The sequence below is a fragment of the Zootoca vivipara genome, chromosome 10 (genome assembly GCF_965207765.1).
Source record: "Zootoca vivipara chromosome 10, rZooViv2.hap1.1, whole genome shotgun sequence".
In the NCBI taxonomy this organism is placed as follows: domain Eukaryota; kingdom Metazoa; phylum Chordata; class Lepidosauria; order Squamata; family Lacertidae; genus Zootoca; species Zootoca vivipara.
In genome coordinates this window covers 21,208,444-21,280,532 of record NC_142593.1, presented here as the reverse complement: position 1 = coordinate 21,280,532, position 72,089 = coordinate 21,208,444, and the positions used below count along the sequence as shown (strand labels likewise).

The following is a 72,089-nucleotide window of genomic DNA, read 5'->3' as shown; positions in this document are numbered from 1 at the left end:
ACTCAGCCACTGCACTCTGCTTAATGGGTAAGGCTGGCCCATTAGTTTGAAATTTCATTATCTCTATAGGCAGCAGTTCTTTAAAACACTGTCTTTCTGCTGTTGTGGTTGGGGACATGAAAGCAGAAAAATTCTTCCAGGTGATCACAACTGTTCTCCTGGCATGCCGCAAACGACTCTGCTTATCTAAGAAAGCACAGGAGCTTTAGAATAATCATCCTAGGTAACTCTTCTGGGCCTGGGATACTGCCAAGGATTGGAAGGTGTCTCTCCTTCCCCTGGGAAAGAGTTTTCTCCCATCAGTTGAAAAATATGGATCCCCCCCCCTAATAATAATAATAATATTCTATTGAATTTTCTGTCTCCGTGACCTTTCTGGTATCCTATCTGTTTTCATGTTGGAGTGTCGTGTGCCGTAGAGATTTGAAAGCTATCTGCATCTTAAGAAATAAAAATAAAACGAAGATGACTTGCAAATTAAGTGCAAGCACATCCTCAGGGCTCAAAGAGTTGCTTTCGTGGTTGAATGTGATACTTTGCCTCCAACATGTTTCGGAAACTTTTCTCTTTCTTCTCCTGCCTTTCAGTGGATTCCTGTAATATTGGGAATTTTACACAAAGGAGCTGAATGTCTGAAATAACATTCCAGGTGTTAGGGCAGCCGTGCTGGGATCGCCGTAAGGAGTTCCTTTGTGAACATGAATAGTAAGAGAATCTGATAAAATTACTTTTATCAATGTAGAAAATTAGCATTCAACTAATGGAACTTTATTTGTGATTGTAATGGTGCCCATTTCCATAGAAAGCATCAACCTCACCCACGCCACTTGCATGCATCTCTCAGCCGGCAAAGTAACTTCCAACCTGCAATCCTTAGTATACTGCCTGGGAGCAAGGGCTTGGGGAATCCCCAGAAAAGATTTGGGAAGGTGTGTGTGGGGCAGAGGCGCCAACTGACACTCATGAAGGGGGAGCAGGAAAAAACTTAAACATGTAGCAGAGTTTCCAAAAAATAGACCAGAGGCGATTGTACTTTATTCAGCAGAAGGCAAAAGAGCACAGATGGTCACAAATCCGATACAGTACATTCAGGATTGGCACTGTCCATAAGAAATCCAGTTGCAGCACTTACCAAAAAACTTGCAAAACTGATAAGTCGTCTAAAACAGGCTTCCTCAACCTCAGCCCTCCAGATGTTTTGAGACTACAATTCCCATCATCCCTGACCACTGGGCCTGCTAGCTAGGGATCATGGGAGTTATAGGCCAAAAACATCTGGAGGGCCGAAGTTGAGGTCTAAAACTTAACACTACAGCATGCAGAAACAGAACATCAAGGAGACAGAAAAGAGAAAAATAAGTGAGACCTCCTGGTCTTACTATTATAGTCAGCACGACCTTGGCAGAAAGATAACAGAACCAGTTTAAACCAGCTGTACTCGGCTTCCCAGAGAAACAGCCCAAACAGAAACCTTCTTTCACACAGAGAAGCTTCTTGAACCTTCTTGTATTAAACAGAATAGGAAGGATCTCTACACATCAGATCAATACTTTCTGTACTAAGAAATGAGAGCTGACACCAACTTCTCGAAAACATTGCAGGGGCCCAAGACAATGTCCTGAGGCCATGCACGTGGTGTTGCATGGAGCCAGGGGGTGGAGCCAAGTGTGGTGGCAGCATGGCTATAGCAACCATTGACCCCCATCCTCCCCACCCCCCTGCAGCTCACCAGGGAAGGGGGGAAGCTGCCCCCACTGTGCCTCCAGATTCTACTTCTTCTGGCTGGTTCAAGTCCCCCTGCCTGGTGACATTCTGTGCTCCACAGAAGGGGCAAGGGAGAGACCTGCCATATCTTGGTTCCTCCTCTCTGACACATTCCAGTCCCTCATCTGCTCCTCCTGTTTGCATTTCAGGCTGCCAAATCATGCCAGATCCTGACAAAGCTGAGGGGGCCATGGTAGGACATGAGATATGGGTCCCAGCACTCAGGCCTCCTGTGCCTTCCCCCAAATATACCTATATAATCAACTACCTGAAAGCTTTTCTCCTTTAAGTTTACGCTTTAATTATGGGGCAAATGTCAAAGGCTATGTTTTGAAAAGACTCGCAGCACAATCACATTTACTCAGACATAAATCCTACTGAATTTAATGGGTTTTACTCCCAAGTAAGTAAGTATAAGATTACAGCCATAGCTTGCTTATCTTCTATATACTGTATTTTAAAAAAGGTAAAAGGTCCATGTTTGTTAAATTCCACTTTTCTCCGAAACCGCTTGACCGATTGCGTTGAAATTTTTACATAACGTTCCATGCGGATATGGGAGTGTTTGCATATACTTACATTATACAGATCTCACACCTATAACAGGTAACAACATACTTTTTTGGGAAAACAAGACAAACATGAACAGGAGAGGTTGCAAAACATCGCCCTCTAGTGACGGCTCCACTGGTACTGCAGCTTTCAAAGTTTCCCTCTCCAAAGCAGCTCAGCTCAGGTTTCCAGGGAACCCCCGCTGGACAAGAGTGAAACTGCAGACTGAGCTGAGGTGGGGTTCGCCTGGGCGGGGAGGTGGGGGGGGGAGGACAGGACCAAAAGAACTTTCCATTAAAAAGGTGCAGAGCCGCACGGATGCAGAAACCCTCAACAGACACAAAAGCAGCGGCCTTAAGGAGGGGAGACAGATGAACAAACCATTGGGGGGGGGATCAAAATACCAACACTCACAAACGGCTACTCAACACACCGTCACACAAACATTACCCATGACATAAGGAGGAACCTATGGGCATATGATATACGAGGGGGAGAGAGAGGGGGGTCGGGGTGGAGGGTGACGTAATGTGGGGGGAAGATGACGTCATCTGCCGGGGGCAAAAGAGAGAGGAGTGTCATTACATCATGCGCCTCTCTGGGGAAACGGGGACCCTGGTTACATTCTCAGGAGAAGCTAACATGTTGCCCTCCGAATGTTGTTGAATCACAACTCCGATCATCTCTAACCATGCTGTCTGGAGATCTGGGAGTTAACAATATCTGGGAGATATCCCTCCCCCTTCCTCTTTCAGCATGTTGCTGGAAAAGGACAGGAGCGGCAGTTGAACAGTTTTGGAGCCCAGCCCGTAGTGTAACATAACCGATGTGGTATATATAATAAGCAAGATTCAAATAGCACTTTTTGCTTAGTGTGAAATTAATAAGGCCTCCTCTTGGGAATCGCTGCATGTATAGCGTGGCTATTTCTTTTTTTACTACTATAGTAGGGGGGGGAAATGCTATGCCAGAGTTTTCCTCTGTATATTTATAACAGTTATTCATTGCTTTTGGAAATGAGCTTGTATGAAAAACAGCAATTGGGCTGCACAGAAGCCATTGGGAAAGTTTTGCAGAAGAAGGAGGGAGGAGCTTTTGAATTTCTTTCAACTTTTGGTGGGGACAGGATTGAGTGTATTTTAACATTGCAAGAGGTAACCATGGGTGGTGTGAACTCTGCAGCCTCCCCAGCTGCCTGCACTTCCTGATCTGAACAAGACCCATGGAAAGAGTCCTCTCAGAAGGTCTTCTCTAAGCTTTAATTGAAACACACAAAGGTGGGAGCCCTGGCTACCGGGGGCCCGTTAAATGTCTTCGCGTTAAAAAAGCTTTGTGCACAATTCTTCAAAATAAATTAATTCAGGCATAGGCAAACTCGGCCCTCCAAATGTTTTGGGACTACAACTCCCATCATCCCTGACCACTGGTCCTGTTAGCTAGATATGATGGGAGTTGAAGTCCCAAAACATCTGGAGGGCCGGGTTTGCCTATGCCTTAATTAATTAATCAAAAGACTTTGCTTAAAAGAACAACAAGGACATCATGAGCTTCTTAGGGAATATGGGTACCCAGGAAAGCTGCAGAATGCGGTCCGCTAGAGATTTGATGTGTAGCAAGAAGGAAAGAAGCACCCCCAGGCCATTTAAAAAGTAAGCACAGCAAAAAATGTGCACCCCCACCCTTGAGAATTTATCTGAAATTTTCTCTGCCCTTTGATAATTTTTGAATGATAGTTAGTTCTTTTCTCATTAACTGATGGAGAATGGTGAAAAAGGGTGTGTGTGGAGGGGGTGAGAGAAATACAGCACAGCACTAATTTATACTAACTTTAAATGGAACTCTTAGGCAAACTGTCACCAATTGGTGATGAAAACATAACTCAGAGGCAGGTGACTCCTTGGTCCCCAGTGCTAACTTTCATTTTCTCCTCTTTTCACATATTTCATGGAGTTCTCCACAAGCCTCCCAGTTCCCTGCTGCTCATTTTCATCTTCCATCTTTTCCCTGTATCTCACAACATCTGCCCTGAGTATTTAATCCATCTATTGTTCACTATCATTAGCCCAGCTCTCACACCTGGCATGTGCCTTGCCTAATAATTTCCCTGCAAAATTTCTAGGTATGTGTAATTGGGTTATCTTTTTAGTGCCGTCGTAAATTCCTTCTCTGAATATCCGTGATGTAAGGCACATGGTTCTTCAAGTGCTACAGAACTGGGCAAAGGCCACAGTATATATGAATAGATTAGTCTGAGGTGAGAGAGCCCATCCAGTTGCTAGGCAACCTTATGAATTAGCGGCACAGAAAGTGCAATAGTTTCTCGTCAGTGTTGGTGGGTGGGGGGTTGCAATTATGCAAATAGGTGTGAGAAGAGGGAGAACGTTAGTGTTACATCTCAATGGCACAGAAGCCTACAAACATGGGCAACCTTGCTGTGGTTAATTTTCTGTAGCTTTTATGGAGGAAAATTTTTTTTTGGGGGGGAGGAGGATTTCTTAGAGATTAAAAGTCAAAAGTGGATTAAACATAGCCTGTTAACCCCCTCTTCTTCTGAGCATCCAAGTCTGTAAGAAGCGAGAAAGCAAAGTCATATGATTAGGCCACAGGAAGCTAGTTATTTGAATGGGGAAGTAGAGTTGCAGGTTCAAACCACAACGCTGTAGAAGGAGCACCAGAGACGCGGGGCTTGAATTTTTTTTGCATCGCCTTTGAAATTTGAGAACCCAAAGTCTGCCACAGCCCAGACCAAGCTCCTTCTGTAAGCTACACCCCTCACCTGCCCCTCTCCACGAGTGCTTTTGCTAAGCTAGAATGTGCCCTTGTTCATGATAATGGCCTTTCCTTACTCGGATGGAGTGGTGTGTCTATGGCGATGTGTCCTCTGACTTTTGAATGGCTGGAATGTACCCTGCTGCACAAAGCTAAGACATCATATTGCTTGCCTGGCCCAACTGTGTTTCTCTCCCCCCCCCCCCGTTTTGCTTCTCACCTTGCCTGCCTCTCGCATGTGTTCGCCAGAAAGATTGCGGCCCTCAGGCTGAAAAGCTCTCACCATCCTTGGTGTTTAAAGCCCACAGTGCAGAATGATTTCATGAGCTAATGTAGGGAAGCAGCTGAGAACCTGACCTACAATTTAAGATGTCTCCAGTTTGAATCTTCTCCCTTTTACTGTGGTCTCCCCAGGGAGCCTTCTTAGGCAAGCTACACTCTGCCTCAGTGTACAATATGGGATGATGATAATAATACTGAACTACACCTTGCAGGGTTATCAATAAGAACGCAAATGCAAATCATTAGCTTTGATCTTTGGATTTTCTTCCTGGTTGTGCTATTTGTGTCTGTATTTAGGAATAACTGCACTCATCTGGCATGCACTTTCATAGAATCACAGCGCTGGAAGATACCCTGAGAACCATCTCGCCCAGCTGCCTGCAGTGCAAGAATATGCAGCTGTCCCATGTGGGGATCAAACCTGTGACTTTGGCTTTATCAGCACCAGGCTCTAACCAGCTGAGCTATTCAGTGTTCCAGTTGTCAGCTAATATTCCACAACACCTTTTCATTTACAGTGGAACCTCGGTTTATGAATTTTCGGTTTATGAAAGCCGCGGACCCATCTGGAACGGATTAATTCACTTTCCATTACTTTTAATGGGAAAGTTCGCTTCAGTTTATGAACGCTTCAGTTTATGAACAGACTTCCGGAACCAATTACACCCATGTTTCAGTTTATGAACGCTTCAGTTTATGAACAGACTTCCGGAACCAATTACACCCATGTTTCAGTTTATGAACGCTTCAGTTTAAGTACTTCGCGGACCGTCTGGAACGGATTAATCCACTTTCCATTACTTTCAATGGGAAAGTTCGCTTCAGTTTATGAACGCTTCAGTTTATGAACAGACTTCCGGAACCAATTGTGTTCATAAACCGAGGTACCACTGTACTTTCCAAGTCTACAGTAAGTTACTGGAGCTCGTCCTCAGGAACAGAAGAGCGACCTATACAGTGACTTACATATGGCCCCCAAGCCCCCATACCTGTTGTTTACCTTTACCTTTTTCACTTTCTCCTCTCTGCAGTTATATTAATGGTCAATAATAATAAAGCAGTTTTATTTTAAATGTAAGTAGGGAGAAGGATGACTCAGTAAGCAAAGCTCTTTCCACCCCTTGTGCTACATTCAAGGAATAAATGTTTCCAGAAAGCCTGCTTGAAACTCTTAATATCCTCCCTATGGTGTATACAATCCAACTTCCCCGAAATCTGACAGAAGTAATAAAATAATTTCTAAAAACCCACTTTGTATTTCAGTAAGTGCTAAGTAACCATCAGCACAAATTATGCAAATTGTGTTCCATATTGTCAAAATTATTCCAGGGACTGCAAATTCTGAGACATATGTGATGATTTAATTAGTTCGTGTACCATACGTTAAAACATCTGACACACACTCAGGAATGTTTGCATTCTGAAGTTATTATAGTGACTACTTTTCCTCTTTTTTTAAGATAAGGATTCAAACAAATCACTAAAAGAGGAATAAATAGTTAGGTGCAGTTGATGTTATTTGCAACCATGGAAGCATTTTCACAGAGGGGAAAAGAAAGCTTCTGAGTCACTCCAAATGGCAATTTTGTTCCAAACCTAGATGATTGTACAGTACAGATGTCTCTTTACCATTTGGCTTAGTGCTTACGTTGCATGGCCACCAAAGACGTCGCCGTCAATATCCCGGAAGGCTTTGGGTTCAAGTGTTGCTTGTCTTTACATGAGCAACTGCCATGCAGAAGTTGGGAAATGATGTTTGGAATATAGCACTAGTAAGAACGTTACAGCTCCTCTAACACAAATAAGCCCACCTAACAAAAATATGTCCTGCTAAGGATGCTGATAATTAACTTTGCATCATTGGCTGTAGTCCTAAGCAAACCTGAACAGATAAATAAACCTGCTTCTATTTAGGAATGCAAGGTCCTCAAAGAGGAAGTTCCTGTCTCAGGACTAGCAATTAAGAGTTTCCATGTGAGGGGGTAGGGCAAAAAATCAGCAGCCAACACTAATTACAAGTATCCAGAGATTTCAGACAGAGCGATGCAAAGGCCGGGACAAAAGTGAGCTTCCATGATTCAGCCTTTTAGTTCTCTTCTTCTTTTCTCAGACTGGTGTCCTAAGAGAATCCTGTTGGGCAGTGTTTAATTGTACACTATGCAACTTTATCACAAATGCAGCCTGTACTCAAGGCAAGGTAGAGTCTAATTTAAACTCCTGTGATTTTCAGAACCAGTTGTATTTGTGGTAAGAAAGACAAGGAAAATTTCCGAGATGAGCAAACTTTATTATTTCATAAGCTTTAATGAACTACAGTCCAGTCGTTTATCAGATGTGTTAGCTGGAGGGTGTGTGTGTACAGGTCTATCTACACACACACACACACACACACACACACACACACACACACACACACGGAGGGATATATATGTTTGTGTAGGAATGTTAATGGATGAGTTCAGAAGGAAATAATGTTGCTTTCTCATACCAAAGATTTGAGGTTGAGAGTCTGGACAGTACTGAATGATTTCTCCAGCTGGTTCAGGCCAATTCTTTAGTATTGCTTTGGGAATAAACTGTAGGCAGAACCTAAAGGACTTTCCTCAGCTTCAGCAAAAGGTATCAGATGAGCTCTGACCAATAGATTCATTGATTTGCTTTTCCAAGTTCCTATCTCTGCTTGGAATGTGGCTGTACCTGACTGGCCACTGTGCACACTTTCTGGTTTGAGTTTTAACCGTGCAATCCTAAACATGTTTACACAGAACTCTCCCCCCCCCTACTCTTTAGTTTGCTTTGCATTTCAGCTTCAAATATGGTACTTTTGCTTCTTGAACACAGCTTCACCATTTTTCTCTTCCAGGATCCAAACCAGGGGTGTAGGTTGCAAAGCATATTTCCTTGGGGCCAGCAATGCGTGTGCTCAAATTTGTGGACAATACAGTCATACCTCGGTTTAAGTACGCCTCGGTTTGAGTATTTTCAGTTTAAGTACTCCACGGACCTGTCTGAAACGGATTAATCCACTTTCCATTACTTTCAATGGGAAAGTTCGCTTCAGGTTAAGTATGGACTTCTGGAACCAATTACACTAATACTGTACCTCAGGTTAAGTACGCTTCAGGTCGAGTACTCCGCGGACCCATCTGGAACAGATTAATCCACGGGTGTCAAACACAAGGCCCGGGGGCCAAATCCGGCCCGCCAGACCTCGTCATGTGGCCCGCCGAGCGCCCCAGCCAGCAGGACCCAGCAGTGGGACCTTGCTGCTGAAGCGCCGCACCAACAAAGCGCCAACAAACAGCTGGGGCCGGGGAAATGCTTTTTGCCCCTGGGTCCCTTCACGCTCTTTTCTGGCGCTGAATCAAGGCGGCGACCCCCCTTCCCTCTCTTTCTTCCTCCCTCTCGTTCTTATTCTTTCTTTCCCTCTCCTTCCTTCCTTCTTTATCTCTGTCTTCTCTCCCTCTTTCGTTTTCTTTCCTTCTTTATTCCTTCTTTCCTACTCTTCTTTCTCTCACCTCTTTCCTTCCTCTCTCCCTCCTGCTCCCCCTTTTCTTTCTTTCTTTCTTTCTTTCTTTCTTTCTTTCTTTCTTTCTTTCTTTCTTCCTTCCTTCCTTCCTTCCGTCCTTCTCAACTTTCTTCCTCTCCCTCATTCTTATTCTTTCTTTCCCTCTACTTCCTTCCATCTTTCTCCCTTTCCGTCTTCTCTCCCTCTTTCTTTTTCTTTCCTCTTCTCTTCCTTATTTCCTACTCTTCTTTCTCTCCTCTCTTTCCTTCCTTCCTTCCTCTCTCCCTCCCACTCCCTCTTTTCTTCCTTCCTTCCTTCCTTCCTTCCTTCCTTCCTTCCTTCCTCCGCTCCCCTCCCCTCCTCTCCCCTCCCTCTCCCTCTCCTCAGAAACATAGGATGCTGCTTTATACTTCTGGCCCTTAAACCCTGGAACCAGGAGAGCAGCTTCAGTGAGTCAACCTCAGCCAGTCCCTTTGGTGAAGGGTGGTGGCTCACTGGCAGAACATCTGTCCTGCATGCAGAAGGACCCCAGCATCTCCAGGTACTAGTAGCTCTGCAAAGGTCCTGCATGAAACCCTAGCGAGCCTCCACCACCCAGTGCAGTTACCAAAAATCATTTTTCAATATCTACTTGCCATTATTCTGACTATGTTTCTGCTTTCAGAGCTAGTTATTACTTACATTATTAAAAAAACAGTAATAATTGAATGCAGTGACAGTAATTTATGATAATAAAGAGTGGACACATAGTCCTACAGATACAACCGGCCCTTTGAGGGTGACCAAACTGCTGATGCGGCCCCCGATGAATTTGAGTTTGACACCCCTGGATTAATCCACTTTCCATTACTTTCAATGGGAAAGTTCGCTTCAGGTTAAGTACGCTTCAGGTTAAGTACAGACTTCCGGAACCAATTGTGTTTGTAAACCGAGGTACCACTGTAGTTTAATTAAGGGTATCTTGCTAATAAAGCATCGTGCAGTCCTTGAAGCCTGACCAGTCAAACCTGCCTTGCCACATTAAAATTCTCTCTTGCCCCGTATGTCACACCGGTTCAGTTATTGGAGGTAATGAATATGGCACCACTTAAGCTCTGGGACACCATGCTAATGTGTTTATACTTCTTTTCATTGTGGTCAGGTTTGATGATAAAAGATTTCATGGGACTTCAGTGAGGCCTATTTGTTGTTGTTGTTTTAAGATGCATATTTAAGCAGAAGTCGTTTTGAGTCTTGAACCAAAGTAGTAACCTCTTCACACTGTGGTTATGAATGGCTTCCGCTCACATATTTTGAGCTATGGTGAATTATAAATGTGCAGTTTACAAAGATGTCCTCACGTTGAGCAATACAGGTGCAACTCGAAAAATTAGAATATTGTCGAAAAGTTCATTTATTTCAGTAATGCAACTTAAAAGGTGAAACCAATATAGGAGATAGACTCGTGACATGCAAAGCGAGATATGTCAAGCCTTTATTTGTTGTAATTGTGATGATTATGCTGTATAGCTGAAGAATACCATGCAGAAGTTACTACAGAAGACTAGACAGTTTGTTCAATATACCACAAGGCTGAAATCGTACACACATTCACCCAGGCATGGGTCTCCTTGAATTAAATGGCATTTGCTTATGTGTAGTAAAAGGATTAAAGGCACAAACCAATAAGTCCCATATAATTCAATGAGACTTATTCATAAAGGTTAGGATTGCAGCCATAGTTATTTATAGTTTCACCATAAGGTCCCAAGGCTTTCTATAACATACTACTACAATATAAAAATAAGTTTAAACAATTTACAACAGAATATTCAAATATTAAATATGGTTTTAATAATGAACAAAGAAAAGAAGAGGGGTAGGTCTTAAAATATATATTCCGGTTGTCATAGAGGCCAATGTATTCAGCAGGCAAGGAAAACCATACAATGGGGAGGAAATTCTACAAGTTTTGGGGCTGACACACAAACTGCCCTCTGGCAGACCGCATAATAATTATAGTAATACTTTTTTATTTATACCCCACCCATCCGGCTGGGTTTCCCCAGCCACTCTGGGCAGCTCCCAACAGAATATTAAAGCAGAATAAAACATCAAACATTGAAAGCTTCCCTAAACAGGGGCATTATATTATATAATTATATTATATATATTAATTATATTATATATATTAATTATATTATATATAATAGGGGAATTATATGTATATTATTAATTAATGAGATAGTATTATTATTAATACCCCATTCATCTGTCTGGGTTGCCCCAGCCATTCTGGGCGGCTCGCAACACATATAAAAACATAATAAGACGTCATATTTTTTTTGGGGGGGGGAGGACACCAACTCCCAAGTGTGGGGGAAATCCCTAGAGGCTCCCCCTGCCGATCTCCAGCCCCATGCGGAAGGATGCGGTTTTTCAGCTATTTGCAATCCCATATTCCCTCGCTTCTTAGCTTGACTGAAGACTTCCGAGAAAGCACGCGATGCAAGGAGCTAGCTGCAAGCTAAGCAGAAGCGCGCTCTTCCGGCCTCCATTGCCAAGCCCTGCAATTACCCCCCCCCCCAAGTCCCGACGTACGTGGGAGCGACCCGCACCTTCCGCTCCGCCCCAGGCAAGAGCGGGACAACTTTCTAACTCGTGCAGGGCGGGCATCAAGGGCCCTCGCTCCCTCTCTCGCGGAAGAGGAGCGTCAGGCCACAGTGCCTGTGTCCCGCCTCGCACCTGCCCGCCGCCGTCTCTAAGGCAGCAACAGCTGGAAGCCTCCGAAGGCTCCATAGAAACTCCAGGGAAGCGGCCGCAGCAGCTGCTCCGCTCTCCGCGCCGCAAAACACAAAAGGCGCATTCTGCCGCCAGCCGGCCATGCCAAGCTCGCTTCCTCCCACTGACGCGCAGCTGCGATCCTATGCAGGATATAGCGAGCCTTCTTAGAATAGCCTCGGCTTCAGGGGGTGGGAGTCCCTTCCTAGCAAAAAAAAAAGAGGTATGGGTTTGTGCAAGCGTCTTTTTTTTGGCGGGGGGGAAGGGGAACTGATCTCTGCGCCGAGAGCTCCCAAGTGCCGCCTTTCTGCGGGAAGCGCGATCGCTACCGTGTAAGCGAAGCCCCCGCGCTAACGAAGAGCCCGGGGCGCGCAGAACAGCCGCGAGCTGCCTCGGAAACGGAATAACGGCGGCAAAACGAGGTGCGCTCGCGGAATGCCTGCCTGCCTCGCCGCCCAGCGTGGTCGTGGCGCTGTGTGGCTGGTGGTGGGCCAGGCTCCGCCTCGCCTCGCCTCTCCTCCCCGGTGCGTGTCTGTGGGCGGAGCGCGTCGCTCTCCGGCGGCAGCAGGCGCTGTTGCTGCTGGACTGGCGGGCCGGGCGGCCGCGGCTCCTCCCCGCTTCCTTATCAGCCGCGCTGAGCGTGTGGGAGTGCCGAGCCCTCCTCGCCCGCCGCCGCCGGTTCCAGTCCCGCTGCTGGCCAGGCGATCAGGAAGCAGCGCATCCGGAGCTCCGGCTGCGTCGAGGCGCCCGGGCGGCTGGCTGCCCTTCGCCCGCCCCACTCGGCTTCCTCGCTCCCCTTCGCGCCGGAGGAGCTCGAGGTGGGGAGCCCTCTCGCCTTTCCCCGAAACTCCCGGGCGTATCTTGGTGGATTTTTCGAGGCGCCCCGACGGGACGGGAGAACTTGCCCCGAGGGACTCGGAGAAGCGGCTGGAGGCTTCGCTTCGTCCCGGCCCCGCTGGCTGGCGTCCGCCCGGGCCCGGGAGGGAACTTTTGTCCTTACTGCCGAGCTCTCCGGCCCGGCGGCGGGGCCGGGATTGTTGGAGATCTCGCTCAGAAGTTTAGTTGGAGCCGGAGTCGCCGCCGCCGCTACTGGACGGGGTGGGGCGCCGGGTGCCTTTGGGTAGCTGCGCTCGGTGATCTTTTTTGTGCTTCTCCGCCTTGCCCGGCGCGGCGATGAAGCTGAGCCGGCAGTTCACGGTGTTTGGCAGCGCGATCTTCTGCGTGGTGATCTTCTCGCTCTACTTGATGCTGGATCGGGGCCACCTGGACCACCCCAAGAACCACCGCCGCGAAGGCTCCTTCCCCCAGGTGAGTTGGTGCGGGGTTAGGGGGCAGATGGACCACGGGTGCGCGTGTATGTGTGTGTGTTTATGTATCATACAGGCTTGTATCGCAACTGTCAGCCGTTACCAGGAGAGAAGGAAATGCAAAAAGCTCGTTTTAGCTACCATAAACCGATTCCGGATCAGTGCCCTTGCCCGTAGATAGGATCTGAGTCAAGTGGGAGTTGTGGGGTGGGGTCTCTCCGGAAAGGAAAGGCGAAGTTGCTCATACTTCCCCTTGTTACGGCGATTCGATGGAGGGGTCGGGGACATTAGGAGACTCCTACCCAGCCCCCTTTCTGTGCCCACTTACCAGTCTGATTTGGTGGGACGAATTCCCGAGTGGAAACTGCACGTGGGATTGTAGCCTTTCCCCTGGGGGGAAAAGTCGCATCCTGACCGACTTCGAATGGGAGCTCAGCGCCTTAGTGCCCTACTTTCTATGTTTGGTAGGTTTAATTCGAGCTGCAGGCCAGTCCCGGAGCCAGATTTGAATGTCACGCTCAGCACAGCCATGGAGTACCTACTGTAGTAATGAAAAGTGCCTGTTACTACCCGTCCTTTACTTACTCCAGAGGGGTCATAGCCAGGGAGTAGGGTGCAAGGCTTCACAGACAGGTGGAGTGACTATCAGAGAAAGACTACCTGTACAATACTATGCTGCCCTAAAAGAGACCTGGGAAACGAAGGGGATGGGGACTGTCACCTGCTTGATAGGAGCTCTCTATTCCTTAGGCGTGAATGTGGGAGGGAAACTCATTTGGAGACTGGAAAAACCAAGTTTTTCCTCTGTGCCTGTTAAATGGGTGCTCTACTGGTCCCAAGGCACAACTGTTTTTTCTTTGCAAACTCTTATTTTTCTCACCGTTCATATTACCCCTTATTCTCCAAAGAACTCGAAGGCAAAATACATGGGAGTTGCCTTGTTCTTTTTTCTAAACAAAAATTATTTGGCATACTTCAGGCCGTGTGTGTGAGGCTGGACTGAGGCTGCCAAGGAAGCTGTGAGCTAGGTTTCCATGTTTGAAGTCCATTGTAGTTACATTACACTATCGAGTTACTTGCTTGTAGCTAGAAAGTTAATACAGTGTGAAAGCATAGAGCTTATTTTCTAAACACACCTTGGTTTATGATTTGTACTTTACTTGATTTGTACTTGGCATATAAGATCAGGAAATCCCAACACGTTCCTGGCTCGGATCAAGTCACCTGAAAGAGTTATGTCATGGTGAATAATTTCCCCGGGATATGAAACTTAGGGTGCGCTTGCTTCTGAGACAGGTAACTTTGGCACAGAGAGGTGTGCCTTTGAACTGGATAAACGAGGCCTTTCAACTGCTTAACAGGTTAGAATGTACCGCTGGAAAAGAATTGAAATTAGTATCTTATATCAGTAGGAAAGAGCTTATTTTATTTAAACCAGCTTTTCTTGCAGATCTTGGCCTAATGCTCAGAACTGTAAAACTTAACGCGGGTTGTGTAACAAAGCAAGTGTATTTCAACGTTTAGTACAGGGCTGGGGGGGGGGGGGAATCTTGCTCTTTTCCAGCTCTGCGGCTCTAAGATTTCCAAATTCCTATGCTATTAAGTAAAGTATAGTTACCAAAGACTGCTAGTAAATCTATCCTCTCTTGCGTAATCCGTGCTTTAATATGCACATTCTAGAAAGTGGTGACCCTTGCCTTTATGGAGCACAGATATTATGGAAATGATAGGTTTCTAAAGTGTTTAGTGCTTTGATTTTTTTAAAAAGCTGCTTAGAAAGTTTTCCTGTGCAACAGTATGCCAGCACGCTAGGTTGCATAGGAAGAAGGCCTTTGGAAGCTGTTGAAAAGAGTTGTGACATTTCCTGGTTTTGCGTTTGAGCGAGCCTTAGCTCAGCAGTGGCTTGAAAATAGAGGGTTTTCCAGTTACTCCTAGTAACTTTTGTGGTGTGATTATCTCACCACAAAACACGTTAAAATCAATAGTTGCTGCCACTTACTGAGGGAGCAGTATGGATTATTACTACTTCAGTTAAAAGATCCAGTTAGGGTACTGGGTTGCAAGTATTCCACTTTTGGACCCTCTCAACAGCCATCTTCCCTCCCTAAAGGGATAATGATCAGTCTTTGCTGAACAGATAAAGCACTCATGTGAGGTGGCAAGAGCCTAGTTTAGAAATCTCTTCAGATCAAGTTTCCTTAACCAAGAAGATCGTTTTATTGTTTAAAACAAAACATTAAAAAATGCACTTGGAGAAATAAAGGTAAAATGCAATTCCTTGTTTAAAACGTGCCTCTCAATAAAATGTGTTAGACAGATGTTTATGCTTGCCTGGTTACAGATCCAGAGCAAAAGGCAGTAATAATTCTTATTCAAATTCAGGACCTTTCTATTTGGCAGAAGGGTACAGTGTAGTATTCATTAGTTCATCATTAAGCCTCCTACAATATCCTTGGTTGTATACTTGGCTGTGAACTAGCCCCGGGGCAGGATCTGATCTTGAATGGCAGACCAGGGCAAGTTCCAGCTTGTCTTCACAGACAGTATGGCATCTGGGGTGTTCTGATACTGTCTAGAGTGTCAGCTTAAGAAACACACACACAGTTCGCCCTTTGAAAAATAGGCAGGCTGGCCTCAGCAGATGCAGACTCAAAGCGATCATATTTAACTCAGATGGCGTCATATATTCCTAACACTACAGATAACTTAATTGCCTCGAACACTTGTTTCTTCAGTATCCCAAAGTTTTTTTTGCAGGGAGGAAATGTGTGTTAAGGCATGTGAAGTAGTTCCTTCTTACCATATGTATGCGTAGTGTCAAACAAAAGGACATTGTTTAGTGCTTCCGTCATGAAACTCAACATGTGTACAAGGTGGTGTACTTTGGGTGGTCCTCCACCAAGGCACTGCCCAGACCAAAATAGACTAGATAACAAGTATTTCTTTGGTTCTATTCTATGTAGATTCTGGACATTTTAATTGGAAGTTAAATTCAGTGTGTTGACATGTGGTTCTCCAATATGTGTTGGTTGAAATCTAAAGATTAGGATTTACGAAGTGCTGTTTTTCTAGAGGGAAGCGGGTGGCGCTGTGGTCTAAACCACTGAGCCTAGGGCTTACCGATCAGAAGGTCGGCGGTTCGAATTCCCGCAACAGGGTGAGCTCCTGTTGTTCGGTTCCTGCTTCTGCCAACCTAACAGTTTGAAAGCATGTCAAAGTGCAAGTAGATAAATAGGTACCGCTCCAGCGGGAAGGTAAACGGTGTTTCTCTGCGCTGCTCTGGTTTCACCAGCAGTGGCTTAGTCATGCTGGCCACATGACCCGTAAAACTGTCTGCGGACATACGTCTGCTCCCTCTGCCAGTAAAGTGAGATGAGCGCCACAACCCCAGAGTCGTCTGCGACTGGACTTAACTGTCAGGGGTCCTTTACCTTTACCTTAATTTTTTTAGAAAAAGAGGTGCTGGGACTCAACATGGTCTCCTCCCTCATTCTCTTAGAATGGCCATGGTGCCCACCTGAGAGATACCGGAACTGAGTTCAGGAGAGTTCAGGAAGAAAAAAAAAGCCCTGGATTTACGGCCTGTTAGTATGCAGAGTCAGGCATATTTTAAAATATTCAATGAGACTAGTGGATTTAAGTAAACCTAATTCTTCATAGGATTGGGCTATTAATATGTAAGTGCTGGAAGAACACAGTCCTGGTATCTGCAGAGTTTACTGACTGGAATGAGTTTGTCTCTTGCTGCATCAGTTTGTCACTTCTTTCAGACTAAGGATTAAAGCCTTCCCAACCCAAAGGGACTTCTACACCAGCGTTTCTCAACCGCTGTTCCACGGCACACTGCTGGCTGGTGTGCCGCGACGTGCGGCGATGAGAAGGGCGATTTGCATTGTCACGTGCCGGGCGGCTGCCAATAATCAGCGCTGACCCGCCGGAAAGGAAGCCAGTCGGGTCACGATGCGGGGCGAGCGCAGCTCTCAACAGCCAACACCACGGGAGGGTGGTTTTAGACAAACTTAAAGAAGCTGGCTAGATGAGCTCAACCTGAAACTTGCTGAGCAAAGGATTGTGCTGGCAGAGAAATCAGCGGCTTGTGAAGCCTTATTACAGGAGATTGCAACCAACACAGCAATTGGCAAGTGTTTCTTACAGTCATAATTATATAGTCAATATAGGGCGGCACAGAGTTAATTTTTTTAACTTTTTTAATGGTGGTGTGCCTCGTGATTTTTTTCATGGAACAAGTGTGCCTTGGCTCAAAAAGGTTGAGAAACACTGTTCTACACATCCTTTCCATTCACAGCCAATTGTGTGTGATCTAGTGCCCACTGCTACACAAATATCCAGAGACTGAGGGTCGTAAGTGGAATGGCATGCATGTCTTAGACCCAGGAAGCTTCCTGGTGTACCCATGTAAGACTCTAGTGGTGCTGTGCTGCGGCCCTTTCCCCTAAAGAAAGGAAACGAATGTTTAAGAAACTAATTCTAAAGGTCCTGAAGTTTTTAAGTGTGGACAAAATGAAATAAAACCCCAAAATAGCAGACGTCCTGCTACAGGTTTACAGCATAATACAGTACTGTATGTACATAATTCAGAATGGGAAAGGGTGAGGACATTTGGGGGGGGGGTAAGCAAGTTCAGGCACCAGTCATTACACAATACTTGATTTTTTTTAAGTAGGAAACTTGACTTAAAGTCACTTCAGTTTAAAAATCAATATGTACTGATCTGATACTTTGGCTTTGGGGGTAGAGTTCAGTTAAGTACTCCTCAGCAAACTGAATCGGTGGAGATGGCAAGGCAGCTCCTCACATTACAGAGTAAGATTGGGCCTTCTGTCTCACTGCCATGGGTCAACATCAACATTTTGGCATGATTGAAGGACACTTGAAAAGACAATCCACATGAGGCAAGGCAGATTAAATGCGCTTTTCCTGTAACATCTGAGGAGAATTTAGCATAGGGGCCTGGTTTGCACATTCACAGTAAACCATAGTTAGTGGGTTTAATTTGAACACATATTTATGGTCTGTCTTGCTCCCTCCCTGCTAGTACTGGCTCTGTGTTACATCTGTAGTGTTGCTGCCAACGAAACAAACAAAACCGACAGAATTGTTCTGGTGTTCACTGACGCAGAGCTCAGGTTCTTAAAAATAAAACAGCAGCACCTAGTTCCTCAAAGCTAAGTAACTCAAAATCAGCCTGCAGCACAACATTGTTTTTTAATTCTTTCTGTATCCATGTCGAACATTTGTTTTGAGCCTTCCAAAGTTGGACGTAACAGTAATCCGGGGGTCATGGTTTGCTTCATCTGCACATAAGCAGGAAGAAGCAAAAATGCACTTTAAAACTTTTTACCCTGTGTTATCAGTGTTCTACTACCTGTTATCAAACGTGCAAACGTTTTGCAAACTTTACAGAACAGACACAATTGACCCAGGGTGGTGTAATGCACAGGCTTGTTCTGTCACATGCAGAGCAGATCTCCCTCTGTGTCTCTCTCTCTTGATATACCGTAGTTGAAATATCAAAGAATAAGACTATCTGGGTGTTCAGTGGTTTCCTGGTTGAGCAAAGTTATTCCAAAGGATGAGACTCCTTTCCTGTGCATTTTTTTAATTAACCCATCCAAGCATGCAGCTGAAAGTTGTTAGAAGAGCAATGAAAAGTATGACTTGTGTTTGCAGAAGGAGTCAGCTCTGACTTTCAATACCAAAACAAGAGATTACCAATTGACTTATGGGCTGCAAGCTGAATCTTGCTAGATCTGTTAGTGGGAAAGCAGATCAATGTTTCTATAACACAGCACTCGCCAACAGCTCAAAAGATAACCTCAAGGCATTTTGGCCTTAAAGTCTACATGGCACAAAATGCCTAGCTCTGTTTGAATATGATCCTCCCTGGAAAGTTTTGAGCCCTTTTTAGATTTATTGAACAATGTGACACTTGGCATAAATGCCATGAAATAATCAGTTAAGTGTGGCTTTCCTTAAATCTAAACTTCTTCATTTAAACAAAGTGACTCTTTGGTTTTCTGAAACAGTATCTGAGTGAAGCTAAAGTTTCAAAAATATAAACAGTGTTGTCATTACTGTTTAGATGGAAATTTCCAAGTAGTCCAAAATTCATCTGCTAATTACTGGCTTGGGATGCAAATCATGCCTGTTTTAGAAAAGCTTGCATTGATTACCAGTCTGGGCCCAATTCAAGGTGCCCACGTTAGTGTTTGAAACCCTAAACGACTTGGGCGCCAAATATATGAAAAACCACCTCCTTCCTTACAGACCCTCTTGAGTATTAAGACCAGCAGTGGGAGCCCTCTGGGTAGTTCCACCTCCCTCAGATGTTGGGCGGAAAAAGGTATATTATGTGTGGCAGATGTGTCTGGCATCTTCATTATGCAGCTTTTATTGTATGATAAACATGCACCTCTTTGCCCTGACCTTTAATATGTGAGATAATGTGTTTTCAGGGCCTACCCTATTCCTATGGCTGGGCTTTGTTCAGACAGCTTTTAATGTTGATTTTTTTAGATTGTTGTAACCCATCTTGTGACTTGCTGGTGAAGTTCAGACTGTAAATATTAATAACATTGCAGTAACAACATAATCTGTTGTACTGTTCATAGAATCATAGAATTGTAGAGTTAGACGGGACCACGAGGATCATCTAGTCCAGGGGTCAGCAAACTTTTTCAGCAGGGGGCCAGTCCACTGTCCCTCAGACCTTGTGGGGGGCCGGACTATAGTTTGAATTTTTTTTTGAACGAATTCCTATGCCCCACAAATAACCCAGAGATGCATTTTAAATAAAAGGACACATTCTACTCATGAAAAAACATGCTGATTCCCAGACCATCCGCGGGCTGGATTTAGAAGGTGATTGGGCCGCATCCGGCCCCCGGGCCTTAGTTTGGGGACCCCTGATCTAGTCCAACTCTTCTGAATCTTTTGCCAAATGTGGCAAAATCTCCCAAAGGACAGTGTAGCCATCTCCTAACCTTAGTTGGAGCTTAGGAGCATGTTGTGGGGGCTCACTCTTCCTTTTGTCTGATCTGTCATTTCCCATGCAAACTTCCCCTTCCCTAGAGGGGAAGACTTGGGAGATCTGAATTTATATGTCTGCCAGTGTTAGACGCTCAGATATATGAGCTAATTGCGAAATGGCACCTTAAACCTAGGTTACAGCTGCCACAACGGAATGTCTAGACACTTTTTTTTTAAAAAAATGAAATTGATGATGATGATTCGTTTCATTTCTATACCTTTCTATATTTTAAATAAAAAAATCTCCTAGCAGTTTACAACACATTAAATAAAACAATTTGGTATAAAACAAATATAAGCTTCAATAAAAATATTTCAAATCCTTCCCCAAGTGACATTTTGCTTTCCCCATAATTTATTTACCTACTTCATTTATATAGCTGCTCCTAAGCAGAAGTACTCTAGGAAGCCAGTATGGTGTAGTGCAGGCTTCCTCAAACTCAGCCCTCCAGATGTTTTGAGACTAGCATTCCCATCATCCCTGACCACTGGCCCTGCTATCTAGGGATCATGGGAGTTGTAGGCCAAAAACATCTGGAGGGCCAAGTTTGAGGAAGCCTTGTGTAGTGGTTAGTGTTGGACTAGGAGATCAGGGTTCAAATCCCTACTCAGTCATGAAGCTCACGGGTTACCTTGGGCCAGTCATAGCCTCAGCGTACCTCACAGGGTTGCTATAGGTATTAACAGGAGATGAGTACTCCTTGCAGAAAAAGGTGAGATATAAATGCAATAAATATGCCCTTCTGCTTACCTTTTTAAGAAAGCTGGAGGGGCCAGCCAGATGGAGATGTCAGTCGCCAACTTGGCATCCAGAGATCTCCACGTGTTCGCAATTTAACCTGCGCAAGTCGCAAAATACGCCTAGCGCCCGGGGAATTTTTAACATTTAATTGTCTGCTCAGCTATTAAGGTCACTTGGTAAGGTAAAGGTAAAGGGGCCCCTGACCATCAGGTCCAGTCATGTCAGACTCTCGGGTTGCGGAGCTCATCTCGCTCTATAGGCCGAGGGAGCCAGCATTTGTCTGCAGACAGCTTCCGGGTCATGTGGCCAGCATGACAAAGCTGCTTCTGGCGAACCAGAGCAGCGCACGGAAATGCCGTTTACCTTCCCGCTGGAGCGGTCCCTATTTATCTACTTGCACTTTGATGTGCTTTCCAACTGCTAGGTGGGTAGGAGCTGGGACCGAGCAACGGGAGCTCACCCCATTGCAGGGATTCGAACCGCCGACCTTCTGATCAGCAAGCCCTAGACTCAGCGCCACCTGGGTCCCTAAGGTCACTTGGTAGTATTTTGCAGATCATTTTTATCAGATAAATTGACTCTGATAACTGAGTTTTGGATACCCAGAACTCTACATTGCTTCAGTGCTCCCCACAGCTGGGAGGGGGCGGGAAGCCCATGAGTAAAGTATAATTATGATGAGAAGGAAGCAGTTCCTCTTCTAAAGCTAATTTTTATCTGTTGCAGCAAAAACAACAGTTTTGCATCACAAAGCCAAAGCTTTTTATTACGGTGTGAGATTTCAAGGAAGTGGACTGTAGGGCTATGTGCCATAGTAAGTTTATTATCATTAGGTGCTCTAAGAGTCTTTCATTTTTCTCCTAAAGCTGTTATATTCTTAAAGTATCTGATATCCCAAAATGTTGCTAAAGAATGAAAGCCTTCAGTCCTCTGAAAATCCATAATTGCAAATACAAAGAATTCAAGTTTTGGATTGTTTGAGATGCAACTATGAATTAATTGAGGTTGTGAGGTTTCAAGAAATACTCAGTAAATTTTATATCTGATCCTTCTGTTTGAAGAAAAGCAGGGACCAACTTGCATGTGGTTGCAAAACATTACTTTTATAGCCAAATATCATATCTGTGTTTCCTGGAATCATTTGTTCAGGTGTTCCAAAATTATGGTAATAAAGTAATAGATTTGAAATGCACACCGCTCACTCATTGTCTTAACTGGAAGTGATTTTGTTGTTGTATAATTTTCAGGGACTGCTGAGATTAGAATGTTTTAGATAATTTTGGCCTTAGACATTTGGTTAATGTACCACCAGGGGGCATGAAGTGACACTTCAGCGCTTTATCTCTTTTTCTTTCTTTTTTTTAAAAAAAACTTTCTCACTTCTGCCATAATATTTAATTGCTTTCAGATGTTCGGCTTTGCAGATGCCAAAAAGAATACTGCGAACCTTTGTATCCCCCCCCCCAAATCTGTCACATCAAAGGAATGATCTAATCAGCAACTAGTGTAGCTTGTAAACCTGATAAAAACTGTAACATTTGAATGGAAAGGAACATTTGAATGAGCATTCCTTTTAGAAAGCAGCTCATTCAGACAGAAGCTTAAATGCAACTGTGTATTAAGTAAGACAGAAAATAAAGGAGCTAGCTGCAAATGATCTAGACTGGGGGAAAGACAACAACCCACAGGATTCCTGCAGAAATACTAATACTAATAAACAGAAATGCTCCAAAGGAGAATTTATATGCTGTTGAATGGATTAGCATTACTGTACCTGGTATAAAACAGGATGTATTGTCCTTCGGTAGATAGAATTCGAGTTTTAGCTGGTTCGACGTGTGTTCGTGTGCATTTTCTGTTGTGGATTTTGGGCAGATCACTGTCTTTAAACTTTCTTTTTTTAAAAAAAATTTTTTTACTGGTTTTTACACAAGTTTTCCAAACATAACATCCCATCTTATACAGTATAACAAACCTTTGGCTACCACAGCCTAGGACGTCCGTCAACCATGACTAATGGTTTTCTAGCTTTCTTTCTGATTTTGCATTTTATTTTAATATAGTTATTGCTATGAAATCCAAATCATAAATAAACTCCTCCTTAGTCCTTTTTCGCAATAATTCATATAGTTCTGCTTACAAAACTTCTTGCAACCCTACAAGCGATGTCAGTTGATTACAATTGTCTTTCAAATATATCATAAATTTCTTCCAATCTTTCAGGAATGTCTGGTCTTGGTGGTTCCAAATTTTCCCAGTTAATTTTGCCAACTCGGCATAGTCCATCAGTTTCATCTGCCGCTCTGCTTTTGTTGGCACTGTCTTCAAACTTTCGGTCATCAGTGAATTAAAAGTTACTGTTTTAGATTGTTGTGGCAAATGTTAAAACTGGTATATAAACAATCGTTTTACATTTACATAACACCTGCTAATGCTAACACCTGTTATGGCTCTGCATTTTTCCTCAGTAGTTGGTTAAATGATCCTAGTCTAGACCAGTTTGTAACTAATATTTTGGTGACAATCCGCTTGACGGCAGCTGTTGGACATTGAACAACAGTTGCCATAGCAAGGAATGCACTGGAGAAGTTACACTTTTCTGCACAAATTAGTGCCTTTTGGGAAGGCAGCATACGTGACACAAGCAATAGCACAAGGGAAGATACAGTATATGGAAAAACTCCCAATAAAACAGGAAGGAAGTATCACCTGCTTCCCAGAACATTGATGGTGTGGATAAGCCTCAGCTGGTTGAACTTGTTCTTTTGCTCTCCTGAAACTTTTTCCAGTTCCTCTTGAAAATGGGTTATTAAAATTATATGTCATAAAGAAAATGTCTGCATATTAATGAAAATATTAGACCAGGGGTGGCCAACTCCCAAGAGACTCTGATCTACTCACAGAGTTAAAAACTGGCAGTGATCTACCCCCTTTTTTGGGTTCAGGTCAAAGTTGTTTAGCTTTTTTTTAGGAAGGAGGAAGGTCCATTGGGGGGGGGTCCCCAGGTCAATTTTGTTGAGTTTTTTCAGGGAGGAGGTAAAATGTTGAGCTTTTTTTAGGGGAGCCACAGTTGTTCAGATTCTTTGAGGGGAGCCAATGATCTACCAGCGATCTACCACAGACGTCCAGTGATCTACCGGTAGATCACGATCTACCTGTTGGACATGCCTGTATTAGACCATCTTTTATTACCTTTTGCAGCAGGCTACAGAAACTTTTATCAGGTCTTGACTTAATAGGAAGACAAGTTCTCAGATACACTTTTAGTTGAAAACATGACTGAAAAGAATTGAAAAGATAAAATTTGAAAATGTCTGTCTCTTCACTTGATTTGTAACAGATTTGTGCAGTGTGCTTTCTTGCTGTTATTTTTTAATTAAGACTTTTAATTATTGAAGAAAACAGTCTTCATTATTTTAATCTTTTTTCTGAGGAAGTTTTCTTTGGTCATCAGGGGCTCCTTTCCATTTCTTTTCCTTTGGACTCTGAAGGCCTGTGAGCTTCATTCAGTACAAGTGGAATGTGAAATACAGTAGCTTGCGCATTTGAAGGACTAATGTTGTGCCTCTCCCCAGGGTCAGCTTTCAATACTGCAAGAGAAAATAGACCACCTGGAGCGCTTATTGGCAGAAAATAATGAAATAATTTCAAACATAAGAGATTCTGTGATCAATTTGAGTGAATCTGTCAAAGATGGACAGCGTGCTCCAGAGGCTATAAACTTCAGTCAAGGGAACTTCTCTGAGCTGTCACCTCTTGCCACTATGTACCTTTCAGTTGACCCTGAAGATTGTCAGTTTGCATCAAAAAGTGGAAGCCAAGCTTCAGATGTACAGGTAAGAATATAGTGAATCACTACTAGGGATGTGCTGAGTATTTAATTTCATTCCTTTCAGTCTCACTGGGTGCTCAGTCCTAGCTTAATCCTGTTTGTGCAGGTTTTTCTTCTTTAAGAATGTGCAGAAAGTCCACATTTAAACTACAATTCTTGTATATACTTTTTACATAAAATACACCCATCCATGAAATATGCATTTTGTGCAGATCCTTTGCATACCAAAAAGAAGTGTGTAATACAACTGGAAGCTCCCCCCCCCCCCAAATCCTCAGCCAAAATCAGGAAAGCAGACAAGGCTAATTCCTCCCCCATTCCTAACTATTACGGTACTAAGCTTTTTAAAGTGGGCCCTTAAGTGAGTTTCCCAAACAACTTAGTTGACTTGCAGGTTAATCAAACAACACTTGACTGTAAGTTATACTTAAAGTCAGTGGGGCTTAAAAGAAAAGGTGGCTGTGTTGCAGCCTGAGGGATGTTTTGTTCAGTTCTTCAGTTTTAAGGAATTGCCTCATTCTTTGCAGGTGGAATATGAGTGGATAACTGGTCGGTACTCTTGGTTCATCTAAGAAACGAGAGGTCATGCGTGGTGTGGCATTATATATGGTAGTTGCAGCATTCTCTTGACATGAGTCAACAGTGTGATGCAGCAGCTAAAAAAGCCAATGCAATTCTGGGCTGCATCAATAGGAATATAGCATCTAGATCAAGGGAAGTAATAGTACCACTTTATTCTGCTCTGGTCAGACCTCACCTGGAGTACTGTGCCCAGTTCTGGGCACCACAGTTCAAGAAGGATACTGACAAGCTGGAATGTGTCCAGAGGAGGGCAACCAAAATGGTCAAAGGCCTGGAAACAATGCCTTATGAGGAACGGCTTAGGGAGCTGGGTATGTTTAGCCTGGAGAAGAGAAGGTTAAGGGGTGATATGTTTAAATATATAAAAGGATGTCATATAGAGGAGGGTGAAATGTTGTTTTCTGCTGCTCCAGAGAAGCGGACATGGAGCAATGGATTCAAACTACAAGAAAGAAGATTCCACCTAAACATTAGGAAGAACTTCCTGACAGTAAGAGCTGTTCGACAGTGGAATTTGCTGCCAAGGAGTGTGGTGGAGTCTCCTTCTATGGAGGTCTTTAAGCAGAGGCTTGACAGCCATATGTCAAGAATGCTTTGATGTTGTTTCCTGCTTGGCAGGGGGTTGGACTGGATGGCCCTTGTGGTGTCTTCCAACTCTTATGATTCTTTGTACTTTGGAATGATTGTTCCCATAGAGTATTTTTCTATTGGTATTTTAAAAGATAACATTAAATGCAAATTGCATTTAAAAACTAAACTTAAAATCTGAAAAGCTATAACATGGATGTTAAAATGTTTTAAGATATGAAGATACTGAATAATGAGAGGTCTGCAAGCTCAAAAGATTGAGCCAGGTTGCTGGTGTGGAATTAGCCTTGTTTGGTGTTATAAGGCCTTTCCTTTTTCCTTTTTTTTGTAAATAAAGCACTGCTTGAGTCCAACAGCCAGAAATTTGACTGTTTTCCCCAGGTCATTATGTAAATGTCTGCTTTTGTTGGCATTTTAGCTCTTGGCCTTGTGAATGCGCCTGCTATCCTTTCTCAGCTTCTCGGCTTCTTTTCTTTCTCCGACCTCTTTTTTTCTTTCTTTCTGGACAGTTTTCTTTCCCATCCATCATATTCAACACTCCTCCCCCCTTTTTACTGTGGTCCATTAACTGCCCAGGTATCTGCTGCTGCTTTTCGTAGGCCACAGCATCTTATTAGGGTTCCTTGTTTAGACCCTTTCTGTCTCCAGTCAGAGCTGCTCAGTCAGTGACAGCCAGGTGACTTTTCCAACCCAAATATTAAGAAAGTTTAGGTGATTATTGACGGAGGCTTCTTCGGCATAAATACAAAAATATCACTGCATTACTGTAGAGATGAAAGCCACTGTGGTAAGATCATCACCATACAAATCCCCCAAAGGGGAAGATAATTCTAGTTGCATTGAATGGAATTCATTGATATCTGGTCAGCATCTCAGCAGTTGCAGTTAATATCAGTTATGCAAACCCTGTTTTTGATCCGTAAGACATTATTCTGCAACAGAATACTGATACGCAACTGCGTGCTTTGCAAGGTTTAGATAGGATTTTAGTTTGTAGGACTGAAGATTGATGCCCCGCTGTACCATTTTTATTAAAAAAAGAGTGTAGAATGCATTGTGTTCTTTTGTTCACTTACTGTAAGGCAGGCATCCCCAAACTTCGGCCCTCCAGATGTTTTGGACTACAATTCCCATCATCCCTGACCACTGGTCCTCTTGGCTAGGGATCATGGGAGTTGTAGGCCAAAACATCTGGAGGGCCGCAGTTTGGGGATGCCTGCTGTAAGGTGTAATAGTTGCTTGCTTACCTTTGAGCAGGTTTTGTGGGAAAGGTAAGCCATAGTTGCAGAATCAAATGTGTCAAATCAAGAAAAAGCACACATATCAGCTCACTGTGTTAATACCTGATTTTATACAGCCTGGGGCTTGTAATTATAGTGGGTTATTAAGACTCATGTGATGGCACACTTAAAAAACAAATCCCAGCATAAAGACAGCAGGTTACTCTTGCTAGAATACTTTCTTTCGTGGGACAAAGGGAGCTCAAGGAAATGAAAGCAACTAAACATGTTTTTAAGACAGAAAATATTTACCTCCTTATTAGAGACTGGTTGCGGGGTGGGGTGGGGGACCTCCGTGCTGCAGCTTACCTTGAAAGTGTTTTCAATAAGTCTTCAATAAATATTAGACATATAAAAGTTTTTTTTAAAACATACTGTAATTGGGAACTTGCTGGTGTGTGCTGGTATCTGCTGTTTTGTTAGCTTTTCTCGTACAGTCGTACCAGTCAAATGGAATCCGTTCTGTTCCAGAAGTCCATTTAACTTCCAAAACGTTCAAAAACAAAACCACTGCTTCTGATTGAGCCAATCAGAAGCCGCGGAAGCCCCGTCAGGCATTCGGGTTCCAGAAGAACGTTCGCAAACCGGAACACTCACTTCCGGGTTTGCTGCGTCCAGGAGCCAAAACATCTGAGTTCCAGGGTGTTTGGGAGCCAAGGTATGACTGTAGTGGTATTTGATGCCTTGTTCTTGTGCAGAAAGGCATGCAGAAAGTGGGGTTGTGGTGATTATTGATCACATTCAGTAGGGGCAAAGTTTCAATTAAATAACTTAAACAGATACTTTGCTCAAAGTATTCCATGTAAATTCTCATTTGAATAAAGAACATAGACAAATTTTCAGTGTGAGTTTTTTCCCCTTACTGTTTTTTTTAAAAAAATAATAATTTGCAACTGACTACAGCCTTGCCTTTGTAAGTGCGGAACTGTGCACTTCAACCACTTAATGTGTTCTCATGTAACCTTTTTTCTTCATCCACTTTAGATGCTAGAGGTCTATGACATTCTTCCTTTTGATAATCCAGATGGTGGAGTTTGGAAACAAGGATTTGATATCGCCTATGATGAACACGAGTGGGACAGCGAACCTCTTCAAGTTTTTGTTGTGCCTCATTCGCATAATGATCCAGGTAATACAAAATTCTGAAAGGATTTGGAGATTTATTGCATGGTAGTTGCCATCTCTATCTGCTGGGCCTTGAATGTGGCCCTTGACATTCTTTCTTTGTAGGACATGTTTTATCACTTGTCGGGCAATAGCACAAGCATACTCTAAAATCCAGAGCCATTTGATTCTTTGGATAAGACCAGTAAGTTTATTTAAGGAACAGACAGATTGAGAAATGCTGAGAACCCAAAGCTTGCATGGGAAACATGCCATTATTATTATTATTTACATAAAACAAAAAGGGCTAAAGCTAATATCATATTCCATTGGATAACTGTGTAGTACAGTGGTACCTCGCTAGACGAATGCCTCACAAGACGAATTTTTTGCAAGACGAATGCGTTTTGCGATTTCAATGGAGACTCGCAAGACGAAGTTTCCTATGGCGCGCTTCGCAAGACGAATTTTTTCGTCCCATAGGGTCCCTCGCAAGACGAATTTATTTATTCGTCTTGCGAGGCACCCTATGGGAAACCGCACTTCAATGCGTTCCTATGGGAGCCGCTTCGCAAAACAAATTTTTCGCTATGCGAAGCGACTTGCAGGACGAATTAAATTCATCTTGCGAGGCACCACTGTACTGTGTTTAAATTGGAACAGAAGATGCAGAAATACAGGATGGGTGATGCTTGATTTGGCAGCAGTATATGTGAAAAGGAGGTAGAAGTATGAATGGCACATAGGCTAAATAGGTCTGCGGCTTGATGCAAGATTGAAAAAGGCTAAGGCAGTTCTAGGTTGCATCAATAGAAACATAAGGCCAGTTTGCAAGAAGGAATCATACTGTTCTATTCTGCTTTGGCCAGATATCACCTGGCTTACTGTGGTGAGTTCTGGGCATTGCAGTTTAAGACAGATATTGACAAACTGGAATTTGTTCAGAGAGGAGGGAAACAGATGGTGAAGGGCCTGGAGAACAAGTCCTATGAGGAGAGGTTGAAGGACTTGGGTATACTTAGCCTGGAGAAGAAATGATTAAAAAGGCAATAGGATAGACATATTCAAATATTTGAAGGGCTGTCACATAGGTGATAGTCAAAATGTATTTTCTGTTACTCCAGAGCAGGCATGTCAAACCTGCGGCCCTCCAGATGTTTCGGCCTACAACTCCCATGATCCCTAGCTGGCAGGACCAGTGGTTGGGGAAGATGGGAATTGTAGTCCAAAACATCTGGAGGGCCGCAGGTTTGACATGCCTGCTCCAGAGGGTAGGACCTGAACAAATGGGTTCAAGTTGTAAGACAAAGGATTCAGAGTACAGTGGAACCTCGGGTTGCGAGTGGCACATTCGCAACCCGCAGTGCCGCATCTTTGCACGTGCGTGATGCGATTCGGCGCTTATGCGCAAAGCGCAATTTAGCGCTTCTGTGCATGCACGAGCGCCAAAACCCAGAAGTAACCCGTTCCGGTACTTCCGGGTTCGGCGCGTCCGTAACCCGAAAACGCGCAACCCACAGCGATCACAACCCGAGGTATGACTGTACATGTTAGGGAGAACTTCCTAACCCAGTGTGTTTGCTGCTCCTGGTATTTATTTACAAAGGGATGACCATGCAACTGAACTGACTTCTGTTGGCTCACTTTTTATTATTTCAAAACATGCGCCATTCCCCGTGAGCTTCAGCCATCTTGCAGCATGAGCAGCTAATTTGGTGGCCTTCAGAAGCTGCTCCCATCAGGCTCTGCCAGCATAGCCAATGGTGGGAGTTGTAGATGGTTACACTATTGTTTAGCACAGGCATAGGCAAACTCGGCCCTCCAGATGTTTTGGGACTACAACTCCCATCATCCCTAGCTAACAGGACCAGTGGTCAGGGATGATGGGAATTGTAGTCTCAAAAACATCTGGAGGGCCGAGTTTGCCTATGCCCAGTTTAGCATCATGTTGGTTACCCCTGTATTACAGCATCATTCACCAAGATGCTAGTACCGGTATTACTACCATGACTTTTTGTTTTTGAAGTGCTAAAAAGCAACAAGATATATAGATTCACTTAATTTTTCTCTCTCTGTGTGTATGTTTGTCACTGCCAGTCTGCAAACTGCTTCCAGTGTAACCTTAAGTGAGGTAAATGACTCTTGACTATTGTTTCTGGTAAATCCTGTATTCTATTTAATTTAGTCAGCGTGTGATCTTTTTATGTTTTAACAGGCTGGCTGAAGACATTTGATGACTACTTTAGAGATCAGACGCAGCATATTCTCAATAACATGGTTCTAAAGCTGCAAGAAGACAAAGGGAGGAAATTTATGTGGTCTGAAATCTCTTATTTTTCCAAGTGGTGGGATGGAATAGATAGTCAGAAGAAAGATGCTGTGAAAAGGTCTGTATATTTTATTTTCTTTATTGTATGTATATGTATATGCCTCCCATTTTGTCAGAGCCCCTAAAGGCAGTTTAGTATTAAACTACATCAATATTAACTATAGCTGTTTTCGTTATTCACAGGTTCATAAATTGTAGTGTTCTAATGTGTTGCTCTATCTGGGATTCCCCCCCCCCCGATACACAATTTAGTGGAATTCCTTAACAGTTAAATCACCAAGCGCTCTAAGATGAACACTTCGGAGCAGAAATCTTAAGTGGTGGCACAACTAATTCTTCAGTGAAATCAGTGTCTTGGGTTACCACTTAAAGAAAAGGGGGAAAAAACCCCAGACCTGCAATAAGGTGGTTATTTGGCTAGCTTTTAAGGTACAGAAATGCCAGTATTCAGCTACTCTAGAAAGTTGTTGAATTAGGCATTTTTCTCCCAACGGTTTTACCGTTTCTTTGCTATTCTCCTTCATGTAGTTGTCACTCATTTGTGTAGCTTCAGCTGAATTTTCTGTTTCTGAAACGGGAAGCATTAACAATGCTGTAGAGAATGTGGCAAGTTGTTGACCGGAGCCTTCCCAATAAGTATTCAAGTGCTTGCCACGGACCAAAGGGCAGGGCAGCGTAGCTTTATTAGCACGGCATACAAGTCAAGTGGGGACAGTTCTTGAGGCTTGATTGACGAGTGTGACTAAATCACAGGACTGGAAAGTGAAAATAGAATGACAAGTGAAAATGAAATTACTGCATCAGATCTGGTGCTCTTAACTCCACAGAGAGATGCAAATTAACATTGTGTTGCTGACACAAAGCATATGGATCAACATTCATTTTTCTTGAAACCCTTTGAAAGAGATTTTGCTTGCAGTATTCATTGGCATGGTATTGTCCGAAATAGTGTTGTCATGATGCATAATTTTTCAATAGTGAGCTTTTATGGCTTAGTATATTTTGCATGCAAAACACGCATATTGGTATTCTGAGTGTTCATCGCAACCTGCTTGGTAACACCTCTAGGTTGATATCCAGAAGCAATGTAGTTCAAGTCAGTAAGAGCCTTTCCAATTAGTGCTTTAAAAAGTTGATGCTGCAACAATGTGTGTGGTGTATTATTATTTTTAATGCTTGGTAGTATTCTTCTGTACGAACTGCCTATCTAGTCCAGCGTTCTGTTTCAGATAGTTACCCGTCACAAGCAGGGTGATGGTGGTGATCATTATGCTTTGTTGTTTGGCCCCAACACTTGGTGGTAATATGATGCTGAATTTCTGATACAGCAACAGGCAGGGAGATTCATTTAGCTATCCTGGCAAATTGTGGTGTGCCTTTTTCATGCCACAAACTTGACTCCTCTTCTCTGTGTTTGCCATTTTGTGCCAAGGAATCATAGAATTGAAGAGTTGGAAGGGACCATGAGAATTATCTAGTCCAACCCCTTTGCAACGCAGGGATCGTTTCCCCAACGTGGGGCTAGAACCCATGGCCCCGAGATTAAGAGTCTCATGCTCTACCAACTGAGCTAGGAGCACAGTACCTTCCACCAAAATCCAGCATAAACAGTAAAGAACGGAAACGCTCGCAGGGACAAGATAAGATGTTTGATCTGTGCTGAGGAAGAGAAGCCTTAGATTAGAAGAAGGACCGGGTGCTGTATACGGCAATGTAAATTCTATTACTGGGGTATCTCTGGATCTCCTTAATGTCTGGGACACTCAGCCTGCCTGCTCCAAAAGTTTTGTGCAGCAATGAAAGAACCTCTTGGGCTACTGAGGGATCCTCACATTCTGTTAAAAATCCTGATAGTCTCAATTAATAATAATAATAATAGTACTAATCAACAAATTATTTATTGATTGTAAGAAAGTCCTCTTTGATACTGCTGTTAATTTATAATGACTTTGTAATTGGCAATTAGACACTTTTGACTTGCATTAAGACACAGATACTAGATCAAAGTGAATTTTCATGTGTGGATTTCACGCTTTAGAACTAACAGTGTAAATATATATACTTTCATTTTTCACGGCCATACAAATTGGAATGTTCAACATTTGTTTCATATTTGTCTGCGTATACGTTATTAGGGCAAAAGTTGATAAAATCTGCAGTGTGTTCCCCTTCAAGCCCATTTTGGGATACACCTTTCCATTGGCTTTTCGTCTATGAATTCTGCTGTCCACACTATACGAGCTACTTTTAGTGGTCATCCTCTTTGAGGAACAAGTACAGTCGTACCTCGGTTTAAGCACACTTCAGTTTGTGTACTTTCAGTTTAATTACTCTGCGGACCTGGAAGTGTTTACTTCCAGGTTCCGTCGTGCACGCATGCACAGAGGCGATCTGCACGCTTCGCGCATGTGCAGAAGCGCTCTATCGGTGCTTCGCGCATGCGTGCTATCGCCGCTCGGATTAAGTACTTTTTGGGTTGTGAATGGCACCCCGGAACCAATTAAGTACTTAACCTGAGGTACCACTATTTTTTTGCGTTTTGGTTTGTGTGGCTCTTTGGGTTTTTTGACTGTGACTTGTTCTTCATTTTATGGGACTGACTTGTGACTGTGGCTTGTGACTTCGTTTCTGTGTCTTGTTTTTGTGACTGTGTGGAACCCAGTTCAGCTACTGGTTGATTGTGTGACTGCAGAAATGGATAAAAGCCCCCCATCCAAACTGACTATCATCAGTGCACATAAGGGGGAAAAGTGTTAATTTTTTTCATCTACAACACCGTCTTATTTATTTTATAGTACAGTACATTGATTATTGCCTTCATTTTATGGATCAATGGTCTCGTTAGACAGTAAAATTCGTGTTAAATTGCTGTTTTAGGGGGTGTTTTTATCGTCTGGAATGGATTAGTCCACTTTCCATTACTTTCAATGGGAAAGTTTGCTTCAGGTTAAGTACGGACTTCCGGAACCAATTAAGTACTTAACCCGAGGTACCACTATATTGAAGGGAATGATGAGGAAGCTTGAGCAAAGAGTTAGCAGGAGCCATCTTATGAATTAAAAACCAGAGCTGGCAGCTGCTTACAGGTTTGAGGGAGAAGGAAGTGGAAAAGGGGCCAACGGAAATTAATTCCTTCTCAATCCTCTTGTTTTTCTTAATTTAGTCCAAGGGATATGGCTTTTAAAACCTGGACATGGGCAGAGGGATGGTTATTCCAGGTGAATTGCCTGTGTCATATAAATAGCTGCTTTATAGAGATAGATTACCTGTCAACCTTTTGTAAACAAACGAGGGAAACTATTGCTAACTCAGGTTAGTACAGCAACTTGAGAATGAAACATCTTTTTATATGGGGTGGGGGGGAGGACAGACAACCCACCGTGTTTAAAATATAGGCACAGTCTGTCAACAGTTGCACTTTATTGAACCCACTGATTTCAGTTACACTGTCTTAATCCCACTGAACATGCCAGCTGCACAACGGAAATACGTTAGGAGTCAAACAGTGCTTAAGTTTGATTTAAGATACTGGCTGTGGCCGTTCTTATTTCGAGAGGGTGCTGTTCAGAGTGGTCAAAGCTGAAGCTTTTAGAGCATTTCGGTTTCTATAGAATTGAGCGTGCAGCTCTTCCAAAGTTTGAGTATAGCAGGTTTTAGACAAGGGGTGAAGAATCTGTTTCACAGGCCAGTCACCCCCAAACCACAGCCCACCTGCCCATCGGCTGATGTCACTGGGCGGTGTCAGTCGATGGGCTAAGGGGAAGGGATTGGACCAGTCACCTTGAAAATAATTTTGTTAGAGAGAAGATTTACCATACCAAGAAAGATGGTTAATTGTGTCTAAGATTCCTAATAGAATCTGCTTCTTAACATTTTACAGAGGGCTAAGAATGGTCTTGTTGCATGGTGTCAGTATTGTTGTTGTTTGTATATAATTTTTATTCAATTTTCTGTTTTACAGTTTAAAATACTCATTTTTACATCCTTAAGATATAAATGACTTCCCTTCTTCTCTTTCCCATGGTTCAGTTTACATATAATAAACCCCTGCATATTTTACAAAAAACTATACCATTCAGTATTCCATTACTTTATCCATCAAAACTTGTTTACACTGTTGAGTTTATCTTAAGGCTGCCAGCGTTTTCAGCTGCACACAATTATTTCCCATATATTCAATAAACGTTCTCCAATCTTCTCTAAACGTATGTTGTTCTTGTTCTCTTATTCTATATGTTAAGTCTGCAAGCTACGCATATTCTGTCAACTTAAGTTACCATTCTTCTTTCACCACAACTTCTATGGCATGGTGAAAGTATTGTTAATATTTAAGTATCATTGCTGCCAGCATTGTATGTTGCTACTCCGGATAATATATTGATTGGAAATAGTTACGTGCATGAATAAAAGTTCAGTAAATATGTTTTTCAGGTTAATTGAAGATGGACAGTTTGAAATTGTAACAGGGGGATGGGTCATGCCTGACGAAGCGTCTGCTCATTATTTTGCTTTAATTGACCAGATGATAGAAGGGCATCAATGGCTAGAGAAGGCACTAGGTGGGTTCATGTAACTTTTGCCTTGTGATTTCATTGTGACAAGGTATTTTATTTCATTAACAGTATTTTAGAAAAAAATGTTTCCCACTAATTAAATGATTGCGTTTTCAATATTGACAAACCACAGTACAGTGGTACCTTGGTTTACAAACTTAATCCGTTCAGGAAGTCTGTTCTTAAACCAAAGCGTTCTTAAACCAAGGTGTGCTTTGCGTGACGAGGTCCCAAGACATCCCCCAAAATGAATTCACACATCACACAGAATTTAAGTTTAAGGTTTTTTTTGGCATAGTTTTGGCCACAACTTTATTTAAATACAACCAATGTGAGTGGTTGCTTAGGCATTGGTTCCGTCTATCTGTCCCCCGCCTGGGACAGAACCGACATCCGCTAGCCAGCGAAGTCAGTAAGGGTAAACACCTATAGGGGAGAGATCAGGAGTTAGGTGTCAGACCCTCAGCTCCCCCAAATGCTCCCAGGGGCTCTTGCGTGGTCCTAGCCCCTTGTTAGGGCTACGGACAAAAGCATGATGAGCCCCTGGATTCCTTTAACGGGATAGCCTTGTAGCAGCAGCATTTTGAGGGGTAGGCACAGCCGATTCCTTACCCCTCCACCAACCAATTTTTAACCAATGCCTAACTGCAACCTTGTGACGATTTGCTACGCTGTAGGCAAAAACCCAATGGCACCAGCCAATCAGCCAAATGGGCAAAATTCCTACTAGGCCCCTGCCCCAAGGCAGGTGACCCCGTGACAGACATAGCAAGGTCAGACACAAAAAACCCTGAAAAGAGGGTGGGCGGGAGATCCATTGCACGCAGCGAAAGTAAAAGACCCACACTGCGTGCATGGAGTTTTAAAGGCTATGGCTGTCAATCAGCAACTCGCAACATCAGTATTGCCCTGCAACAGGAAGGCCCAATCACAACAGTGGCCATCCAAACTAACCCGCCCAGCAACAGGGGTTGTCTTGTCAACAAGTGCTCTCCATGATGGAGAACCCGCTTTCCCATAGCGGCGGGGGATTCTATTTACAAATGGAACACACACAACAGGAAGCGAAACTTGTTCTGCTTCCAAGGCAAAGTTCACAAACCAAAACACCTACTTCCGTGTTTGCAGTGTTCTTAATCCAAGTTGTTCATAAACTAAGCAGTTCATAAACCGAGGTACCACTGTACATGAGTTGCAGGAAAGTTATAAATGACAGTTGTTAGTTATGTAATAGTGTACATTTGATATTGAGTTTTATATGGTGAAGCTCACTTTACCCAGAGATACAGAGGAAGCAGATGTCATTGTGAAAACACTTAAGAGAACTCAGTTAAGTCTAAAACCGTTAATGCGGCAGATTTCTTACCACCTACAGATCAGAATAAATAATTCAGTTACTTTCTGCTATTGATTATTTTTATCCATAGACTGCAGTGGTTTGCCATAGTAATCATTTTAAAATGCTTTCCTGGTCACAATCTATTGTAGTGTAACCCTAATCATGGCTAGCTTCAAAGTGCCCTGCTTAGAAGGGAAAAAAACCCCATGATTGAGCACTAATGGTTAAAATTGGTGCAGACATAATGCTGCACGGTAGTTTTTTTTAAAAAAGGAGGGTGACTTACATGTGGGAGGATGAGCATACTAGTCTCTTAATAATTATTAAGAGATTGCAGTCTTGACATTCCCAATGTGTAATTTGAAACTTAAGCAATAAAACATTGCGTAGAAAGAATCCTTAAAATAAATGCCACTTGAAAAACAACAACTTCAATTAGTAAAGTATAATTGGAGTCCTCTAGACAAGTGGAAGTCATTTTTAGCCATACTGTTTTGTTTTCATTCTTGCATAATTGGTTAGGGGTGCAAGCCTGATGTTTTTGAGACGAGAAAAATATATATATTTATTTTCTGTGAATCCACAGGTGTATAAACAAACACTAGCCGGATTACAAAAGCTCTTCCCTGATAAGTAAATTAAATTTCTGGGTCATCCCCCCTCCTTTAATGTAGTTAAGTGGTAAGGATTTGAGTTTCTGTAGGATGAGATCTTAACTATGCAAGACTAGGTGCACTTTCATTTTTATTCCACTATGGCGTGCATTTTCAACGTGTATTCTTTTTTTTATTAGGAGTGAAACCAAAATCTGGTTGGGCAATTGATCCCTTTGGACATTCACCAACCATGGCTTATCTTTTGAAACGCACTGGATTTTCCAATATGCTTATACAGAGAGTTCATTATTCAGTTAAAAAGCATCTTGCGACCCAGAAGACACTAGAATTTTTTTGGAGACAGAATTGGGGTATGTATTCCTTTTTTGCATGACCTTATGCCAAGAACTGTCATAACGACAAATACTTTGAGACTGAAAGGTCTTGCTTTGACCTGGAACATTTAATAGATAATACAGTTTTCTATGTTGCTATCTTCAGAACTAATTTGTAACTTCAAAATGATTTATAGAACTACATGCAATACACTATTCATCCGATGCACTAGACTTTCGTCTAACGAAAGCTCATACTAGAATAAATTTCAGTTTGTAAGGTGCTGCAGGAATCTTGCTCAGTTTTGCTGAAACACAAAAACACAGATACTCAGAAATGAAAAGATAATGGGCTGGTTTGCACATAATGCTAAACCATGGTTAAGCGCTATGTGATGGAGCCTATGTAAAGCATTGGCTCACATTCTTTTCTCTTGCAGTCAGGAGGAGACCTTCTGCCATGTTTGCTTTCAGTTTCAAATAACCTTGACTTAGTTTTATGGATAAGTCAGGAGTTCTGACTTACAACAGTGGTTAGTTAATGTTTAGCACGGGATAGAGGGAAACGTATGAACATGCTTCTCTCAGGCATGCTGAGGCGCCACCATTTAGAATTAAACCATGGTTTAGTACAGCATTCATACTTCACACTTGCCCAGCGTTAATCTTGCACTGGAATTGCCACACAGGTCTTCATAACTCATTTTTTTTCTTGAAAACTGTGGTGGGTAGTAGGTTAAAATATACAATAATTGTAATCAGGTTGGTCAGTGTTCATTGAAGCCATGTCATGGGGAAGGGATCAGCAGTGGAAAATAGGATTATTTTTGGCATTTCTTTATATTCCTTTTAGCTATTTCCAGATTGCAGGTCACAAGGATGTTAAGGAGTGTTAAATGAGTGTTACTTTTACAGAACTCTGAAAATGCTCAGTGACCTTCAAGAAATTGAATGTGGAGCTCACCTATGTCATATCACATAAAGTACTGAAAGCAGCACCTTAAAGTTTGAAAAGCCAGGAGTGGCTATGTAATATAGCTATTTAAAGCTCATACTGGCAAACAAAGAGATGCTTTCTTTGTCCTTAGTGATTGTAGGAATAATTGGAGTTTGCTTTGGAAAACTGAAGATGGAAAGTGTTTCAAGCAATTCTTTCTATTTGAGACAGAGGCAAAGGTTATACCGTACTTAGAGAGGGAAACAAATGTTGGAAAGTGGCCTGCGCTAAAGTTGCCATATTTTAAAAAGTAAAAATCAGGGCACCCCGAAAGTTGACTTGCCTAACATCCAGGACAAAGGGCTGCTTTTCGAAAATTCCCCCGGATGTCAGTTCCACCTTTGAAAATCCTGGTAATGTCCAGGAAAATCCAGACGTATGGCAGACCTAGCCTGGAAACTATTTGGCACCAGAAAAATGTCTTATTAAACTTAATCCTCCATTGCTGTAGTTGTTTCAACTATATTTGGCATGTTCAGTTTATGTAAGGAAATGTAGTGTCCCGAATTCTTTGTACAACATACGTGCCAATTTCAAAGTTTGGCATATACAGTGCTACCTCTACTTACGAATTTAATGCGTTCTGAACGCACATTCGTAAGTCAAAAAAAATTGTAAGTCGAATCCCATAGGAATGCATTGGGAGAAAAAATTCGCAAGTAGAAGCAACCCTATCTAAAAATTTGTAAGTAGAGTTATTCGTAAGTAGAGGTACCACTGTACAACAAGAACTAATAAGCAAAGCATTTAAATGCACACAGCGTATTGTTAAGCAATACTACAAGGAATCCCAAGGCCAACGTACAATATATAATTAAGGGATTTAAAATTATTCAACAAGTGAGATTATGATTGTATCTGTGGCTCAAAAAAGTGTGGTAATGGCTCTAAACAGATTTATTTGCCAGTATTCTTGTTCAGCAGGCAAATTTTTTGACATTGCTATGAAAAAAATCCATTGAGTAAAACTGGATGGTGGAATTGATCAAAATTTAGTTTACCCTATTTTGGGGGTGGCGCTGTGGTCTAAACCATTGAGCCTCTTGGGCTTGCCGATCAGAAGGTCAGCGATTCGAATCCCCATGACAGGATGAGCTCCCGTTGCTTTGTCCCAGCTCCTGCCAACCTACCGTAGCAACTTGAAAGCATGCCAGTGCAAGTAGATAAATAGGTACCACTGTTATGGGAAGGTAAACGGCATTTCCGTGCGCTCTGGTTTCCGCCAGTGTTCGGTTGTGCCAGAAGCAGTTTAGTCATGCTGGCCACATGACCCAGAAAACTGTGGACAAACGCCAGCTCCCTTGGCCTGAAAGCGAGTTGAGCGCCGCAACCCCATAGTCTCCTTTGACTGGACTTGTCAGGGGACCTCCGTACAGGGAGCCTCCGCCTCTCCTGTTGACCAGCACTTCGCCCAGTGAGAGCAGCAGCAGCGGGTCAGGTGGGGGGAATGAGGAAGTTAGTGAGTTGGAGGCGTCAGGGCTCGGCTATGCTAGAGAGCCATTGCAACGCCATGACCAACAGGTGGAGGTGAACAGGCAGCCCCTTCCAGCACCTGAATTAGGGCGCGCGTAAGGTCGGGAGGAGGCGTTTCGGGGTGCCCAAACTCTTATGCTGGGCACGTAACAGGAAACGTCCACTCCCGGATTTTGCGAGTGACTGAGAGGTCATGTTTTCTGCTATCTCTGCACTGTAAACACTATGCACAATAAAACTCTTAAAGACAGAGCGGACCTGGGCGTCTTTACTCAAGAGTTGCCGCAACAGCACCATTACTGGACTTAACCATCCAGGGGTTCTTTACCTTTACCTTTTTTACTGGTGGAAATAAAAATTATCTGAAATGTTGTTCTTATTAGAGAAAAGGCATCTCATGTAATGGGCATGAATGAGATATGAATGAGAAAGGACAGATTATTCCTTTTATCTTTATCTTGCCTATTTTAATTCTAGATTTGGGATCCAATACGGATATTCTCTGCCACATGATGCCTTTTTATAGCTATGATGTTCCTCACACTTGTGGACCAGATCCTAAAATTTGCTGCCAATTTGATTTTAAGCGCCTTCCTGGAGGAAGAGTCAGTTGTCCCTGGAGAGTTCCTCCTGAAGCCATTCATTCTGGAAACATTCAGCACAGGTACGTGCGCAGTGCTGTCCATTAATTTCATGGCCAGTCATAGATCTTAGAACAATCTCAGCCATCTAAATTCAAGTATGTAGGGATGTGGAAATTAAATAATTTTAATATGAATGGAAGTTGGCTTTGTCAAGAGGTATGGGTGATCTTACTGACCCTGCAGGTGGCTTCGTCTCATATTTTCAGACGGCTACGATGGCCCTGAATCCTTCGGGATGAATTCTCACTTTGTGCAGGGAGCTGCACCTTGTCTTTGAACAATCATCAATTTGGAATAGGCCTTATAATACAGTTGTACCTTGGAAGTTGAACAGAACACATTCCAGAAGTCCATTTGACTTCCAAAACGTTCGAAAACCAAAAACAAATTGGAAGCCACAGAAGCCCCGTCGGACGTTCGGGTTCCAAAGAACATTTGCAAACTGCAACACTCACTCCCCGGTTTGTGGCGTTCGGGAGCCAAAACATTTGACTCGCAAGGCGTTTGGGATCCAAAGTACAACTGTATTGCTTTTGGTGTCCTTCAATCCTTATTGTTTTCTACTGAAGTGTTTTGTATCTTGTGGCATTTCTGAAGAATTTGGACATATATACAAAACTAGGAAATGATAATAAACTGAGTTGAGAATTCTTTACTGGCTAAATATTTAAAAGGACCATTAGTTCCCCACATGATCCTGGATGATTCCTAATATCATCAGAGGTCTCTTCCCTCCTATTCTGAAGGGAGACAAGTGATAACAGGAGAGAATGCCCTGTATTGACAACCGCACCCCACCGGTCTTATCTGGCACCCAATTTGATTTCTTTTCCAAGCTGGGTAAATGATCTTTTTGCTTATGCAGATCTCCCTGTGGGCAAACTAAGCTTCTTTTAACTTTACAGTTTTTACCCTATGTTTTTGACTAAGTGTGTTTTATGATTGTTGCAGCTGTCCTGGGAGTTTCTTAAACTAAAGCTCTTGGAAGCATCCCTTGAGCAGAATATCCTTTCTGTTGTATGACAGAAGCTCTCAATTTCTTGAAAGGGTGTTCTCTGTGGATTGGGATGTAGACAGTTTTTATAGTACAGACACCTAGTTCTGCTGTCATCCATCATCATTGTTTTAAAAAACGGATCCTTTAAAAAAAAAGAACTTGTTTATTTTAGTGGATGTGGGGGGAAATACGTTACTTATGGACAGTGAATTGCAAAGATTAGATGTACTAATCTTTTGTACTAGAACAAAAGGAAATTACAGGGAATTTAATTCCATGTGATTTGCATGGAATTTAAGCTATAAAACCTAAATAGGCTGAAAAACTATTAAATGTTGAAATTTCATTGATATGTGTTTTGCAGATGCATTGATTCTTTTATAATCAAGTTACTCTTAGAAGCATTGTAGTATTTGTGCTCTTCATACTGACTGAATACAAATCATCTAAGGCTACAGCCTTATATATACTTGGGAATGTTGTCACATTGAACTTGGTGGGACTTAGTTTTCAATAAGCATGCATAGGGCTGGGTTGCACCAATTTATTTATTTATTTTGAAGAGTTGTACCCCAACTTGCAATCATTATTTTAAAAAATCACTCCAGCTGCTCTTCCTCCTCACTTCTGCTGTCAGAACTGTAGGTCAGAACTATTGGAATCAAATCAACTTGGATGCCATAACTCTTTTAGAAAACTTTAATTCACCCCAGTCAGGTGAAATTTTGCAGACTTAGTAAGAATGAGTGTTGTTGCAAACAACTTACTCATGTTGGTTTATCCACTTATTCTATCTTTCCCCCTCAAATTATATTTTTTCCCAAGGGCATGGATGATTTTAGATCAGTACAGAAAGAAGTCGAAGCTTTTCCGCACCAAAGTTTTGTTGGTTCCACTGGGAGATGATTTCCGCTACACTGAGAGTTCAGAATGGGATCAGCAGTATCAAAATTATCAGAAGCTTTTTGATTACATGAATTCTCACCCAGAGTTCCATGTTAAGGTAAGGTACAGTCCTACTAAGTCAGTTGCCTTCATGGTTCATTTAAACTCCAGTTTTGCTTTTTTGTTGGTTGGTTGTGCATTCTCAGTGATAGAAAGAACTCTAGAATGAATACAGCTGCAGTAAGCCATCTTGGAACACAGAGGAATATACTTCATAGTAAACATATTCTTCTTACACATGTTTCAAGAATATGTGGGTGATATACAACTAAGTCGTATTCAGATGACTTTACATGCTTGGCATTTAAAATGGGGGGCAGGTGTTTTTTTTTGGGGGGAGTATTTGGCAGTCCCACCTGCCAATGCACTCAGCATGTTTTGACTATACACAATTTTGACGTCCGTCGTAAACCCTGGAACGTATCTCCCATGTAGCTTGCTAGCTTACTGTATGCATGAACACTGAATGTAATTCTTAGACTCTCTCTATAAATTCTCAGACTTGAAGATTCATGATTTATGTAAACAGAGAAGGTGGGGTGGGGTGGAGAAAGGATGAGGGTAGGTTCCATTCCAGAGCTAATGGAAGCAACGTGAGCTTCAGTACTGAAACAGAACAGCAGATGCCTGCCAGATAAGTCGGTCTCCAAGAACAAAATGTGCTTCGACTGAACGCAGTGCAAAAGAACTTATATACCATATTTTAATTTGCTTCAGGCTCAGTTTGGGACTTTGTCAGATTATTTTGAGGCTCTCCGTAAAGCTAGTAATTTGGATGAAAAGAACAGTAATTCAGTGTTTCCTGTTCTGAGTGGCGATTTCTTCACATATGCAGACAGAGATCACCATTACTGGAGTGGATATTTTACTTCACGCCCCTTCTACAAACGCCTAGATAGGATTCTAGAGTCATATTTAAGGTAAGTAGGGTCACTGGCCTTTTTGGGCAGGGGATCCCCCTGAGGGTTTTTTTCTTAAGGTTGAGTTAATTTGCACTACTTCAAACTTGGGGTTACTTCCAGTTGTACTGATCTTATGTCTGTTTCCCTGAACAATATAGTGTGGGACTCAGAGTGCTGAGCTGTCCTCTAGCTAAATGGCCAGATTGACTGGCATGATTGGTCTTGCAACCCTTCTTTTGAAAGGAAGTGCTAGGGTGGTTGGAAAGAAGGGCTGGTGCTTCCATTTGCCTGTGAATTTGTGTTGGGGGAGTTACACATCTCCTGTTCTTTTCCTCCCATGCTTCAGCAAATGTGGTTGATACATTTTTAGTTTGGAGTTTTCTAGCATTTCCTGTATTTTGAGTTCTTCTTGGGAAAGGAAATGTAGGTGGAGTGGGAAAATGGCACACCACACCAAAGTGGGTTATTTCAAATAGTTAAAAGTAACTCGTATGAATAAGGGACCCAGGTGGCGCTGTGGGATAAACCACTGAGCCTAGGGATTGCTGATCAGAAGGTCGGTGGTTCAAATCCCTGTGACGGGGTGAGCTCCCGTTGCTTGGTCCCAGCTCCTGCCAACCTAGCAGTTCGAAAGCACGTCAAAATGCAAGTAGATAAATAGGAACCGCTACAGCGGGAAGGTAAACGGCGTTTCCATGTGCTGCTCTGGTTTGCCAGAAGCGGCTTTGTCATGCTGGCCACATGACCTGGAAGCTGTACGCCGGCTCCCACGGCCAATAATGCGAGATGAGCGTGCAACCCCAGAGTCGGTCATGACTGGACCTAATGGTCAGGGGTCCCTTTACCTTTACCTAACTCGTATGAATACTTAGCTCTGTAGTCAATGGTGCATGCTATTGTGCAAAGATAATTTGACGTTAGAAGCTAGTTAGGTTGCTAAAACGTCTTCTTGCTTTACCCCAGAGAGCTAGCTAGGGATTTGTTAGTTTGCATGACATACTGCTGGTGAAGACGGTATTGAATGGTCAGGTGTGTGTCTTTGTACATACCATTGGGTCCAGTTTAATCTCTTTCCCTAAACGGTCTGCTCTAATGGCTTTGCATATGGCAGAAAGTAGCTTAAGAGAAAGTTGGTGAAGACTTGATCACTTGGCAACATATCAAATGTGCTTGAGGAAAACAGAACCAGAACTTGCAATAGGTGTATTTTAAGTAGTTCTAAACATAAACAAGTTTTAATACTAAGGCTTTGTTAGCCTTGTGTTTCAGACCCTTGAAAGAAAGTAGCTTCTCATTGACCTAATGCTGAAGTGAATAATAGGATATTGTAAGTCTTGTTCAGTTGTATTATGGAAAACTCTTGGGGAACCTCTATGTTGAAAGGTGGTATACAAACGGATTGTAAACATTTTTTAAAAAAAATATATCTTTTTTTGTTTCAGGGCTGCTGAAATTCTTTACTCCTTGGCTCTGGTACAGTCTAAAAAAACCGAGAAAATGAAAGTATTCCCTTCAGTGGACCACTACAAATTACTAACAGAGGCTAGAAGAAACTTGGGACTTTTTCAACATCATGATGCTATCACAGGAACATCTAAAGACTGGGTTGTTGTGGATTATGGCACTAGGTAAGTGTCATGCATTTCATATTGCTTCCAGTGTGGTTCTTGGCTTGAGGGGAGATCTGATTATTTGGGCTCTTATTTTGGACAAACTTCTCTTGATTTTATATTTAAGTAAACATATTAATAGATTTGTGTTAGTCAACACTTAGTAATTGCTGCTTTTTTTGTAGCCCTTTAACATAAGGAATGCTTGAATCCAACCTCCCACAGCTGCAGTATTTATTTTGTTCACAGGCTATTCCATTCGTTAATAAACCTGAAGAAAATTATCACTGATTCTGCTCACGTTCTTATTCTAAAGGATCAAGAAACGTATCATTACAACCCATCAACCCCATTTCTTACAATGGTGAGTTTATGGTAATAATCCTTATGATCATGAAGAAATTCTTTCCAGGAGGCCACAATTGTCTTGGTGAATAGACCAGTCTTGTTTTAGGTTCTTAGCATGAGATGGTTGGCTGCATTATGCACCTGACCTGGCACCTAATGCAGCCTGGACAATATTTTTTTTTTAATCATACCATAAAGAAAAAGTTTGGGGGAAGGAATGTGCTAAATTTTGCTGGTGAACTTATTAGCCATTTACTTCATGTGTTGTTCAACGGTGTCCTCTTGGTGAAAGGAATGTCATTGGCACGAGGGGAAGAGAGATAATTTTCAGTGATCCTTTCAACCCCCCTGAGCAGATTTAGGGGAGTTGCAGGGGGAGGGGAAATTGCTGAAAATGACATCCCTCCCCCATCCTGTGTCATTGACAAATTCATTCTTTGAGTGAACGGTCACTGTTAGATGCCTAAATCGTTTACAAGGTATAATACAATTCTACTGGGTGACCAAGTTAAATTGTTTAAGCCAGGCATCCCCAAACTTTGGGCCCTCCAGATGTTTTGGACTACAATTCCCATCTTCCCCGACCACTCGTCCTGTTAGCTAGGGATCATGGGAGTTGTAGGCCAAAACATCTGGAGGGCCGCAGTTTAGGGATGCCTGGTTTAAGCCCTTTATAAACAAAAGTAGTACAGTGAATGTTACACCTAAACTAACTGTGCTTGCAATAAGGTAGGTACTGTGACTGGTTATAACAATTGCCAGTTGACTTCTCAAATAGTTAAATAGTGAACAAAAATGAAAAACGTTTTTCTCCAGTAATGTCATTCCATTGGTTATTTCTTATTTGAGTTTAAAATAGCTTGACTGTATGAAACAGTAGCATGAAAGCATGACAAATTGCATCTTGTATAATTTGCATGATTAAAGAGTTCTAAATTCCCAGACTGGGGAGCTGAGTTGCCCAGAGCAGTCATTTACTTCTACTTGAACTATTTGTGCACTGATACCTACTTCAGGTCCCTTCCTCCAGGTGTCTTTGTTGTCTGAGGTTGAGGCAGATAGTGATGGGGAGAGGCTCTCTCAGTGGTGTGTGGCTTGCTACCTTTTAATTCTTGCTGAGATTAATTCAGTGCTTCCTTTTATCTACTTTATCTTGTGGTGGTGGCACAAACATTTTTTTGTCACCTTTAGAATTTGAGGGCAGTGGAACATCATCGTAATAAAAAAATGAAAGTATAAAGTACAATGCATAAAATTAATTTACAATGGATTTAAAACATCTGGGTCAGCAAACACGATTTTACATGGCACCAGTAGATTTGCAATATTGGGGAGGATGTTCGAAAGGCCCAGGACATTGCCACTGAAGTAGCCTTCCCTCTTGACTGATAACTTCTGAAATAAGGAGGTCCCTGAAGATCTCAAAGCATAGGAGAATTAGTATGGAAAGAGGCACCCATTCATATATTTGGATCCCAAGCCATTTTATTGGTGGATTTGATTGTATCACTAAATTTTATGAGCCACCCTCAGAACATTTAAAATTAAAGAGGGATCTCAGTATACTTTCTTAAAAATAAAGTGAATAGGATTCCAATGACCCCATGCATTCTGTGGCATGGTAGGCTCAACTCTGTTCAGCAGCACAGTCCTATCCACTGAGTTCAGTGGACAAGTGGGTACAGGATTGCAGCCTTGGTGAATTTTCAAATAGACTTTTCTTCTTATGCGCTGTGTTGTATCTGCAAGTAACCTCAACATTTTTCCCCTTGGAAGGATGATGCGCAGTCTTCGCAAGACTCTTTGCCACACAAGACTGTCATAGAACTGAGTAAACAGCCAAGGTAAGTAAATTCTTTCTTAATAGAAATTCTTAATGAATACGCAGACTGTCAAAAGTTCTACTATTGTTTTGATTTTTTAGAAATTAATCTGTTTCAGGGAGACTTGCTAAAATTACAAAATCAAGGTGGTAAAGTTGCAGTAAATTTATTTTTAGTTAATGTTTTATCCTTTTTGTAAATAGAGATTAGGTTTTCTTATTTACAGTGTATACATTTTATGAAATAAAAATAAAGCAATTATAACCCATAAAAATAGGATAGTTCATGATTTATGAAGAAATTAGAGTATGAAGCAAGTGCTGCTTGGGTGGGAGGAAGAAAAGTTATAGATAACCCCCAAAGCAGTGTCATTTCATTTATGTTTGCATTTTTTGATATGCCAAGTCTAAAGCCAGTGGTTTTTTTTTATTAAAAAACCTCACATTTGAGGATTTAACAATAACGCGACATTGAGAAAACAAAGTACCATCTATATCTCATCTCAAAGCTTATGCTTTGCTTGAAAAACTGCTCTAATAACCAGACACTTAAATACATATTTATTTTTAGGATTACTTACGTAGCCCTCACCATAACGTCTCATGGCGAATTACAGCAATATAGTCATACAATTTAATATCAGACAAAGTCATTAAAATAATGAACCAACACAGTTGAAATTAAAAAAAGACCAAAGTAAAGAGGTGTGTCTTCAGCATCTGCTGAAATCTCTACAATGAAGGTGATAGATAACACCTCTAGCTAAGAAAGGTAACCATGACAATGCATTTTTAATCTGTTGTGAAAAAGTCACAGAAGCACTGAGCAGTAGGGTTAAGCAAAACATAATTTATTCTCTCTCTTTATTATAAAAAAAACCTGACACTGCTTATGGTTGAAAATGTCTTAGTATTGCAAGATAATGTATTGATATACTTAAGTATTTCTCAATCTTGAGCAACAATATTGGTAGCAAATAATCTAGGTGAAAGAATTGATTACTGTAGTGTTTCAGAATTTGCAGTTTGATGCTTTTTGGGGGGTTGAACCGTAGCTCATTTCAAGAAGAAACACTAGGAATACCTCTTTATTAACATTATAGGTATCTTATCTAGTTCAGAAATGTGGTGTTTTAAATTAGTATGTTGTGTGCAAGTTTGTACAGAAGTGAATAACTCTGAAACTTTGTAATTGCCTAGTTGCCCGTGGTAAAAGTTACAGCAGATATCTCCGTTGCTGTCATAAGGGCCACCAGTACTGGGATCACAGCCATAGGGGTAGCCCTCTTAGTACTGCCCTGCGTTCAGCAAAGCAGGGCTATTAAACCTGTGGCCCCTTTCTCAGCTTCTAATAATATTGCCAATAGTTTGCAAACAATGCCATGGAGACTCTGAATTTCTCTTTTCTAGACTATGGAAGTTCTTCACATGCTTTGTCTTGCCATGAGACAGGCACTTTTGACAGCCTCTTTAGGGATGGCAACCGTAACCAATAATACTTGAGTGGGGGAGAGGAGGCGATGAGTGGTCTAGCCCCAAGTACTGCTGAAGTATTTATTGCTCAGCAAAGATTGTACAGCTTTGTTATCTTCTGCTTATGAACTTCTGAAGTAATTTTTGATAGGTCTCAGAGGGTTGCATGATGCACTCCAGATGTTTGAAGTACAACCCCCATTGGTCTTAACTAGGATGGCTAGAGCTAAAGGGAGTTGTATCCAAACCATCAGGAGGGCACCAGGTTGAGGCTGATGTAGAGTATTTCAGAGGGTTATGGGTTGTCACCATAGAATGTCTGGTTAGTTTGCAAAGGTAACAGCTTAGGAGTTTTCTGTCTTACAGAATTGTTTCTATAAACATCAAACATCTTCTTGGATATAATGTTGGTGAGGAGGCAATGGGTGGTATTATAAATGCATGTAAACCTAATTTTGGAACAGACAATGTGATGATATCTTTCTTTGCATATCTGTGCTAGATAAAAACCCATAGTCTGATTATCTGGTGTAGGTACTAGGTGATTATCCAGTGGATGCAGCAAGGCTTTCTTTCCCTGCAGCCATGGGTCTTTCAACTCAACCTTCAGAGCTCTCATGTGCCAGCCAGGACAGGGTAGACATGGCAGAATCTGTCAGAGGATGAGAGCCTCAGTTGGGGGTGGGGAAGTTTCCAGTAGTGATGGAGAAGAGGGTCGTGTGGGACTGCTGCTGAATTCTTCTGTAAGGGAGCAGGAGTCTGTTCCTATTCAGTCTCCTGAGCACAAAGTTTCCAGGGTAGCCAAAGAGGCAGGTAGCCATTCGGCCAAGCCAGCTGAATTGGACTCTGTACCCATCACAAAAGACATACCACCATCTAAACAGACCCAGAAGCTCCTCTTGTAGGAGTGCTCCCTTGCAAGGTTTTCGCTGGGGATGAGAACCACATAACCGACTGGTCCTGTGATGGTGCCTGACTAGCCATGGTCTTAGAACTCTCATGGGATTTGCTGAGCTGAGAGTCCTCTGAGACTTTTGTCTGAGGGTGGGAGCCAGGGCAAGACCAGATTTTGGGGCTGCAGGGGAAAGAAGTCCCATTAGGTGAGTGGATATTAATTCCACAAGTGGGAAACACCTTTGAATGCCATCTATTGATTCTTTTACCACAATTGTAATATTTGCAGAAATAATTGATACATTTGAAGAAAAGCGCTTGGGCCATTTTAAAAAGATGTTGGAAAATATTATATTAGGCTTTGAGATTCTGTAAACGTTTGTAAACGTTTGGCTTAAAATTTGGTACATGTTTCTGACTTCTTAAGAAGGGTAAAATTTACTGCAGAGTACTATATAAATAGTTTAAAAAGTTATATTAAGCTAACCTTTACCCAGAGGACATCCATTGAAATTAATGACCATGACTAACTTAGGTCCATTAATTTCAGTGGATGTACACTGGATTGTATTCAACTAACTTTTACTCAATGTGCTGAAAGTACTTCCAGTATCATTTTTCACCATTTCTTACAATGGTCTTTTAAGCTTGCACAACTTTATTACTTCCATATTAAAAACTTGAGCTTGAAATCAAGAACCTTCATCTCATAGTTTATGCTCTTGGCCAGTATACTACAATAAATAAATGCAGCAAAGGTACAAAAGTCTAGGAATTGTGATAACTCGTCAGGAGAGAGCAGGCAGAGGTCTGTACTATCTTCACTTTTAATCGGATTTCTTCCAGTGCCTCTCTTTACTTTACCCCTGCCAGACTTGTGTGTAGTCAGATACTGTTTGTAGGCTATTTGTTGTGATTTTTCAGGAACTATTTTTACGGTTGAATTCAGCTGATAAATAAATCTTTTTCAGGCTCATGCTTGTTTATTTAGCTGATATTTACACATGGCAGTTGTGGTGGACGACATACAGCTTGTGACATACTCCGTTTCTTACAGTTATGTATAGATCTTGCCATTTTGGGGGGGGGGGGGTTCTGCCTCTTTAGGTTGCAATAGAGTCCTAACATAACTCTGAAAATCAACCAGACTTTAATGTATTGCCATTTGCTGCCATTAGTAGTTTTTTTTTTAATAGGTTATCACCCAAGCTGTGATATGATATCTAACCTACGTACTTTGTGTAGTCACATTGAAATCGGTACCCTTAAGTGCATTGATTTCATTGGGTTTGCTCGGAGTCCTCACCTCCTTGTGTTTTATGGCATTAGGTCAGCAGCAAGACAACATACTAGTTTAGCAGAACCACCAGTACTATGAAAAATACTATGCTTTATTTTATACTGCCAAATAGGGAAAATAGGTGAAAGAATAGACAGCGGCATACGTTCACCAACCATGAGTGTGTGTGCAGTATTAGAAACTGAGATATGAAAGCTAGGAGCTAGATGGCACCTTAAATCTACCGTAGGTTATGGGTGCAACAACAGAATGTCTAGGCGTGCTTTTTTTGTAACAAGAATACAAAGCTGAAAATGAATGAATTGCAGCTAAAATATTACGATCATATTTCACATGGTATAGTCCTTCCCCTGCCCACCCCTCGAGGGTCTCTTCTCCAGTCTTCAGAGAGTAGCTGGAAGTGGGGAGGCAGAAAAAGGCACTCTGCAGTTTTAATCTGAAATTTTAGGCGCAGTATCGCGCCCAGAACTCAAAAACTGCTCACCCTAATGAAGTTCCCTGTTGCAAAATGCGCCTAGAACAATAGGAGTTTTGAACACTGTGTGTGTGTGTGTGTACCTGAGAGAAGTGAGTGATGATGTCAATTCAGGAACATGTTGAGAGTGTGGGGGTTAGCACTCAAGTTCTGTAATTTTGTGGCTACGTAGAGGAAAACAAAAATCCAGTGACTTCAGAATTCAGGGATCTGATCAGAACAGAGTTGCTCTAAGATTGTTAGAGGAGAGGGGAGAATGTTTGAGAGACATGAGAGCAACAAAGGAAAAGGTGAATTTAACAGGATTGGGTCTAGAGCGCTGGTGCCACGGACTCATAATTGCTTGTTCGGGTTCTGTCTCAGAGACTCAGTTGGTAGTTGAGAGATGAAATTGAGCTGAAAGTATTTATTGCTTGTAAGTGCAGTGGTACACCAAATCTTATTTAGAGTAGCCATGACCAGTAAATACAAACAGATGTAAAAAATAAATAAAGGTAAAACTATTGAAGTGTACCTATGCTGTGCAATATTGTCACCTTTAAATGGATGCTTTCATTTAAATACTTATTGTGATTGCTTCATATAATGGAGTGGCATTTTTAGTGCTGCTTCATTTTCGCTTGTAAAATCCACCAGAGATATCTGCTCATGTAGCATTGTGGTATAGATTTTCTGTAGAGCTTAAAAAAATTGGCAGATTTGCATGCACTTTTGTCATCAATTGATACAGCATCATGGATCTGGAAGTATTTGTGGAACTGGCAAAGATGCAGGATGGCTTTTGGAGTAAGTTATGAAGTAGATGAGAATTTAGAGTTTTGAGTGCAAAGTGCTTCTGCTTTTACTGGGATAAAGGATTAAATTGAGAAAGTTTTTAAAAAATATATAAAAGTATATACTGCTACGTCATAAAACATGAAGATGGTATGCACAGGAATATAACGTGATTGATGATGAGATATGAGATATTTAAATCGTTTGTTTTGGCAATTTACCCCACAGTTTATTAAAATAATCCCAAAGTAGGGCACAATGTATGAAAACAACTGCAAAATACCAAGAATAAATAACATAAACCAGGCATAGGCAAACTTGGCCCTCCAGACGTTTTGAAACTACAATTCCCATCATCCCTGACCACTGGTCCTGTTATCTAGGGATGATGGGAGTTGTAGTCCCAAAACGTCTGGTGGGCCGAGTTTGCCTATGCCTGACATAAACCCATAATCACATATAACATACCAGTGAATCCAGCAGGGATTCTGGTGGGCCGAGTTTGCCTATGCCTGACAAGCTGCCTATCCCCACAACCAGTTCTGCCCCAAGCCTGAGTAGATAAAAATGGTTTTTAACTGGCACCAAAAAACCCATCAGGGTTGACACCTGTCAGATCTGTGAGGAGAGAACATTCCCCCAAAAGTGCTGAGAACATACACTCACACTCTTGGTTCATAATGCAAATTTAGCACCTTTAGGAGGGCATACCCACCTGATTGTCATGTTCAGGAAATCTTATATGGGAGCAGACAATCCATCAAATATTTAGATCCTAAGCCATTTGGGACTTAAGTTCATATATTATATGAATATAAGTAGTATATGAATATTGGTTATAATATTGGTGTCAATGCTCAAAAGCCCAATCTCATCACCTGAATTGTGTATATCATATTTGCAGTGTGATTGGGCAAAATCGTGTTAGACCTCAACTCAGTTCCATGAAAGAGTGTTGTCATGGCGGTTCTTTTTTTGGCCATTGGTCTCTTGTTTTGCGTACATGTTAATTTCAGGAAATACATCTAGTTGAACAGATTTTGTAATGCTGCTTCATTTTCCCTTGTGCAGTTTGCTTGAGAAACCTGCTCAAGTTTGGACTTAATTATTATTTCTTTCTCTGTAAGCATCGTGTTCGAGTTTAAATACATCAGTTCTTATTCAGGTGTTTTTTCCTCCCTACTTTTGGCAGAAATATTAAAAACATTTATATTGATGGCTTTTGATTTATATGCTGAGGCTTTGAGAGATGAGATTTTGGGTGTGAGGTTGCATATTACCTTACATTAATATTCATGATCACCTACCAGTAGAGCATCTTCGCTTTCTCAAAAGCAGGCATTTGCCTTTTTATCAAACTTGCACTTTATTTCTATATCTTGAGGCCACTGAAACAACAACAACAACAACAAAAAAAAAAAAAAATTACTACTACTTTTATAAACATCATCACAACCACTATTTGGCTGTTGCATAATCAAAACACTGGAAGATATAGTACTATTATCATTGAAGGAGTTTCATTAAATTTTCCTGCTTCAGAGCAGATTTGATGAAATTTAATCCTAGTTGCAATTTCATATGTTTATGTATGAATTCTGCTTGAAAGTATCTCTGGCACTACAGAGGTAAGTGTTTTTCTTGAGAAAGGTTAAGAGCGTCTGTCTCTGGAAAATGTTCTTCAGGAATCTTTTTTTATAACATCTGTTCTGTTACTATTGTGTGTGGGCAACCAGATCTTTATGACCTCATAATTTGCTATTTTCTTGTACTGCTAATGCCCCTCAGACTTCATAAGGGGCCCTTTTTTGGTTTGTGAAAACTCCAGTGGAGCCCACCACCAGTTTTAGTGCATGAGCCCAAAGCTCAGGTACCTTCCAGAATAGTTATTTTCATGGAAGAGTGGAATGTGGCAGTTAAGAGTCAGACAAAACTTAGTGGTGTGAGGAGAAATTGGCATTTTGGAGAGCACTTTAATGATGGAATAGGCCGGGCCTCACTACTGAATCTGGGGTAAAATGTTCTGACTGGAAATTTTTTTCTTCAGGGTCTTTCTGGCTGATGGAAACAGGAGAGCAATTTTAAATTTTTGAAGGAAGAAATCAGTTCCAGCAATAGACCCTGAGGCAGTGCCACAAAGAAGTGCTCTGAATGGTGAGAGCAGCACAGCTGCCTATTGCCTCTGAAACAGAGGTAGATGTTCAGTTTCTCCGAGTTCTTGTCTTAAGTCCAGTTTTAATGGGACCCTTTTAGATGGTACTAAAAGCCTCCTTCAGTAAACCTGCCTCCATGCTTGTTTTTTTTTTTTGTGGGTGGGTTACATCTAGCATTTGTCTTTCCACATGGGTGGATGTTGTGCTGTGCCACATAGTATGAGTGAAGTAGAGTCTTTTGTGAGTGTGGTGTCTTGATTTTTATTGTAGATATCTATCTTGTTGCAGGTGACATGACATTTTAAGTGATGGAGCTGATGCAAAGCTTTAAAATAGTATCACAGAGCTGTATTAGTCATAAATGTAAAACACACACAATTGTGTACCTGAAATTGACAGGACGTGCCCTGTTGTTTGCATGTTTTCATTTCCCAAATTGCGGGCTTAATTCTTGACTAAAATCACAATATAAGTTTCTTCTTATTGGACTCCTAATTTCCTCTTTCGCCTTTCCTTCTGTTTGTTCTCCTGTTACATTTTAATACATGGTTGAGTTGGGTTGACCTCAACCATAGCTGCCAAGTTCCGGCCTGAGAAATAAGGGACTGGACTGGAAGTAGCAGACCGGAAGTAGCGCTGCTGCCATTTTGGAACTGGGCAAAGCAGCATCAAAAGTCGCTTCTGAGCATGCTCCGCCCAGTTCCAAAATGGCCACCGTGCCAGAATAAACCGGGGAAAAACAAAAAAATCCATTTTTTCGGCTGGGGACAGCTGGAAAAATGGGGGTTTCCCGGGGAATACGGGAGACTTGGCAGCTATGCCACAACTTTTGGGGGTTCTAGGTAAATTTATCTTTAAATTATTCTCTGACCTTCCCCCATCAGAGAGTGGCTTTGGATAATATCTCCGCATTGCAACTTCCTGTTCATATGCATCTTTGTTTTTAATCTGACATAGGACTTCCACATCTGCACTGCTTGGAGATTCAAGGACAGTTTCAAGCAGCAGTTATTTTTAAATTACTGTTTGGATGAGGTGGAACAACTTGTCACTTGGTTTTCCTTTTGTATCACTATCTCTTAAAGACACTGTGCTGAAGGATATAGATAGATAGATGGAAAGAAAGGAAAGAAAGAAAGAAAGAAAGAAAGAAAGAAAGAAAGAAAGAAAGAAAGAAAGAAAGAAAGAAAGAAAGAAAGAAAGAAGTTCTTATATCGTCTGAATTGCTGCTGTTAAAATTCTTCTCGGTAGTGGCGCCTTCCCTGTGGACACCCTTCAGATGCCAAGGAAATAAACAACTATCTGACTTTTAGAAGACATCTGAAGGCAGCCCTGTATAGGAAGGTTTTTAAGGATTGATGTTTTTATTATGTTTTAGATACGTTGTAAGCTGCCTAAAAACCCAGCCAGAAGGGTGGAGTAAAAATAAAATTATTATGATGATGATTATTATTCACAGAAGTTAAAATTCAGAGATATTAGAGGCAACTTTGAGGTAGGGATATGTTCTCCCATTCCTTGGAAAGCACCATGTACATAGATGACACCACATAATAATAATCAAGCATCTACATAGTCTCTGCAAGCCTAGGCTGGCTAGGTCTATGAAGGACATTTGAGTTTATACTCCATAAAAATAATATGCAAAAAAAAATCCAATTCATTTCCTGTAATTTTTTTCCATAGAAAATTTTATGTCATAATTTTTATTATTTGTGTCTTAGATTGAACTGCTGAAGTGTCTCATTTGTTGCAGCTCATGTAAAGTTAGAGACAACTGTAGTTCTACATTTGAATGAATAGGATATGTTCTCTTGTACAGAGAACAGAATGAATATTGAGAAGGTCAATGCTTAAGGCATGCTGGTATTTCCTGGTAGTGAGATGTAAAACTGGGTGGTGCATATACAACCACGTCGTTGTGATAAGTTTCACTAGTACAGGCACCTCCCCACTTACGTGGGGGTTACATTGCAGGCCCGTGTGCGCCTAAGTGAAATTGTGTAAAGTGGGGAGCACCCTTTAAATGCCATCTCTGCCACTCTATCCTCAACCGATACAAAAAAAAATGCTTTATCCAAAAATATCCACACCTAGAATTGGAGCTGTGGAGCTGGCAGGAGGGGTGTGTGGAAAAGTGGTGGCAGCGTCGGCTGCCCTACCCCACACATCAGCTGTTAGGCGGGGAGGCTGAGCAGCATAAACAAAGCCCAGCCTCTTCAGGGCTTCCTCCACCTTCACTGATACCCTCTTTGGGTTCTGGGGTTGGTCTCTTCGTGAGCCACAAGGACTCCTTCTGGGTTTGAATCGAATTATTTATTTCCCGTCACTGCATGAGTTGATCGCGTGCCAGTGGGTGACGCTTGCATGTCTCTTAGATGCCCGTGAACACGGGGAGTAACTCAAACAAGGGGTATCTGAATGTTTAGCAATATAAATACTCTTCTTTGCTGCTGTTCTCAGGTTAATTTTGGATGAATTTTATTGGGAAAGGGTGATTCAGTTGCTTTTAACTTTTTGGATTCTTTAAATATCAACTTTTTAAATAGAGGTCATGTCAGTATATTCACATTGACCAATGCAGCCTACAAATGCGCTCCTGCAAGAAATCACCTAGGAAGTTAAGTAACTGAGACAAAGTAGTGTGATAGAAAGTGTAAGAACAGAAATGGATAAAATGTATACCAGTGCTTTCATTATATTCCTACAGTTTTTCCCCTCTTTAATTTATGTGAATGCATATTTTAAGATATAGCTGCATCATTTCATTCTATACTAATTGCTTGTGGTTTGGGCTAAGAAATTGCAACTGTCCGGATGTTCTTTGATTCAGCTACAATTCTTGACTTCGTTTGTTGGGTGATTTTCAGTATTTTGCAGATAGGTCTCAAAAGCATCTTTCTGAAGGAGGAAAATGTTTCCTCCAACAGAGGAAGCTCATTTGAACCCAACCCAATGATATAAAGTAATTTCAACAAGTTGTATGTGCTTTTAAGAGAATATACACACCATTTTAAACTGTGTTTTGAGGCTCTAGACATTGAAACACTTAGGTGACTGGTAAATTAATAGATTTATCTTGAAAAGAGATTTGCCAAGAACTTTTCAGTATTTTCTCTTCAAAAGTGTTCTTTAAAGAAAAATATCTAGCATATTAGATGGATTGTGCATCTATATGCATTGTGCTCATGTTTTGTTTTAATGTTTTCTTGGTATAATTTCCTATCCTGGTAATTTAGGTGACAAAAGAAGTCGTTGATCAAATAACTTTGTTTTTGTAAAGATCTGGCAACATTTCTTGCAGGTACCTTTTGATTTATAATCCTACAGAACAAGAACGCTCATCAGTGGTTTCAGTCTACGTGAATACACCTCAAGTTAAAGTATTGTCTCCTTCTGGAAGACCAGTTGTGGTCCAGCTTACCGCAGTATGGGATGGAGCTGCTAAAATAACATATGATGCATACCAGGCAAGCTATTTGTAATAAATCTATGAACGTGTATTGAGCAAGCATGTGAATATTTTGTATGTGGGAAGTAGTAGTCCAAATGACAAACGAAAAAGGAATTCAGTCGTCTACAACTGTTGCTAGATAATGTATTTGGGAAATTTTTCAAAAGCATACAAGTGATAATTTTAACTTTGGGATTTGATTATTGTCTCCCCCTTTATAAATAGTAATGAGATCCCTTTGCACTTGAGACTTGAATGGTGCATAAAATTACTACAGCATCCGTGTTTACTCGGAAGTAAGCTCACTTTAATTTCTTGGAGGTTACTCCTGAGAAATTGGGTATAGGATTGTAGTCCTACCAAAGCTTTCTTTTAATGCAGGTTATAGTTCCAAAGTGACAAAAAAGTAACAATTTTTCATTTCAAATATTTAGTTTAATTATGTTTTTTCCTGGTGGTGAGAAGTCAGAGCAGAATGTGTAAGTTTGAAGTTAGCAGTTCTCTGAACATAAAATAAGTTATTTTGTTTGTCTCTCTGGAAAAGGAGAATCCAGGTCACGTTTCCTTTCAAATTCTCTTGGCTCTCCAATTTCATAAAATTCTGTGGAATCCTTATGCTTTTTGTAACAGTTTCCTAAAAGTGCAAAATGAAAACATTTTTTTTTTTCTGCAACTGCTGAGGTACAGCAGAGCTACTGAGGGGATACAGCTGTAGTGTTTGAGCATGCAGAAAATAACCTCTTGATTTCCCTTTCTGTCTCTTGCTTGAAATATAAGTAAGCGTCTTTACTTGTGTGAGTTACAGGTAGGTAGCCGTGTTGGTCTGCAGTAGTCGAAACAAAATTTTTAAAAAATTCCTTCCAGTAGCACCTTAGAGACCAACTAAGTTTGTTATTGGTATGAGCTTTCGTGTGCATGCACACTTCTTCAGATACACTGGAACAGAAGTCACCAGACCCTTACGTATAGTCAGAGGATGGGGAGGGGTAATACTCAGAAGGGTGGTGGGAATGGGTGATTGGCTGATAGGTGTGGTAAACCTGTTGACAACTGTTAACGACTGCAGTTGGTCTTACGGGAAAAAGCAAGGGGTGAGATGGCTAAAAATAGCTTTATCATGTATAATGAGATAAGAATCCAATGTCTCTATTAAGACCAGGTCTCTCCATGGTTTTAAGTTTGGTAATAAGTTGCAATTCAGCAACTTCTCTTTCCAGTCTATTTCTGAAATTCTTTTGTAATAAGACAGCTACTTTGACCAGTAGTCGGTCTCTTAAGGTGTTGCTGGAAGGAATTGTTCAATTTTGTTTTACTTAAAGAAAAGCATTGCAATGTTTTTAATATTCTTTATATATTCAAGTAAGAGTGCAATGTTTAAAACAAGGGTGGTTTATTGCTCCAAAATGTTTTTTTATTGATTCATTGCTCCTCAAGTTTCTCAAATGTAGAAGAATTTGATTGCATCATTACCTTTGAATTTATTAGAATAGAAGAAAATGAGGATAAATTGATGTAGTGGAATCTTTGTCTCAACACAGTTTTTTTGATGGGCAGCTATTGTAGTTAATATTGTGTCCTAGGTTCTGCTTTATTGTAGGGAAAGCATGGATGTAATAAACTGAAAAGAATCCTGCTAAATGAGATCTAGCTCTCTTGAGTACCATTATTTTCACATGTCTGTTCATAACAAGGATGTTGGCTTTGATTAGAAAACAGTTCCTAGCACTGTTGTGAGTTTAGGATCTCGGTATAAGTCATCCTTTGGGGACCAAATAATTTTGTTTACACTTGGATGTCTGCTCTCGATATTGGAAAAAAATAACCTTTCTTTGCCTTCACTTAACAGATTTCTTTCTTGGTTCGTATACCACCCTTGGGTTTTGGAGTTTACCAGCTACTGGAGGGTCTGAGTTCCGAAGCTGCATTGGCGGACTATAATCTCTATCATAACGACAAAGCTAAGCCAGTCAAGCCCTATAGAGTTTTCAACGTTAAAGAGATACAGAATGCTCTGGATGAGATCATGCTAGAGAACTCTTACATGAAAGTCTGGTTCTCTGGGAATTCTGGGCTTCTTGAGGTATGTATATTTAACTATTTGAAAATATTTTGATATTGAAATGGAATAACAGTAATTATTATTATTATTATTATTATTATTATTATTATTATTCCTTTAGAAAGTGAATACAAAAGAAAATAATAAAAATCATCGTGTCAAGCTGGAATTTGTTTGGTATGGGACTACGAGTAACAGAGATAAGAGTGGGGCTTATCTCTTCTTACCAGATGGAGATGCCAAGGTAATAATAATAATAGGCTTGTGTTTGGACTATATTGAGGAAAGCAGGGAAGAGTGTATATACTGGATTTGATCCAGGGCTAGCATTCTCCTAGTGGAAAACTTCCCCCATGTTGTGACCTCCCAGAAGAGCACTGGATTGAAAAAAGTGAGCCATGACTGACTGGGAAGAAAGGAGGATGAATCTCTTTAAGAGTCAGTGCTCATTTAGCTATCCATTACAGTGGAACCTCGGTTTATGAACACCTCGGTTTACGAATTTTCGGTTTACGAACGCCGCGGACCCATCTGGAACGGATTAATTCACGTTCCATTACTTTCAATGGGAAAGTTCGCTTCAGTTTATGAACAGACTTCCGGAACCAATTACAGTGGTGCCTCGCTAGACGAAATTAATTCGTTCCATGGGTCTTTTCTTATAGCGAAAAATTCGTCTAGCAAATCCCATAGGAATGCATTGAATTTTTTTGAAATTTTTTTTGCCCATAGGAACGCATTAATTGAATTTCAATGCATTCCTATGGGAAACCGCAATTCGCTAGACGAATTTTTCGTAAAACGCATTCATCTAGCGAGGCAAGCTCCGCTCGAAAAATCCTTTCGTTAAGCGGAAATTTCGTTAAGCAGGGCATTCGTTAAGCGAGGCACCAGTGTACACCCATGCTTTGTGTTAAGTACGCTTCAGGTTGAGTACTCCGCGGACCTGTCTGGAACGGATTAACCCACTTTCCATTACTTTCAATGGGAAAGTTCGCTTCAGTTTATGAACGCTTCAGTTTAAGTACTCTGCAGACCGTCTGGAACAGATTAATCCACTTTCCGATACTTTCAGTGGGAAAGTTCGCTTCAGTTTATGAACGCTTCAGTTTATGAACAGACTTCTGGAACCAATTGTGTTCATAAACCGAGGTACCACTGTAGTGGTAAGCTGGGATCTGATCAAGAACATTTTTATCACTTGTCGTGTTATATAGGTATCACTAAAAAAGAAAAGAAAAAAGGACTTAATCCTTTTATTGGATTAATCCAATAAGAATGCTCTTATTGGAAGAAACAGAGGCAGGGTGATTTTTGCTGGTTACTCCTTCCTGCTGCAGCTCCTTTGTGTTTCTTGAAAACATACCCTCAAGGATTGGGAGAGCTAGCTTGTAAGAAATAAGGTGAGGAAGTCAGGGGGAATTGTCTTGTACTCCACAGCTTCTTCCATCAATGAAAGGGCAACTGCAGAGGCAACCTAAAATATTGAAGTGGATAGTGAAATGGGCCTTCATTTTTAACTGAAGATAGACTGCAGATACAGAACATTTTGGAAACGGGGATCTACAGCAGGATTGAGGAACATCCAACCCACAGACCTAATTAGGTCTGGCAGGGGTCGCTGCTTGACTCATGAAGCCATTACCCCCCCAAACCACAACCACCTATCCCAGGCCTCCTCCAGATGAGGAGCAGGTGGAGATGTGGCAGCCAATGAATGATCAGGACATTTGAAATGTGCTCCAGGTTGTGCATTTGTAAGGGGAGGGGGCTTGCTGTCACTGCCAATGACTGAGAAGGCCATCTCCCAGTTTTCTTGGTATTTCCATAAGTAAATATTCCAATTTTATGAAAAGCTGTGCCAGAAAGGGGGAAAACTCTTTAATTAACGATCAGATGTTGTTGAATAACAATTGCCCATTGTTCCTATAGCTCTTAATTGAAGCTTGAGGGATCTCTGACAAGATAAACGTGGCCAAAAATCCATCTCTCAAAGTACAATTTTAACTTGGAGCTCTTTCAAGGCCTTCTACGGTTGTGGTGAAAGAGGATGTGTGAGGGACATGCTTCTTCCTACTTTTTGGAGCTCCTCTGAATGGTCTTGTGTTTGGACTATATAACAATGCAAGACAATGGAATGTGAAGATTCAAAGCAAGACAATGAAATGCGAAGATTCAAAGTACTAACATAATTTTGCTTTTGTCTTTTTGCAGCCCTATGTTTTCTCTGATCCCCCTATCATACGCGTTACACATGGGAGGATCTTTTCTGAAGTTACTACTTTTTTCCATCATTTGACACACACAATACGACTTTACAAAGTTCATGGTAATGTATTGTTAGCATTACCTAATCTAGCTGTGCTATTATGTTCTAGTTTTTTAGGGTTTAATATTGTCTTGTTTTGGTGCATGTGAATAGTTGACCTTCCTACAGTTTCCCATTTTAGAAACTTGTTAACTGCAGTAAGAGTTGTTCAGAAATGAACTATTTAATCTGCTACATTTATTCAGCCTACTTTAGATTAATGTAATCCATTTGTTTGTGGTGGTGCCTTTGAAAAGTGTTTGGGAACGTCAACTAACAGCCTGAGATAGATAGATAGATAGATAGATAGATAGATAGATAGATAGATAGATAGATAGATAGATTCTACATTTCAAATTAAACATTTCACAACCTTTATAATATCCAATGACTTCCCTTCTTCTCCTTCCATATATTACTTTCCTGCATATTTTACTATAACCATTCAAATCGGTTTTCCACTTTTACATCAACCAAATATTGTTTACTCTGTTCAATTTATCTTAATGCTGCCAGCGTTTTCAGCTGTGTACAATTATTCTCCATATATTCAGTAATCATTTTCCATTCTTCTTCAAATATATGCTCTCTTACTCTGTGGGTTAAACCTTCATATTCTAACATCTAAAGTTGCCAGTGCTCTTTACAAGGGACCTTGCTCACTTTCCATTTGGGGGCTAACAGAACACGGGTTGCTGTTGTTGCATACATAAACAAAACTTTTCTGGCCCCATGGAATTTCTGTCTGGGTTATTCCCAACAAAAAGGGCTCTGGTTTTTTTTTGGGAAGGTAAATCTAAACATTCCCCCCTCCCAACTCATTATAAATAATTTCCCAACTCATTTTTTAATTCACACTACTTCTGAAAATCAAAGGAGATCAACAAAGGTGGACTCAATTGAATTAATAAATAAATAAATATGTAATGTGCAAAAGATGGCATCTTCTGACATCTTTCCTTTGGTTCCAGTCCTCTTCTAAAGCAGGATATGCAACTCTAGAGGACTCAACCGATAGAAGCATCTATGAAACCCCTCTTTACGTGGCTCCAATTGAGCTGCAAATATATGGTGCGCTTGACTGGTTCCTTACTGCTTAGGCTAATGGGTTTGACAGACTAGTATTTGGAAATTATTGAATCTCATTTTATATTTAGGGCTTGAAGGTCAGTCCCTTGAGGTATCCAATATTGTGGACATTAGAGGAGAATACAATCGTGAGATTGCAATGCGGATTTCATCTGACATAGAAAGCCATAACAAATTTTACACCGATCTCAATGGATACCAGGTAAACGGAATACGTTAATTTAAACACAGGGGTTATGTCCTACGTTTTAGATTAGCTTTTTGTTAACATTCACTGTCATATTTTCTTGGAATGGTGTTTTTTTTTAAAAAAAATAACAACATTTTTTTAAAAAAAATATTTCTATAAACTGGATGAAAATCTTAAAATATTTGTTATCTTCCCATCTTCCTCATCCCCTATTTTTTTAATTCCACTCAATTTTATCAGACATTAATGAAGAAATACCACCTTTTATCTCCCACTAATGATACCATGTCTGTCCCCATGTTTTGTCTCTCTCCCTTATCTGGATTCCCAAGTCAGAACAGCAGAGAGGGGCTTCCATTGCTTTTAAAAGGGAGTTACCAACTAGCATAACCTGAGGTTGGTGCAATCAGTATGTTTGCTGATGAACCCACAGCCATGGTGGAATGCAGCAGACCTCACTCAGGCAAGCTCCCTGTATTTTCAGCAACATGTATGCAAGCTCTTGCACATGCTAAATTAGAAGATAAGCAGGCACACAGAAAGCAAGTGAATCTCAAAAATGATGAAGAGAAATAAAAACCTAGTTGTTAACCACTTTCTCTTATACCAGTTCGCCCTTTCACTGAGATTATAATCTGTGACTTTCCTCTGGGAGCTCCCACGGATTTAGTTGTGTTGCATACAGATGTTTGTTTGTTAAAATATTAGTTAGAAAGATAACTTATTTATAGGCTGTCATCAATAACTTGGTTTTAGGGAAAGAAGCAGAAATTGGGCAAGCCTGAAAGTATAGTACAGTCATTCTTTGGCTCCCAATTGCCTTGGGAGTTGAACATTTCGGCTCCCAAACGATCAAAAACCGGAAGTGAGTGTTCCGGTTTTTGAACGTTCTTTCGGAAGCCAAATATCCAACAGGGCTTCCGCAGCTTCCAATTGGCTGCAGGACACTCCTGCAGCCAATCATAAACCAAGCATTGGAAGTCAAATGTTTTGAAAGTCGAACTGACTTGTGGAACAGATTCTATTCAACTTCCAAGGTACGACTATATTCAATTACCATTTAGCAAAAGCTATTTTTCTATTTGTCTTATGTAAATTATCAATGAAATTTACTGAAGTCACATTTGATAATTTAGATTCAGCCTAGACAGACAATGAGCAAATTGCCTCTTCAAGCAAATATTTATCCAATGGCAACAATGGCTTATGTCCAGGATAGCAAGATACGCTTGTCTCTCCTTTCTGCTCAGTCTCTTGGCGTTGCAAGTTTAAAAAGTGGTAAGTAACACTAGAAGGTTTTAAAGACTGACTACAATGGAAAGTAAACCATGTTGTGGCCATAACATAGCTCAAAGGCCCTGCAAGTTCCATGGAATTCTCCAAGGCTAATCAAGGCTCTATGAATAGTTGATAAGATATGTAGGTGCTTGCTAAAACATTAGAGCAAAAAGTAATATAAGTAGAGCAGTGTTTATGAATATTTTGGACAAAAGATCTTGGATTAGGAGCGCTTTAAGACTCCCAGTTTTGTATACCTGTTAATATTTTTAGCCTTTAAGTACAGTGATGCCTCGCAAGACAAATTTAATTCGTTCCGTGAGTCAATTCGTTTTGCGAAAAATTCGTCTTGCTAATCGCGGTTTCCCATAGGAATGCATTGAAATTTCTTTTTTTGCCCATAGGAACGCATTAATTAAATTTCAGTGCATTCCTATGGGAAACCGCGATTCGCAAGATGAATTTTCGCAAAATGAATGCGTTTTGCGAGTCACCATCAGATCGCAAGACGCATTCGTCTTGCGAAAAATTCGTCTTGCAGGGCATTCGTCTTGCGAGGTACCACTGTATATGTAGAATAGTGGTTAGTCTGTCTTTTTGTAGCAGCATGATTTTTAGATACTTTAACAGAGTGCTGAGTGGTGGATCCAAAACAAGACAAATGTTTGTTTTTAGGCCAATTAGAAGTCATCATGGATCGTCGACTTATGCAGGACGACAATCGAGGTTTAGGACAAGGTGTACAAGATAACAAAATCACAGCTAATCTATTCCGAATTCTGTTGGAGAAAAGAAATGGAGTAGATATGGTAGGAAAAGTGTTACAAATAACTTGATTTCAGTTTCTTAAATATTAGCCTCCAAATATATATATGTACATGTATGTATCGAAGAACATTTTACCAAGGGATTCTCCATATCTCTAATTAGTACATTAATCTTTCAGTATTCCAAATTTAGATTCACTTAGTTATTGAACATGACCATGGTGTGTCATGAAACTTTTTCTGTTCTTCCCTGTTTTAGAGAGTTCATATGAAATAATATGTTGCTATAATGTCACTCGCTAAGAAAACAAATAAATTATGGTGGAAGCGGGTTGGGGAAAAGCTAATTCTTCCATCTGTAGAACTGTAGACACAAGACACCACTGTAAGACCCTTGTGGTTTGCAGGGGAGCACATGGGGCCTTCTACATGCAGAAGAGGGATAGGGAAAGAAACAGTGATTGTGGTGATAAAGGCAATGGGGACCAACAGTAGGCTCATTGTTGAGAGTGGGATAGCAGTGACAATAGTTGAATATTTGGACCTCTACCCTACTCTTAAGATGAAATATTTCAGCATCATGCTAAAGTCATACAGCTGCACACCTTAGCAAATTTTCACAGGGGTGCATAAAGAACATCTTTGAGTTTTACAAGCCAAGCTGCTTTAAATTAAATTATTTATTTATCACAGTCTTAAATGGTACAGATTTGACAAAGATAAACATCATTCCAGTCTATGGTGTAGTCACAGATCATTATACTGGGACCCCAGGGAAGTCTGAGGTTGTAGCAGTTAAATTTAAAATCTTTATTAACGCTGCCTGAAAAACCATAAATAGTGCTACAAATGTTGGCCAAAGGCAGAGTATAGCAGGTTACCCAGACACACAGAGCAAACAGCCCAGTAAACCAAGAAAAGGGTACCTCTGTTTGCTTCTTGACTAAAAGAGCACACTGTTCAGTCATCCGTCAGGAACCAGCATGACAGAGGGATGCAAAAGACCCCCACAGAGAGTATGGATTATGAAGAACCAGTTCCTTTGGGATATGCATATAGACCCCCAATAGATCAGCTAAGCACTCCCAAAATGCTGCATAATGCTGCAAACTACACAATTCACATACTGTGCAATAGGTTAAAGTATGTGCCCTAATAGTGCTGTGACTTCTCTTGGCCAGAGTGTATGTCTGTCTATGGTAATCTTTTGGGGGCACTGTTGACTTTAAAACACTGTTGGCTACCTAGGCCCCAAATGCCATTTAGTTTTATTCATGGGTTCATTTATCAGCTTAAATGAATGCATATATGTTCAATGTACCACAACTGAAAATAGCTTACTACTATCTTCTTTTTTTAATAGAAAGAAGAAAAACCAACAGTCAGCTTTCCTTCTCTCCTTAGTCATATAACATCATCTTTCATAAATCATCCTTTGATTCCAATGATTACCTATGCAGGCATCGGCATCCCATCGCTGTTGAATACCTTTTCTCCATTAATGTCATCCATGCCCTGTGATATGCATATAGTTAACCTAAGAACCATACAATCAAAGGTAAGCTTTGAAATAGTTATTTCAGTATACTCAAAACTATTGCTTTCTAGAAATCCCCTTAACAAGAGGAAATTAGTACAGTCCTACCATCTTTTACTCCTAAACACTATAAAATGTGGACATTATTGACACTGTTATTGATACTCCCTGGTGTCAAAGAGCAGTGCAGAAGTAAGTTTGAGAAGTGAGTAAGGGCTTGAGTCTGATTACTAGGTTGATTTATTTGAGATGCACAGCTCCTTACTTACTTATAACAATGCTTTGCAACGCAGCTTGTGACAAGTGCTTCCATAAATGTAGATTTACAGATGCAGTCACTTTTTTCCTACACCACAAACAAATTTAATTTCTACGGGCAATAACTCTGTGTATGCTACGTATGGGCTTTCATTATGTGAGTCTACTGAAGTAGAGAGTGATAAATGTCTGCTTCCTTATAGACCACAAACCATCATTTTTGTACTAGGAACAATAAAATTATAGATTTCTCTGCCTAATGATGCATATTATTGAAATGATAAACGGCATGTTTAAGACAATCCGAAATTATGAAATGTTGCAATCTTGCATTTGTAGCATTAAAATACTCAGATTTAAACCAGACCAGAGAATAAGATGAATTTCGGTAATCAAGAAGAACCAAAAGACTTTTCCAGATAACATTTGCCTCCGTTCTCTCTCTCTCTCTCTCTCTCGTCTCTGGGCAGTAGCATCCCTCCCCCCCCCCAAAAAAAATAGGGAAGGTGTGATGAAGCCTTGTCATTAAATAGCCACGCTCTTGTTCACAGCGTTAAATAAATAAAGGGAGAAGTGTTCTTACACACTGGGTGGATAGTGGGCAGCCTTTAGAATACAAATATTTTAAAGCAAAAGCCAATCAAAAAAGCAGACAATCTTGCTTAACGGGCAACAGGTAGGCATGCTGCAATTTGCTGCCATATTTGTTTTGCTATCGTTAAAGGGATACGATATGCCTGAAATGTATTTCAGTGCAGTGCACAAAATACTATATTGCCTTAAGATACGGCGATGGTCACTAGTTTTAATTGGCTTTAATTAGACAGCTTCATGGAGGATACGTCCGTCAATGGCTACTAGTCATGGATGGCTCTTTCTGTAAATTTCTCTAATGGTGTTTTCAGTGTCATTTAGTAGCTGACAGCATGGGTTTTGAGAGTTCCGCTTCCAAAAAAATGTGCATATTTTGCACATCTATCATGTATTCCCATCTTCTGCCTTTTAGAAGAGCCATTGTATGTGCCTGCTAACATTGTGGGCTCCTGAATCCTTTTATTAAAAAAAAAAAAAGCTTAGACACTTCCTTTTTGTACAATTGTATGTACTGTTTTAGTTATGTGGGAGGTTATTTAGCCTGAATTTCTGGCTTAGTTTTTAGTGCCACTGCCAAGTGAATCTAATGGTATATAAAGTAACAGATGCTTTGTTCGTCTTACTGAGATGTTTATTAGCCCATAACGTGCTTCAGATAACATCTGTATTCCTGCACACATGCATTTGGGGGGATATAACTGCTACGTATGCCAAAATCTTCTAAGTTTTAATATAGTAATTAAAATTATGTATGTGACTGAGCCTGTTATGGCCCATATAACTGAGGTCTAAAAACCATGGCAATAATCAGTGAAGTTAGGCAATGTTGGGCTCCAGAATAACTTGTCAGTTTCCTAGCAGTTTCAGAGTCACGATTCAAAAGTTTGTGCCTCTGCCCAGACTCTACAGTTCTTCCCTCCTCTCCCCTTTGCCCACAATTTCTCCTTTTGTTTTGCAGGCAGATTCTGGGCCATCTGAGGAAGCAGCCCTGATTGTTCACAGGAAGGGATTCGATTGTAGGCTCACAAGCACAGACCTGGGCCTCCTCTGCTCTACAACTCAGGGAAAGGTATTCTACAATATTTTAGATTTATTCATAAGGTGGTAGAGAAACAAGTTGGCAGAGATTGAGTCAGCTGCTTTTGATAATGGCTTGGACCTACTCAGTTGGATTTTCTACCTTCTTCTTTCTTTTGAGTAGCAGGCTCTTATACTGTGTCACAAACCATTCCTGAAAGTCTCTTCAGTTTAAGAGATGTCTCCCATGTTGCATGACGAGGGGCTGCTGCTTGAGAAACACAAGCCTGCAGTTCCCTTAAGTGAGCAGAATTGTAGTGCCCTGTTCACCTCTGCATAGTTCCATCCTTATTTCAGACATCATAGTATATTGCGATGTTTTGCTGGTGATATATCACAATTTCGAAAGCCAGATATTGCCCAGCCCTCACACACATTGTGATTCGTGATATATTTGCCAGGTTATAAATATTATGGAAATGGTTTTCACGATGTGAACTTCAAGCTGGTTTTGGGCGATATATCAGTATTTCTCCCCGCCCTAGTTAGACTCTACTTAGGAGGAACTCAGTTGGAAAATCATTAAAGAATGAAGTTAAAATTCATGTCCAATTCTGTGTTGTAAATAAAGATCTTTTTTACTTCTCCAGCTAAAGGTGCACAGACTCTTTAACAAGTTCCATGTGGGAAGTCTTATACCTACATCCTTATCTTTGATGCATTCACCTCCGGACGCCAGAAACATTAGTGAAATCAGTATGAGTCCTATGGAGATAAACACATACAGAATTCAGCTGAGATGAAACTTGACCTTTAGAACTCAAATGCTAAAGAAGAATCTGCAACTTTTCTCAAAGATTGGTGTGCAATAAGAAGCACATTTCTATTCCAGCTTCTTGGATATTGCGACAATACATTCGCTCTAGAATTTATTTGATCTCCAGCACAGTAAAAAGCCATGATGCAAGCAAGCAACTTTACCATTAGCAAAATGCCAACATCAGTATAAGAAGTGGAAGGAGAAACAAAGGATATTCTCATCGACATAGTGAATCTCAGGATAAATGTTAGCTTATGGCTTCTAAGTTTATGATTTTGTGTTTGAAAGGTTGGGACTGTTGATTTTTAAATGGTTTTCTGATCTGTAATTGGGTCTTTAATAATTACATATTGTTGAAATCCCAGATAATACAGTCTGGAATTAAAACCCTGAATATGCTCTGGCGAAGCTATTGTCCAAATACTTGTAAAGACTTCTATAAGTGACAGTTACAATTTTGTTCCACATGGAGTCTGCATTTATCCCACTCTAGCTGTAGAATGAAACCCAAGAGCCTTTGAGAAGTGTGGAAAATTATAATCACTTGACCTACCATCTTGAAGTGGCAGAAGTTTAAATTCCGGAATTTTAGATTCATCTTTCTTGGAAAATGTCAAACAAACTTCTGTTTCGTTACTTGACACATTGGGAAATGTGCAATTACTCCATTATGAAGAGTAAGGAAAGTTAAGTCTATAATTTCATGAATACAAGATTTTTTTACAGAACATTTGGATACTAATGCTCTCTGAAAGCCTTTTTCTATTTCAATATTTCAATATCAAAATAAATGTGCCTTATTTTTTGATACATCTTGTTACTCTTTTGGTGTCCATGTAGTGTTTGGGGGGGGGGGAAGGGGGAAGGACATTAAAACACATTTTTTATTTGACAATGGTGGTTACATTCCGTTCTCCTGCATCAAATTTGTTCTGTTAGTGGTCCGAATGCTCTAATTGAATGTAGAAAATGATGTAATGAATTAAAACAATGGAAGAATAAATGATACTGTAAAATTCATCTATCAGTTACCGTAAACTGCAACATACACATAAATTTAAAGGTGTGCAAAAGCTGCCTTGCCATGTATATTGTAGCAAACAGTGCATTGGGAATCATGTGCCTACCGGTATATGTTTAAAATATCACTGTACAAACTTAAATGTCCATGCTTATTTTGCTAATGTTTGTTACATATTTCTGAAGATGCTATTCCTCAGTATTTTTGCCTCCAGTATTTTACATTGAGTTCTTGAAGCCATGGGGATTTAAAAGTTCCACTTTTCTAAATGAAATTACTGTTTACTATTGGCAAGCAGTAAAGGCTGCAATCCTATAAACACCTAGGGGCACGTTCCATTGAACCCAATGGGACTGGCTCCTGTGTAGACATATGTAGGATTGCACTGTAAATTGCAGTTCTGTTTGATTCCAGTTCCTTTAACCTTCACCTTTTTTTTAGTTTTGCTTGATAACATAATTTCCTCTGAAACTAATATTTTAATGGGGAAATGGCTTTTATAGTCACACATTTTTCTACTATAGTAATCTGATCTATGCCATGTTGGTATCTAGGCACATTTCCCATCTTAATGACATTTAAATCTTTTATAATTTTCATGTTTTGAAGGCATTCTTCAGAGGACACTCTATAGACTCCCTATTTCATTTTTTGGTATTCACATAGTTCATGTGAACTGTTGGGAAAAAATAGTACAGTGGAAGAGTCTTAAGAAGCTATAAATGAATCATTTTATGCAATAAACATTTAAAAAATGAATACTTTAGGTGAAATCCTTAAATGCCAGCAGAACATTCCTGTAACTACTTTTTCAGTTTGTGATGTCCATAGGTGGGAAATATTTACTTGGAAACCTCTAATTGTTCTTGAGAGAGAGAGAAAAGTATTCAAAAGGTTAAAATTCAGAAAAATAAAAAGATGCAATGAATTGTAGTCTGTTTACTTGTAAAACACGCTTCCAAATAATGTTTCATGTGACTAGACCAGCAGCCCAGTCTTAGGACATGTTCCCTCAGAAATCCTATTGTGTAAGTCTACACTTTTAAGTTGCATAAAGATGCATGTCCACTTGGAAGTTGCGTGGAATGGGACTTACTTCCTGGTAAGTGTGTTCAGGATTGAAGCCTAAACTTCTTAGTAAACAAACATAGGGTTGCAGCCTATTTTTTTACTCATTTATTTTTCATCGGCTGTACAATCATGCCTGAATGTTCCTTAACCAGCAGACGTTTGTGTTAATTCAAAATAATTATTGTCTGAAAGCTAATGCCTTCTGAGGCAATGGTAATTAATTCAATACAAAATATAAAGTTGTCAAAATTGCAGTCCAGTTCATACTAATCTAAGGAAAGGGGGGGGATCAGGATTTACTGATTTTTATTCATTGCATTTCCTGTGAACATTTTTCAAACTTGTACACATTTTTAATGTCAGTTTTTATGCCCATATATGTTAAGAAAAATTTATCATACATTCTTTTTTTAAAATGGAAGAAATCGGTGCATTTAAAGCAATCATGTAAAGCTTCATCTAAATTTCTTGTTGCAGGAGTTCCACCATGCTAAGGATTTTTACCATTCCTTTACATTGTGTCTCATTTTTTTTTCATACTGTCCCT

At 41.0% G+C, this 72,089-nt stretch overlaps 1 protein-coding gene across 3 annotated transcripts; it reads left to right on the top strand.

Annotated features, from left to right (window-relative positions):
- Positions 1–12,046: 12,046 nt before the first annotated feature.
- On the top strand, positions 12,047–71,399 carry MAN2A1 (mannosidase alpha class 2A member 1). 3 transcript variants are annotated; one of them, XM_088653215.1, is made up of 23 exons: positions 12,047–12,943; positions 21,461–21,548; positions 24,310–24,570; positions 28,001–28,145; positions 30,336–30,507; positions 34,881–35,008; positions 37,135–37,308; positions 40,220–40,406; positions 42,209–42,386; positions 43,046–43,248; positions 44,673–44,858; positions 45,090–45,204; positions 46,965–47,032; positions 57,384–57,549; positions 59,380–59,613; positions 59,714–59,836; positions 61,807–61,921; positions 63,058–63,191; positions 64,316–64,457; positions 65,133–65,266; positions 66,588–66,782; positions 68,572–68,682; positions 69,281–71,399. In XM_088653215.1, the coding sequence occupies exons 3-23, from the start codon at positions 24,499–24,501 to the stop codon at positions 69,431–69,433; spliced, it is 3,135 nt and encodes a 1,044-aa protein (XP_088509341.1). In that variant the 5' UTR covers positions 12,047–12,943; positions 21,461–21,548; positions 24,310–24,498; the 3' UTR covers positions 69,434–71,399. The 3 variants fall into 3 exon arrangements, with proteins under 3 accessions (XP_088509341.1, XP_034955553.3, XP_088509340.1); XM_088653214.1 differs by lacking the exon at positions 12,047–12,943 and adding an exon at positions 19,275–19,306; XM_035099662.3 differs by lacking the exon at positions 21,461–21,548 and having other exon boundaries at positions 12,089–12,943.
- The last annotated feature ends 690 nt before the right edge of the window (positions 71,400–72,089 follow it).

Excerpts from the sequence above, each read along its gene's own strand:
- MAN2A1 (XM_035099662.3), top strand. The coding sequence starts at position 12,809 with ATGAAGCTGAGCCGGCAGTTCACGGTGTTTGGCAGCGCGATCTTCTGC. Across the intron at positions 40,407-42,208 it reads TCTGGAAACATTCAGCACAG|GGCATGGATGATTTTAGATC; the intron begins GTACGTGCGCAG and ends TTTTTTCCCAAG. Across the intron at positions 65,267-66,587 it reads AAAGAAATGGAGTAGATATG|AAAGAAGAAAAACCAACAGT; the intron begins GTAGGAAAAGTG and ends TTTTTTTAATAG.